General features: G+C 42.3%; 2 protein-coding genes across 2 annotated transcripts in view; one reads left to right on the plus strand and one right to left on the minus strand.

The window, feature by feature from the left end:
- The first annotated feature begins 238 nt into the window (after nt 1-238).
- SLC28A2 (solute carrier family 28 member 2) lies at nt 239-35,367 on the plus strand. The gene is made up of 17 exons (XM_040968447.1): nt 239-328; nt 460-548; nt 17,781-17,872; nt 24,819-25,002; nt 26,334-26,475; nt 27,104-27,217; nt 27,552-27,629; nt 28,021-28,101; nt 28,528-28,608; nt 29,830-29,955; nt 30,037-30,167; nt 30,559-30,727; nt 30,949-31,146; nt 31,773-31,854; nt 33,083-33,181; nt 33,386-33,497; nt 35,250-35,367. Exons 1-17 carry the CDS (start codon nt 239-241, stop codon nt 35,365-35,367), a joined length of 1,986 nt encoding a protein of 661 aa, XP_040824381.1.
- Nucleotides 35,368-56,193: 20,826 nt separating this feature from the next.
- Nucleotides 56,194-72,089, minus strand: part of GATM (glycine amidinotransferase) — a 15,917-nt gene continuing 21 nt past the window's right edge. The window contains exons 1-9 of the mRNA XM_040969684.1: nt 71,957-72,089; nt 70,242-70,460; nt 64,141-64,336; nt 63,189-63,379; nt 61,697-61,834; nt 61,387-61,551; nt 60,650-60,713; nt 60,090-60,206; nt 56,194-57,365 (exon numbers count right to left, since the gene is read on the minus strand). The exon at nt 71,957-72,089 is cut by the window's right edge and continues 21 nt beyond it. Of these exons, the coding sequence (XP_040825618.1) occupies nt 57,253-57,365; nt 60,090-60,206; nt 60,650-60,713; nt 61,387-61,551; nt 61,697-61,834; nt 63,189-63,379; nt 64,141-64,336; nt 70,242-70,460; nt 71,957-72,025 (1,272 nt within the window). The 5' untranslated portion in view covers nt 72,026-72,089 and the 3' untranslated portion in view covers nt 56,194-57,252. The remainder of the gene's footprint in view (nt 57,366-60,089; nt 60,207-60,649; nt 60,714-61,386; nt 61,552-61,696; nt 61,835-63,188; nt 63,380-64,140; nt 64,337-70,241; nt 70,461-71,956) is intronic.

Below are 72,089 nucleotides of genomic sequence, written 5' to 3' on the forward strand. Positions count from 1 at the left end.
CCCTTAGCTATTCACAATAGGAAACAGATTCTATATCTCATTATTTATCATGTTTAAATGATGCATCCAATCAACCTCAACTCTCAGTTCTTAAAGAAATCAACTAGCCTCCTACCATTTCTGTTTTTGTGATTCTGTAGGTAACTGGTCCTAAATATTCTTTTCTACCCTACAGGACAGAATGGTCAACTTTTCAGCCTTTATCCTGAATTTGTTTTTCAGTTGAGGAGAACAGAAGATGGTGGAGGAACAGAAAGCTAGTGGAGGAAAGTCCTGTGCTCTGTCCTCAGCAGAGAATGGAATAGAGAATCCAGGGCTGGAGCTCATGGTAATTCTCCAGTTCAGTTTCCACACAGTCACGGGCTGCCACGTGACCTCCTGCAGGGTCTTTGGCTGCTGTCAGTCTCCACAGCCTCTGGCAGGACTCTAGGAATGACCCCACTCGCAATGTGCTTCCAGGAAGAAGAAGTAAATCCTGAGAGAACCAGGAGGCTTGAAGTGCAAGGACAGAGTTTCGGGGATGATCGGAGGCCTGCCACTCACCAGAGGTACGGCTGTCCCGGAATCCAGTTCAGTGAGGAGTGAGGGGTAAGAGGAGGTTAAAACTACTCCACTGTCAGAGAGCTTGTGGTGCTGTCACGGAGATGACTCACCACCACCCCATGTTATTACATGCACACACACACACACACACACACACACACACACACACACACACACATTTTGAGTCTTTACTGCACAAGCATGAGCTATAAACAGGTGCATCAGTGTTGGTTGGATCAATAAAATATTAGTGACAATGATAATAATGGCTAACATTTATTATGTACCAAGTATTACAGGGAGAAATTTATGCAATTTTTTAAAGATTTTTTTTTTAATTGGAAAGTCAGATAGAGAGGAGGAAAGACAGAAAAAAAGATCTTCTGTCCGTTGATTCACGCCCTAAGCAGCCGCAACGGCCAAAGATATGCCAATCCGAAGCCAGGAGCCAGGAGCCTCTTCTGGGTCTCCTATGCAAGTGCAGGGTCCCAAGGCTTCGGGCCATGCTTGGCTATTTTCCCAGGGCACAAGCAGGGAGCTGGATGGGAAGCAGGGCCAGTGGGATTAGAACTGGCACCCATATGGGAACCCAGTGTGTGCAAGGCAAGAATTTTAGCTACTAGGCTACCATGCTGGGCCCAATTTATGTAATTTTCACAACAGATGGATTTTTTTCCTGCTTTAATTCTTTGGAATTTTTTAAAAAATATATTTTGACAATCTTTACATAGTTAATTAGGGTAAAAAGGGTCAAGGGCCACAGAGAAGTGGGTAAGACTATTATTTTTTCCAAACTGTTTCCTTCATGTTTAAAGCAGGGTATTAAGGGAGAAGGCCCACCCAATTTCCCACCCTCCCCAGGTCCCGGATGTAGGGTATGCTCTGAGGTTCTTGCTCAAGTGGTTTTGATATTTCAACAGTTATGAATCACTGCCAATCCTGCCACTCCAAGCATGATGAGGTCCTTGGGGATTCCACTGATTGACATAGTCTATCACAGAGTCTCTGTTTGCCCCGTATTTCGCTGCCAAGATATAGCTGGGATGGTTGGTTGACCTGTTCTGTCTTCTCTCTTTTCTTGGTTAGGGTTCTGAGTCCAGCATTTTGGCTGGGGAGATCTCCAATGAAACTTTGTCTGAGGTGTTTTCAGACCAGATTCTTGCATGTGCTAGCAAGTACAGGGCCCGGCACAGTCCATCGCCCTGATCAGCTGGTGGTTGCAATTGCTGGGTTGGTTCTGTTTCCAGCCCTGTCTTCCACTGGAGCCAATGGATGTTGCAGTCCAGCATGGTTCTGCCCAGCACATATTTGGCCCTCACATAAACCAGTGGGAGCTGCAGCCTAGTTGGAAGGACCCACAATAACCCCCACCAGGCCTGCCCCCTACCCTGGTTTGCCAGTATGTGTAGCAGACTAGTCCAGTCTGTCCCACACCCCATTCCACCCCAGCCCCTGTCCTGGTTTTTCATGCCCTCCACTGGAAGGTAGTAACCCAAGAGGGAAGAGCCCACTATTTCCCTGCCAGGCCTCTCCCACTCCTGGATTATGCACTCTCCAGGTAGTTCTGTGGTTTGACTTGACAGAACTAGGCCCAAGTGCCAGCTTCTGCCAGCTAATGCTGTGGCTAAGCCCAAACAACCCTCACCCACTCTAATTTTGTTTGCACCAGTAGGAATAATCAGCCCAGCCTGGCTTTTCCCTGATCTAGTCCACATGAGGCATACAGGTATTGTATCCCTGCTTAGTCTGGTCTGTCCCCATCCCAGCTCATGCTCTCCAGTGGGAGTAGCTGTCCAGCAAAGGAACCCTCCCTTATTCCCCTGCTGGCCCCGCCCCCTCCCTTCCTGATTCTCACACGTGCAGTTAGGCACTGCAGTCACATCTAGTACAGTTGACCTCATCATGGCATTCCGTATTGTGCACTAGTTTTCATTGCGACCGAACTCGGCTTGACCCACACTGTTCAGTTGCCTGGATTTGCCAGTGGATGACGTGGACAGATTCAGCCTGGCCTTCCCCTTACCCATGCCAAATGTATGCCAGTGGGTAACTTTCCATGGCCTGTTCTGGGCTGTTTCCTATCATGTTTCTTGTGCTTACCTTCAGGGTCTGTGTCTTGCCAGAGGAGTTGCCCAGCCTCCTCCATCAGAACCTCTCCCAATGCCAGATTTTGTGCATACCAGTGGGTCCATGAGCCGGCCCTACTCAGTCCACCTCCTGTCCTAGCAGGAACAGTGGCTTTTCCCGACTGGCCTTCAACCCAAGCTGGTTCTCACTGTTGGATGTTTCAGCCCAGGAATGGCTCATCCATACCCACATATGGCTCACACATGGCTCAATTATGGTTGAGACCTTGCCTAGTCCATCCCACATCTACCCTGGTCCTCCAGGACACCAGAGAGTGTTGGAGTCTTGCCTGCCTTGGAGCATCCAATCCCAGTTCACACTTGTGCCAAGGGAGACTATAACCGTTTCCCATTCAGAACGCAGCCCCCATTCCAGGCCACACACCCCTTGGTGGGAACCTCAACCCAGCTAGGGTTGTCCCCTTAGTTCCCCAACCGGGCCTGTTCCCAACCGTGTATCACACGCATGCCGGTGGTTGCTCTGACTCAGCTTGGCTCAGCCCCTCACCTGTCCCAACCTCTGCCTTAGACACTGTGGCTTACTTAGCGTTCCTGGCTCACACAGACCCCTAGGTGCAAGAGCCTAGCTCGGCATGACCTGTGCTCCCTCCTGGTCTCTAGTTTCGCTTGTGTGCTAAGGTCTGCTCAGTCCTGCCCAGTCCACCCTGTTCCATTACCAACTGACACATTACCCAGCTGTTGGAGCTACTTTGCCCAGCTTGTCTGACTCCCAGGTCTGGACCACAGGGTCACCAGCAGGAGCTATGACTTGCCAAGGGAGTTTCCCAAGTTTTAATCCACTCCCAGACCCAGTTCTCATACATGCCATTGGGTTTAGGCCAGGTTCTGGCAAAGTCTGGCCTTCCATTTGGCCTTGTATGAGCTGGTGAATGTTGCAGCCCAGCCACCCCACACCCTATTCAGGATGCACATTTGGGTGCTGCTGCCCTGACCAGTCCAGACTGTTGGGGGTTCCTTTACCTGTGATTCATGGCAGGCTCCTTGGTCACACCTAGCTTAGTCCATCACCACCCCAACTCTTGAGTTAACCAGCGGGGTTAGAATTTCCACAGGGTTTGGCCCACACATCCCTCACAGAATCTAGCCCCCGGTTATGGTTCTCAAGTGCTAGTTAATGTAATGGCCCTGCTTAATGTGACCCTTCTCCTGATCCATCATCATGTCAGGTAACAGGATATGATTCTGATGGACAAGCCCCGAGCCATATCTTTTGCATGGACTGGTATTTGGTGGTCAGCATTGTTCAGTGATTACAAGTTTTTAAAAGGAAGAGTTACTGTCATTGGGAATCTTAATGATTCCTTCACGTCTTAGAAGCACAGTGGGTTCAACTTGAAACTACTTAAGCAGCAATTCAAAGAACCAAAACCCCAGAGCTCCTCAAAGGGAGCAGCACCCGGAGCCCAGGCAGGCCCGGGACAGCTCACCACGTGCATATGGTGGCCAGCGTCTGGGATCCAGGCATGAGACACCCCATCCTCGGAAAATTTTTATGGTTCCTCTTTGATGCCAGCAAATGACAATTCCACTGCCTGGCATTCAAGTCTCTTTATACCCCTCATTCCTCAATCATAACTTGATCCAAATTTGACATTCTGGAATTAATTCTTAATTCCACACTCCTCCCTAGCCCCCGCCCAATTGCTAGCCTATGCTCTAGCAAACAAACATCCCTTATACATAATCCTTAATTTTCTGCCTCCATGTCAAGTTTTCTATCATGCTTTTGAATGAATCCTCTTGATTCTGCATCTCTCTGCCCAAACATATCTTTTAAGGCCTAGTTTCATACAAGTCATGTTCATGATATCATCCCAATGACTTCCTCTGTCTTACTGGCCTCAGTTAAACTTCCGTAACACTGTTTGGTCCTCTCCAATAACACTTAACATTTTTGGCACTGTGTTATGGACTTTTACGTACACTACATCCCCTATATTGGATTGTAAATACCTTTCTATTTCATTCTTTTATTACCTATAACTCCTGGGACAGTATTTATCAAAAGCACCTACTAAAATTTTTTCAATTCCTTGATGGTTAATGAATCTGAGCATTTTGTCAAATGTCCATTGGATATTTGAATTTCATCATTTGAGAAATGCATGCTCATGTCTTTTGCTCATTTCTTAACTGGACTGTTTCTTTTACTGTTGCTGAGTTCCTTGAGCTCTGAAAATAGATCATGGGTATAAATCATCTATCAGTTCCATAGTTTGTACATATTTTCTCCCATTCTGTTGGCTGCTTCTTCATTTTGTGGATGATTTCCTTTACATTGCATAAGCTGCCTAGCTTGATGGAATCCTATTTGTATATTTTTGTCTTGATTGCCTGTACTTCTGGGTTCTTTTCCAAGAAATCTTTTCCTATACCTGTTTTGCAGAGTGTCATTGATATTTGCCTCTAGTAATTTGATGGTGCCAGGTCTTAGATCTAAATCTTTGATCCATTTGGAGTGGTTTTTGTAAAAGGTGTAAGGTAGGAGTCTTACTTCATACATTTGTACATGTAGATCCAATTTTCCCAGCACCAGTTGTTGAAGAGACTGACCCTTCTCCTTGGATTGATCTGTTTGCTGGTCAAAAATTAGTTGGCTTTAGATGTGTGGGTGCCTTTCTGGGATTTCTGTTCTGTTCCACTGATCTTCAGATCTGTTTTTGTGTTAGTACCAGGCTGATCTTATCACAACTGTTCTGCAGTACACTTTGAAGTTTGGTATTGTGATGCCTCCAGATTAGTTTTTGTTGCTTTTGCTATTTGGGGTCTTTTGTGCTTCCACACGATTTTAGCATCATTTTCCCCCCTAGATCTGAGGAGAATGTCAATGATTATTTTGACTGGGACCCTACTGACTCTGTTAATTGCTTTCAGTAGTAAGGAAATTTGGAGAATATTAATTCTACTAATCCATGAGCATGGAAGTTTTTTTTTTTTTTTAATGTTTTGGCTTCTCCTTCTATTTCTTCCTTCAGTGTTTTGTAATTTTCATCATAGAGATTGCTCACACACTTAATTAAATTTATTCCAAGGTATCTAATTTTTTTTTTCCAGCCATTTGGAATAGGATTGAACTTACAAGTTGTTTCTCAGCCATGGGAGTATTTGCATTGTCCAAGTTTATTGACTTTTGTGTGTTAATTTTATACCATGCAACTTTACTAATCTCTCTAAAAAGTTCCAATAGTTTATTTTTAATAATAATAAAAAATTCGTATTATTTTTCATGATGTCTCCATACTTGAGAGGGAACAAGTAGGGTAGGAAGAATGGAGGAATAGGGGAAAGTGGATGAGACAACTGTCTCCAATCTCCTTTTTTTTCTTGTGGTATCTAGGGAAAGTAGAGAGAGAAGGAGAAAAGGGCTGCTCCCAGCAACCCAACTGCAACAGTATCCAGGAATGGGGGAAGACCACTCAATGTCATCCCTAGGTCCCCGATTTGGAGTATGTTCCGAGGATACTGCTGAAGTGGTTTTGATAGTTCTGAGATGTTGTTGGTTTCGCTGTTTCAAGGTTGAGGAAATCCTTCCAAGGTCCAGTGGCTGACACAGCCCACCTTAGAGTCTTGACTTGTCCAAATACTTGTCAGGGGAGCTGTTCAATTGATTATCTCCTCCATGGCACTAGATGTCGTCTGCAGGCCTCAATGAACTGCTTTTCATGTCCCCCATGAGCATCTGGGCAAGAGATTCACTGCATGGGCCTTAGCAACCGTGGAGACCGTGTTCTGACACATGCACTCCATGGTCAGACCTCAGATTTTGTCATTTTCACTGTGATTGGAATTCAGTGATCCAGCTGGTGGGGAGGTTGGTCCACAAAAAAACATCACCAGAGAGGACCCCAGACCTGACTCGTGGATGTGTCAGCCAGTGTAGTGTCTGGCTCAGTCCATCACCTACATCGGCCTACACACACACTAATGGTTGTAGTTGCCTGGTCAGTTCTGTCTCCAGCCCCACCTTATATGCAAACCAATGGATGCTGGAAAGTCTTTTGATTCTGCTATACAGAGAATCATGTCATCTTCAAACAGGGATTGCTTGACCTCTTTATTTCCAATTTGTGTCCCTTTGGTTTCTTTTTCTTGTTTAATAGTTCTGGTTAGAACTTTCAAAACTATATTTAATAGCAGCAGTGAGAGTGGGCAATCTTGTCTGATTCTGAACCTTAGTAGAAATGCCTTCATCAATGTTTCCCTATTCATTGTGATGCTGGCTACGGGTTTTTCATATATTGCCTTGATTATCTTGAGGAATGATTCTTCTATATCCAATTTAGTTGTCATGAAAGTAAATTTACTTTTATCATGAAAGGATGTTATATTTTATCAAATGCTTTTTCTGTATTTATTGAAATTATCATGATTTTTATTCTTTAACTTATAAATATGATGTATAACATCTATTCATTTGATTATGTTGAACCATTGCTGCATACCAGGGATAAATCCCACTTGGTTCAGGTGACTGATTTTTCTGATGCGTTTCTGGATTAGATCAGCTAGTATTTTGTTAACGGTTTTTGCATCTATGTTCATCAGGGATATTGGTCTATAGTTTTCCTTATTGCATCTTTTTCTGGTTTTGGAATTAAGGTGATGCTGACCTCATAGAAAAAGTTTGGGAGGATTCCCTCCCCGCCCCCCCACTTTAATTATTTTGAATAGCTTAAGAAGAATTAAAATTATATTTCTTGGCCCCGGCGTGGTGGCACAAGTGGTTAAGGTCCTCGCCTTGCACGCCCGGGATCCCATATGGGCGCCGGTTCTATCCCAGCAGCCCCGCTTCCCTTCCAGCTCCCTGCCTGTGGCCCGGGAAAGCAGTCGAGGACAGCCCAAAGCTTTGGGACCCTGCACCCGCGTGGGAGACCCGGAAGAGGCTCATGGCTTCTGATCGGCATAGCATTGGCCGTTGTGCTCACTTGGGGAGCGAATCATCGGAAGGAAGATCTTCCTCTCTGTCTCTCCTCTCTGTATATCTGCCTTTCAAATTAAAAAATAATAAAAATAAATCTTTTTAAAAAAAAATTACATTTCTTGAAAAGTTTGGTAGAATTTAGCAGTGAAGACATCTAATCCTTGGCCTTTTTTTTTTTTTTTTGTTGTTGGGGGGGGGGTTTGTTGTTTTTTTTTTAAGATTTATTTTTTTATTATTTTTTCATTGGAAAGGCGGATATACAGAGAGGAGAGACAGAGAGGAAGATCTTCCGTCTGATGATTCGCTCCCTAAGTGAGCACAACGGCCGATGCTATGCTGATCCGAAGCCAGGAGCCTCTTCCGGGTCTCCCACGCGGGTGCAGGGTCCCAAAGCCCTGGGCCGTCCTCGACTGCTTTCCTGGGCCACAGGCAGGGAGCTGGAAGGGAAGCGGGGCTGCCGGGATTAGAACCAGTGCCCAGATGGGATCCCGGGCGTGCAAGGCGAGGACCTTAAAGACTGCGCCACTGCGCCGGGCCCCGGTTTTGTTGTTTTTAAAGCCATTTGTTACTTTTCAGTCTCTGTCTCAGTTATTCATCTATTTAGGTTTATTACGTCACGATGAGTCAATGTAAATAGATAGTAGGCATCCAGAAATCTATCCATTTCTTCTGCATTTTCCATTTTGTTGCATACAGCTATTTATATAGTTCCTATTTTTTTTTTTTTATATCTGTAGTGTGCTTTGTAATATTTCTCTTTTCTTCTCTGATCTAATTGGTTTGGGTCTTCTTTTTTCTCTCTTTGGATAACTAGGCTAATGGTGTATCAATTTTATTGTTCTCAAAAAAACAGCTCTTCAATTCTCTTACATTCTGTATCTTTTTTTCTGTTTCAGCTTCTTTTATTTTTTAATAATATTTTTCAAAGATTTACTTATTTTTATTGGAAAGGCAGATACACAGAGAGGGGGAGAGACAGAGAGGAAGATCTTTTGTGTGATGATTCATTCCCCAAGTGACCTCAACAGCTGAAGCTGAGATGATCCGAAACCAGGAGCCAGTAGCTCTTCCGGGTCTCCCACATGGATGCAGGGTCCCAAGGCTTTGGGCTGTCCTCGACTGCTTTCCCAGGCCACAGGCAGGGAGTTGGATGGGGAAGTGGAGCCGCCAGACTAGAACCGGCATCCATATGGGATCCTGGCGCATTCAGGGAGAGGACTCCAGCTGCTATGCTATCGCGCCAGGCCCTCAGCTTCTTCTCTAATTTTAATTCTTTCTTTTAACTAACTTTGTGTTTGCTTTGTTGTTGTTCTAGGTCCTTGGGATATATTGACAAATCATGTATTTGATACCTTTCAGATTTATTGAGATAAAAGCACTGACTGCTATGAACTTTCCTCTTTCAACTGCCTTTTCTACATCCCGTAAGTTTTAACATGCTGTGCTGTCACCTTCATTCATTTCCAGGATTTTTAAATTTTTCCTTTTGATTTCTCCTCTGATCCACTGTTCATTCAGTAGTGAGTTGTTCTGTCTTGATGTGTTTGCATATTTTATAGAATTGTTTATTCCCAACTCTTCATTCCATGATGGTCAGAAAAGATACATGGTATGATTTAAATTTTTTTCAATTTGCTGGCCTTGCTTTATGACATAGCATGTAGTGAATTAAGAGTAGGCTCCATGAACTGATGAAAATAATGTGCATTCTGCATCTTTGGGATGAAATGTTCTGTAGAAATCAATTAGGGCCACTTGGCTCATAGTATAGATTAGCTCTGCTGTTTCTTTGTTGATTTTCTGTCTAGTTTACCTGTCCAGTGATGAAAGTGGAATATTGAATTTCCCATTATTATTGTACTAGAGTTTATGTATCCCTTTAAATCCAGTAATAATTGTTTTAAATAGCCAGGGACCTTGGTATTGGGTGCACAAATATTATAGCTATTTTTTCTTGTTGAGTTCACCCTATGATCATCATGTAATGCTCTTTTTTGTCTCTTAACATTTTTTGTGTTAAAGTCATTTTCTCCTTTCCTTTGGCATGGAATATTCTTTTTCCATCCTTTCACTTTCAGTTTATATGCATCTTTGTTGGTGAGACGTGTTTCACTATAATCAGCAAATAGATGGGGCTTGTTTTTTAAGCCATTCAGCCAGCTTTTATCTTTTGATTAATGAGTTTAGGCCATTTGCATTCAAGGTTATTATTGAAAGGTAACATTTTTCTGTAAAGATTCTCATTGTTTGCTTTGGGTTTCCATTGTACTTTCACTAGAAGCTTTTCTACCTTTATATTCTTCCACTGTGAAAATTATCCTTCTCTGTATCTGTGTATAGTACATCCTTAAGCATCATTTGCAGGGTTACATAAGTGGTGGCAAATTGCTTCAATTTCTGTTTGGGAAGATCTTTATTTTGCTTTCATATGTAAATGACAGCTTTGCCGGATATAATATTCAGGGTTGGCATTTCTTTCTTTTAGGACCTGAATCATGTCTCTATATTCTCTCCTAGATATAGGATTTCTGATGAGAAGTCAGCTTTTACTCTAACTGGGGATCCTGAAGGTTACCTGACATTTCCCCACATTGTAGAACCTTTTCTTTATGTTGAAGGTTTGACTATAATGTGTCATGGTGAAGATCGTTTCTGATCATGCCTATTCGGTTCTTTATGCTTCCTGTGCTTGGATGTTACTTTCTTTCTCCACATTAGTAAGGTTTTCTGACATTATTTCATGAACAGGCCTTTTAATCCATTCTCTCATTCCACACTTTCAGGAACTCCTAAGAGACGTATGTTTGGTCTCTTCATAGAACCCCACATATCTTTTTGTTTTAAAGATTTTATTTATTTTTATTGGAAAGGCAGATATTTACAGAGAGGAGGAGAGACAGAGTAGTGGAAGATCCTCCATCCGTTGATTCACTCCCCAAGCAGCCACAACAGCCGGAGATGTGTTGATCTGAAGCTAGGAGCCTCTTCCATTTCTCCCATGCAGGTTGCAGGGTCTCAAGGCTTTGGGCTGTCCTCCACTGCTTTCCCAGCTTTCCTAGGCCACAAGCAAAGAGCTGGTTGGGAAGTGGAACTGCTGGAATTAGAACTGGAACCTACATGAGATCCTGGCGCATACAAGGCAAAGACCTTATCCACTAGGCTACTGTGCTAGGCCCCCATATATCTTTAACACTGTTTTGAGTTTTTCTGTTTTTTTTTTTTTCTTTGTTGTTGTTGTTGTTCAGACTGTGATAATTCCAGGGTTTTGCCTTCTGTTTTAATATTCTTTAGTTTGCCTCCCTGAGCATGTTGTTGATGCTTGCCACTGTGTTTTCTGCTTGGCATACTGAATTCTTCATTTCTAATATTTCTGTTTGATTCTTCAGAATCGCAATCTCTTCACAGAATCTAACATCCATTTCATGTATGAATTTCTTTTTCCCAATAATTTGTTTCTTTGTGATTTTTTTTTTATTGTTGTTAACATTGTATTATGTGATACAGTTTTATAGGCACTGGGGATTCCTCCCACCCCTCCCATACCCCTCCCCCCATGGTGGATTCCTCCACCTTGTTGCATAACCACAGTTCAAGTTCAGTTGAGATTCGTTCCTTGCAAACACATATCTAGCATAAAGTCCAGCGTCTTATTGTCCAGATAAGTTCAGTGGCCTCTTGGGGAGACCTTCTCTAGTCTGAAGATAGGGCTAACAGAGTAAAGATCCGGTCAGTTAAAAGCCCCAACAAAACCTCAGTATCAATATACAACATTATGGAATTAATTGACATAGTATTGGGTAAACAATATGTTAAAAATAATGCAAGTTCCATTCTTCGAAACATCTGGGTTGAGACAGTGTCAATGACAGGTTCAAAAAATAACCAACAACCAAACAAAAATTACAAGTTAAACCAAGGCAAACATGTGGTATCTAACCTTTTGGGATTCGCTCATTTCCCTTAGCATTATAGTTTCCAGTTGGGCCCATTTAGCCACAAAGAACTGCATTTTGTGCTTTTTTTTTCCCATTCATTTCAGGGATTTTATAACCTCTCCATCTTCACATTCTAATACTGAACTATTTCTGTGTTCCTTCTGGGGAGGCATAATGTCTTCCTTATTGTTGCTTCTTTTATCTCTGTGCATATTTTTAGGCATCTGTAAAAACCCTCATTTTTTTCCTCTGATGTTTTTATCTTTAATTTATGCCTCTGTGTTTTGGAAGAGTGACCACTTCTTCAGTGGAAGTTCAGAAGTGTACTCAGGGTGAGGTCAAGGTACTCTGGCCATTGCACGTGAGGGGTGAGAGTCCAAGGTGGCACTCAGGTTGAGTGTGGCAGATGTTGTTTCTCGACGGGGCAGTGGGGGGAGGAAGCGATCACAACTGTTAGCGTAAACACCACCTCACTTCCTCTTTCATGATAACCAATGCCCATGATTGGCCCGCCATTACTACTACCCTCATCCACACGAGCACACAAATTTCACAGAGGATCTTTGCAGTGCTCATGTGAGCACAATCATGCTGTAATACACTTTGGGCAATCAGAGCTCTCTTAGTCATTGGCATCAGCCACATTGAATGTCCAGACATTCAGCTACACATCATGCCCTATTGTGCACTCACAGAATTCCCACATTCTTTGTGCTCAGGACTCTGTCATTAGCAACTGAGGGTCTACTGAGCACTTTGAGCCTGCACCACTCACAGAGAGCAGCAGTGTTCCTGACACCAGTTACCTATGAGTGCTCCGCACTGGAAATGTATTCCGCTGCCTTGTGCCAAGCTAGAAGCCCAAAGTCCAAGGAGAATGCAGATCTGTCCCTCTTAGAATTCTCTAGTCACACACATGTGCAGAAGCTGGCAAGGACTACAGCTGCCATCTACACTCACTGACTTGTAGGTGGCTTTATGAGCCAAATGGTTTGGTCATCCCAGTGGTTTGTGGCAAAGGGGGATGAAGGAGGCTCTTCTTCCACCATGATTTGTGACTCCTTATCTCTTGCCCTGGCTGAGTGGGCAATATGTCCATAAATTTCTCTGTCAAAATGTGAAAAACTGGGCCTGATGCGGTGGTGCAGTGGTTAGGGTCCTCGCCTTGCACGCCCAGGATCCCATCTGGGCGCCGGTTCTAATCCCAGCAGCCCCGCTTCCCATCCAGCTCCCTGCTTGTGGCCTGGGAAAGCAGTTGAGGACGGCCCAAAGCTTTGGGAACCTGCACCCGCGTGGGAGACCCAGAAGAGGCTCCTGGCTTCGGATCAGCATAGCATTGACCATTGCGCTCACTTGGGGGGTGAGTCATCGGACAGAAGATCTTCCTCTCTCTCTCTCCTCTCTGTATATCCGCCTTTCCAATAATAATAATAATAATAATAATAATAACAAAATGTGAAAAACTGCCGTGTCCTCCCCTGACTTCAAATGGCATAGATTCCTTCCTGGTCTGAGTGCCCAGGTTAGAGGATAGGGGAAACAGATGTGACCTGCCCCCTCCTCACTCTAGCAGCAATCCTAGGGGGAAGTTAGTGCTGGCTGCTAGATTCTATGTCAGAAAATATCACCAGTGGCCCTGGCTGAGATGGCCTGCACACCCCACCTTATTCAGCAAGTTGCAGTCTTCTCAAGCAACACAAGGAAGGAACCACAGGTGGTATTTCTGCTGGCCACTGCATAACTTCTGTGTTCATGTATCTCCATGGTGTGTCTCTACTATCCACAGTGTGTCCCCTGCAGCTTTCTCTCAAACTTTCCCCTTGAAATGTATTTCCTCCACTTCTCCTCCACCTGCTTCCGCTGGTCAAAATCTGCAAGTCCATTCCCTATTTAGCCATCTTGTCAACGTATGTGGCTTCTTTTGTTTGACATATTTGGAAGATCTTACTGCAGTTAGTACACACTTTACTGTTTAGTATTTCATGATATGAATCCGACACAGTTTACTTGTTCATATCGCTGTGACTTTGAGTAATTTCTACTTTTTGCTATTATGAGTAGTGATGGTATGAACATTTGGTCACATAGTTTTTAGTAAACATTAGTACTTAAGCAATATGCCTTTTAAAGACTTACTTTATTCAAAAATTGGAATTACAGAGAGAGAAAAGGAGAGTCAGAGAGGGAGAGATTTTCCATCTATTGGTTCATTTCCCTAATGGCCAAGGTCAGGGACCTAGAACTTCATCTGGATCTTCCATGTGGGTAGCATGGGTACAAACATTTGAGGCCATCTTTTGCTACTTTCCCAAGCCCATTTGATCAGACATGTGGATTGGAACTGGAGCATATAGGCCTCGAGCCCATACCCATTTGGGATGTGAGATTGTAGCTAGTAGCTTCACCTGCTGCATGACACTGCTGGTCCCAAGCCTGTATGTCTTAAAATGGAATTGTTACATCATAGAATTTGTTAAGAGTTTACATAGCTCTCACAGAAAACATAATTGTACAAAATTGTACTCCCCTGGCTGTGTCATAAGAATCTGACAATTTTCATTTTTTCTGTTGTATCTATCTATATAGTATTTTCATTTTGTAGTTTTGTTTTGTGTTTTAATAATGACTAAGGAACTTGATTGTTTTTTCCAATAATTTTACAGCCAGTGAATATTCTCTTGTGAAGTGCTATTTAAATCTTTAATTGGCAGCATTTTTCTGAGTGTATATGTATGGTAGTACATTTTAGCAATAATGAAATAAAGTAGATTTTAAATGTTTTTACAATCAAATGGTAACTATATGTGGTAATGCATATAGTGAGCTTAATTTAGCCATTCTACAAGGTATACTACATATTTCAAAACTTCAGGTTGTACACCATAAATACATATTTGCTAATTTAAAAAATGTAAGGTTGTGCCCTATATATTTTTAGTTCCACTGCTAATATTTTTCTTTTTACTTCCTAGGGCTCTATCACAAATTCATAGGCAATTAATTTTTGTGAATTTATTATATCTGCCCATTTGCCTATTCATTTATTCAGCAGACACTAATTGAACATCTGTGCATAATGATCAGGTATTTACCTACCTAAAAGAATAACACACAATATATGCCAGGTACTTACCTGGGCACCATGAATACTAAAATCAAAAGAGAAATAAAGTTTGCTTGATATGCCTACAATCAAAGACAGGTAAACAGGAAAATGATAACATGATGCCATGTGGTAAGAGATGGAACTGTGATATAAATGCCATAAGACCAGAGGAAATGAACAATTGACTTACTGTTCAGAAAGCCTTCACCTAGGTGGTGATAGTGAGTTAGCTCTTGCAGGATAAGTAAGAATTTATCAGCTAGAGAAAGGTAATAGAGCATATCAGATATGGAGCTGTAAAAGAATGTTACTTTGGGGGCCCAGCACGTAGCCTAGTAGTTAAAGTCCTCACCTTGCATGCACTGGATCCCATACTGGCGCTGGTTCATGTCCCATCTGTTCCACTTCCCATCTAGCTCTCTGCTTGTAGCCTGGGAAAACAGTTGAGGATGGCCCAAAGCCTTTGGACGCTGCACCCACATGGAAGACCCGGAGGAAGCTTCTGGCTTCTGGCTTCAGATCGGTTCAGCTCCATCCCTTGTGGCCACTTGGGGAGTGAACCAGCAGATGGAAGATCTTTCTCTCTTTCTCTCCTCTCTGAGAATCTAACTTTCCAATAGAAATAAATAAATCTTTAAAAAATTGTTATTTTGTTCTTTTTCTTCCCTTCCCTCTTTCCCATACTGAATATCCCCTTCTTCTTCCCTGTTCTCTGCTTTCTCCTGTCTCTTATTTAAATGAAAGAAAGAAAGAAAAAGAGAGGGAGACAGACAGATATGATCCACCTCCTAGTTCCCTCCCTGAAATACCAGTAACAGGGTGAGCCAAGTCAAAACCAGAAGCTCCATCAGGGTCTCTGTGGGTGGTAGGGACCTAAGTAATTGAGCCATCACTTGATGTTCTTTAACAGGTGCACCAAAATCCTGTTCATGGAAGGTTCTCCTGTGTCCTGGAAGGTCAAGACTGACTTTTTCTTTCTCTTACACTTTCTGAATGGACCCATTTCAAAAGCACATTAGGGAGGGGTCTTCCTGTGGTTAGAATTCGAACAAATCTGGTGGTGAGGGATGTTTATTTTAAAAGTACTGAGCCTGAGTACACCTGAGGAAGGGAAAGCCAGAGAAAGTGAAGAGGGAGGCAGACGGTGGGAGAAGAAAGCAGAAGGAGTGAGGTAATGAAACACTTGTCAGGATATAAGGCCCTGAAGAATGCATGGAGGCAGCCCTGAATTAGGAGCCAGAATATTGACCCTAGTTAAGTGCGAAGAGCAGTTTTTCCTAAGACAATAGGAGGGTGAGTAGTTCTTGGATCACAGATGTGCTGAAGCTGGTTCACATCCTCTCTAATTCTGCAGAACCCTGGTACTGCACATGACACTAGTATTTGAGTGTAATGTTAATCAGTTTCAGCTAGGATAACAGTTTGTGTCACACTGGGAATCACATGGCATATCTAAAATAGAATAATTAGAGGAGAGTTAATTTGCAATGTGACCATTATAAAAATGTGTGTGTGGCACAGTGTTACCACATGAAAGGATGGTATAAGAACTCAAGGCTTAAAACAGTGAACAGTCACTCTCCCTAATCTTGATGGGACAAGATATAAAGATACTTGACATAAGCAGGGTCCCCCTTGGAGAAGCCAACATGTTTGTCTTAGCTGGGTCCCACTGGCAGAACTCAACAAGTCAGGGAGCATTGGAGCCCACTCTGTATTCTGTATGGATTAGGCTCCCAAGACACAGGCAGCAGGCGGTAGAGTGGATCTGGAGGAACAAATCCAAGAGATCTTGCACACCCTGGAAGTCTAGCATTGAAGCCAAATTCATTTCTTGATATAATCTGTGAATGATGTTCCAATACCAATATCTCCAAGCAAAGCTTTTTACTCACTAGTTTGTCTATTAAGCATGAGAAAGTAGCAGATTTGTTGAAATTCCAAAATAGTCTTTTGAATCTGTCCAGTCAGATGATAACAGAGGTTTCTCTCTCCTTTTGCAGCTTACCTGTATCTGATAATAGACACTCTGCTCAGCTAATGCAGGGGCAGATTCCCTGTAGAAAGGGGCAATCAGGAGCGGAAGGAGGCAGAAGGGAAAGAAAACCTATCCATGAGAAATGGGGGTGTTTTAGATTGGAGAGGAAGCAATGGAAAAATAGCCAAGGTCCCAGGGGTTTATGCTGAGTGGCTGGCCCCAGCCCTAGCCAAGGTGTCTGGCCTTAGCCTGATGACCACACTAGGATCCTCTTGTGGGGTTCACCTTCTTTGGAGTTTCCCATAGCTTAGAAATTAGAGCACTTTGCTCATGTGGCTATAGTATATTGTGGATTCTTATGAGTGGCAAAGACTGGTTCATGTCCTGGGGTCTAGGTAACAGCCTGGGGTCTAGGAAAGTTGCAGCATGGGATGAAGGCTGAGAACTCAGATTCTGAAGTTAAACTTCTGGAATTTATATTCTGTCTCTGCTCCTTATGGTGTCTATGATCAGGGGAAAGTTACTTAATGCTTTGTTTTTCACCTTATCCACCTGGAAAATGGCTATGATAACAGTAACCATCTTGAGGGTTTTTAGCAAGAGCCAGTGAGTTAGTATTATATAGTTCCTACGAACAGCCTAGCACTTGGAAGGCTCCACTTACTGGGTATTTTCTCTCAAGTCTACCCACCCAATGATCCTTAAAATAGATGGTGTCTTCCTTCCTACCTGCTAATGTTCACCTGACTAATTAATCAAAGTTATGGATTTCATAATTTGGATTGTGATTTTAGAGAAGGATGGATAACTGTCCTTAGAAAGGACAGGCATTGTTCTGAATATGGAGGATGAGAAATTCCCTGTACTGTTAGTGTGAAAGGAGTCAATCCTTACTATGACCAATGTTCTCTTCTATAGTAAGTAATTACCAAGGTCACTTAAGTATAGGGTCATTCTGATTTACTGGCCTTTAGCAAAATTTGATTTGTCCTTTGGGGCATTGCCTGGATACTACTAAACTGCCTCTGGCTGATTAATTATTTTGTTGATTAAAAGAAAATTTTGGCTTCAGCCAGGTAATCTATGTTCCTAGAATTAATACAAATGTGATGGAGTAATTGTTGTGTCTTAACTTTTGTGTCCCTATCAGGAGTTATCTACAGCATTTCACCAAAGCAAGAACTTTCTGCCAAAGACATGCAACCTTGTTCAAGAAGATCCTGTTGGGCCTGTTGTGTCTGGGTAAGATATTGAGAAGTCATGGGGATAAGAAAGTAATCATTTTAGGATTGTTGCTTTGTTGCTGAGTGGGAGCAGGCTTAAGGATCCTGTGAGCACCTGATATAGGAGAGGGAGAAAGAGTAGGGCTCTGACCCCTTAATGGTGAGCGCTAGGCTTGGTGCTGCCCCGGAGTGGCACAATGATGCTGGGTCTCTGGCAGAGGGGACAGCATGATTGAGTGTGCAGACTCCAGGCAGGTATAGATACCCGAGAGGACCTGGCAGATTCACCTGGCGACTCCACCACCGAGCCTTTGGGCTGAGCAGTCCTGGGAGCCCAGCAGAAGGAGGCTCTCCTGATCTGTGTGCCTTAGCAGAAGCATCCCACAGCAGTCAGCTGGGTTGGACAGAAAGAGGAAAAGCCTCGACCTCTCCCCCTCTCCACAGGAGAAGGCACCAGGCTACCTAAGGCAGAGGACAAAGGCAGCCATGCAGCAGCCTGCACACCTGCCCTGTCTCGTCCAGCCACCTTCAGCACTCCACCTGCTATTGAGCCTCTGAGGCCGTGCTAGGGGATGTGGCCAGGCTTTGTAACTGCCTCCTGCAGAAGGCCTTGACCAAGTCAGGAAGACAGCCAGCAAGGCTGCCAGGGACTTTCTACCCATCTGTGCCATCACCCACTAGCCCTGGCTATCCCATTCTCCTGGGAACCTGGGAAGCTGCTCTCTGGGGGAGAAGACATGTGACCAATTCCCATGACCAATTTGATTTTGAAGGCCATAATGGGCGCTGTTGGAATCAGCACAATGTGACCTCAGCAGCTTCCTTCATCTCACACTGACTCTAGGGTTCTAGACAAGGTCAAGGCACTGCACCGGCCATCTGCTCTAAACTCGCAAGGGTGGAGAGAAGGAGAGGGAGAAAGAAGGAGAGAGAAAGAGAAATCTTTTGTATGCTGTTTCACTCTCTAAATAGCCGCTTCTATAGCCATAGCTGGGCTCGTCTGAAGCTAAGAGTTTTTCTGTCACATGGCTGCGGTGGCCCAGGTAGTTGAGCCATTCTCTGCTGCATTCCCAGGGCATAAGCAGAGAGCTGGGTGGAAGTGGAGCATCACATGGAATCTCTCTCAAATAATAGATACATAGATAGATAAATAGATAAACTTTAGAATTGAAAGCAAAATCTCACACAAACTTTACCCAGGGTAGGTCAATATTTTAAGAAAGCCTTGCTGCTTTAACATAGAAAGAAAATGATTATTTTTTCAAAATTTATGTTTATCTGAAAAAGAGAGAGTTCTTGTGTGCTGGTTCACTTTCCAGATGCCTGCAATGACCATGATTAGGCCAGTGTCAAAGCCAGGAGCCTGGAATTCTGTCCAGGTCTCCCATATGAGGGCAAGGACCCAGGTACTTGACCATCTTCTGCTGCCTTCCACAGTATACACCTTAGCAGGAAGCTGGATAAGAAATGGAGGAGGCAGGACTCATATCAGGCTTGTGGATATGGGATGCCAGAGTTCTATGTGGTAATTTAACTGCTGTGCCAAATGCCTACTTCTAGATTTTGCTTTATTAAAAGTTATTACTTGGGAGGCAGAAAGACAGGTGGGAAGAGGGAAGATCCCCCTGTTCCAGTGGTTCACTCCCATACAGAATGCTCCTGTCTGTTGGTTTACACCCAAATATACAGAATAGTTAGGGCTGGACCAGGCAGAAGCTGAGAACTGGGAACTCTGTCTTGGTCTCCCACATGGAGACAGGAGTTTGGTCACTTGAGTCATCACTGCTGCTCTCTGGTGTCTGCACTGGCAGGAATATGGAGTCAGTGGAGGGAGCAGGGATGTGGGGAGTCTTGGTTTCCTTGAACCAACTTTATGTTAAGAATTTATCCCATTGATAGGTCTCTGAGTTGGTTGCTATGTCTTGGGATGGTTACTGTGATACTGGTTGGTTCTGTAACCTGAGGTGGTTAGTGAGGTCTGGGTTGGTTACTGTGGTCCAGACTGGTTACTGTAACTTGGGTTGTTTACTATGGTCTGGGTTTCTTGCTGTGATCTGAGTTATTTGCTGTTCATTCCCCTAAATGATTGAAATTCTGGGGCTGGGCCAAGTCAAAACCATGAGCCTAAAACTCCATCCTGATCTCTCACACAGTTGGCAGGGACTCAAGTTCTTGGGTAGTCTTCTGCTGCTCTTCCTGATACATTCAGGGAAATTGGTAATGGAGCACTTGGGACTCAATCTGGCACTCATAATGACGCAGGTATTGAACGCCACTACTTCACATGCTGCACCTCAATGTGATTCCCAAGGGTTTGTTTCCCATAGACCTCTTTGTTCCTGAGATGTGGGCTAAAGCCCGAGATTCATTCCATCAGCCAGGGCCACTAAGCACACGCCCCTTCCCAATGAGGGGTTTTTTCACAGTGACCATCAGCATTTGCTGTGCCAAGTCTCTGATCAACCGCGGGCTAGATCAAGGAAGCAGCATGGGGCAGCTGGGTCAGGGCTCTGCAAACAGAGTGGGGAGGCCCTGGCTAAACAGACGTGGGTACCCCCAGGTTGGGCTTTGAGCTAGACTGGCCAAGTGTTTCCACCAGGCTGCCTGCTGCTCTGGGAACTGGGCTGAGTTGCAGGTTCTGGAGGGGAATTCCTCCATCTTTGTAAAAGCTGGATGGTTCTCAGCATGTCCTGAGACTTGACCCAAGGTCTCTTGCAAAGTGTTTCTGCATTAGTGGCAGCTGGGCTCAGGGGAGAGAGCACAACCCCCACCTCCCTTCCTCCACTCCTGCAAAGCCTCGGGGTGCCCTTGCCTAGCTGCTGGGAATTTTGTGTAAGGAGCCTCAAACACACAAAATTCGTTCCTGCTCTGGACAAGATGATGTAAAGTTGGCTAGCATTCTTCTGGTAATTGTCTTACATTCTTGGGGTTCAGGTGTCCTGCAGCTCTGTTGGGAATGCTATGTTAGGTCTCCTGGATAAACCTGCAGGTGCCTCATGCCTCTGGCCCTACTCTCCTTAGTCCTTTTGCCTGGTCTGTAGGCCCTCACTGTGGCTACTGCCTGCTCACCATCTGTGGCTCATGCACACTGTGGGCTGACGTCACTCCCACACAGTGTCTCCCTGCCTTGCTGCCCACCCTCACTGTAGCTAGGTGCTGCATGTTACAGTTCCCAAGAATGCTGGCAGCTCTTCTTTCTCTCTCCACCTCTCTCCTTCCCGGCTCTCCACTCCTCTTTTGTGCTAATGTCAGGCTATTTCTGACATGTTCAGTGGACTCCTTCATTTGCACTTTTGCTTTCTTCAATTGCAGCTTCTGTTCAGCCAACTATAGCCCCAAAATGTTGCTTGGAAAATTCTAGATGTAAAAAATTTTACATAAAAAAAAAAGGAATGTACCTTGTGTTAAGATGATGACCATGTGGAAAGCACTTTTACTAACACATTTATCTAAAGAATTATTTATGTATCAGTATGTGTTGGTGAATCATAATTAATTGAGTTGTGCCTGTTGGAACAAGCAAAATATGAGAGTAAACTATCAAAACTGTATTACTTGATATTTAAGATATTTCTGAGAATATAGGTTTATCTCTTTTTCTCTTTTTTAGTGTCTTGATGCTGGACATAATTTCTTATGTCTTTATGAAAGAAGCCTATATTACTGATTACCTTTTTGTTGGTTTATTAACAATATGAATGATATAAACCATTTTTAAAAGACAGCACATTTTTATTCAAAAATACATTCCCAAATATATATGGAGCTTTGGTGTCAATGTTAGAGACAGCCAGGATGATAAGAACAAAAATAAAGGGCCCGGTGGCGTGGCCTAGCAGCTAAAATCCTCATTTTGAACATGCCAGGATCCCATATGGGCACCGGTTCCAATCCTGGCAGCCCTGCTTCCCATCCAGCTCCCTGCTTGTGGCCTGGGAAAGCAGCCGAGGACTGCCCAAAGCTTTGGAACCCTGCACCTGTGTGGGAGACCCAGAGGAAGTTCCTGGTTCCCAGCTTCGGAGCGGCACAGCACCGGCCATTTGTGTTCACTTGGGGAGTGAATCATTGGAGGGAAGATCTTCCTCTCTGTCTCTCCTCCTCCTCTCTGTATACCTGCTTTTGTAATAAAGAGAAATAAATCTTAAAAAAAAAAGAATAAAAATAACATTATGAGGGGTGTCAGAGAGCAATGGGTTTGTACTTCTTAGTGGCAGGCTTGCTTCCATGGTCTTGCTAAAGAGAAAAGGTTAAAATGACTGGAAACAGAATCAAGATGGCAGAATAGGGTAAGGACACATTTAAACAGAATGGAGAAACATTAACCAGTATGAAGCAGAGAGGGCACATTCCAGGAAATAGGAGAGGACAGAACAACAATAGAGGAGTACCTGGAGACTGACAGAAACAGGAAAGCAGCGAAAACAATGGTGTGGTGATACAGTTACTGATACCACAGCAGCATTCAGAGAACAGCAATCTGAACTCCACCAGCAGGACACATCAAGAAAATGGGAGATACAGAATTGAAAACATTTGTTATAAAGCTTCTTATCAACAATGAGAAGCATGTAAAGCAGGTTTTCAAGGAATTTAAGGAATACGTCACATTGGAAGTGAATCAAATAAAAGCTAATACATTAGAAATGAAGAATACAGTGGAACATATTAAAAGTATGGTGGAGAGTCTCCAAAACAGAATGAAGGAAGCAGAAGAAAGAATCTCAGAATTGGAAGATATTTCCTGTCATCAGGGGGAAACAAACAAATAGCTGAAAGCAGAGCTGGATCACGCCAAAAGGTATTCAAGAACTGAAAGACACGATTAAGAGGCCTAATATAAGAGTTATGGGAGTCCCAGAAGGTGCAGAAAGACAAACTTGGATTAAAGGTGTATTCAATGAAATGATAAGGGAAAATTTCCCTAATCTGGAGAAAGAATTGGGAAACAACATCCAGGAGGATCACAGAACTCCAACCAGGGTTGATCAAAAGTGATCTTCACCAAGATACATGATCATCAAGCTCTCTTCAATTGAACTTAAGGAAAAGATTCTTATGTGCACGTGAAAAAAATCAATTGACATATAAAGGAATGCCAGTTAAACTCACAGGAGATCTCTCACAGGAAACTCTACATGCCAGAAGAGAATGGAGTGACATATTCCAGATTCTAAAAGAAAAAAAATGTCGGCCCAGGATAAGACATCCAGCAAAGCATTCTTTTGTCTTTGAAAATGAAATAAAATTCTTCCACAGTAAAGAAAAAAGAATTTGCCTCTTTCAAACCTGCCCTACAAAGGATACTCAAAGATGTTCTCTTGACAGAGAAGAGGAATAGTGTCCACCAAAACCAAAGGCAAATGTGAAGAACATCTCAATAAAATAACAACAGAAGACTAAACCAACAAACAACCCATTGCTAAAATGACAGGACCAAAGTACCACCCACACATATTAACCCTGAATGTAAAGAGCTTAAGCTCAATCAGATGTCACAGATTAGTAGACTGGATTAAAAAGCAAAACCCATCTGTTGCTTACAGGTGACACATTTCACCAACAAAAATCAGCAGGAACTATATCTCATGGATTTTGATTTTGTTGTTGTTAGTTTCATCTCTTCAAAACACTTCCTTCTGACTAAATTCCTCCATGACTCATAGATCATACAGTAACATCATTTTCTTCAAGAAGGTTCTTGATTTTCTTTTTTGTTTCTTCAGCAACACATTAGTCATTCAGTAGCATGTTATTTAACTTCATGGTATTGTTAATTTCTTTTTCTCCCTGATGTTGATTTTGTTTTGTGGCTTTTCATTTAAGGGGATGTATAGTAGCTATGTAATGCAGACTGTCATATCTAGTAACATGTTATTTAACTTCATGGCATTGTAAAGTTCTGTTTTTCTTCCTATTGTTGATTTTATATTGTGGCATTTTCATTTAAGGGGATGTATAATAACTGTGTAATGGAGACTAACATATCCAGATGTGAGGATACAATGCAGTATGCATCTCTATTTCCAGACTAAAGATAGACTCCCAATGAAAGTGTTTACTATATGACAATAGGATGATAGATTCTCTGTCATTATCCATGCCCACAATAATGGACATATGACTCTGTATGAAGAACTATATTTTAGTAAAGATATAGGGGAACGCGGGGGGTAGGGAGTTGGGGAGGGGATAAGGGAAATCCCAGGGGCCTATGGAACTATATCATAAAATGATAATAATAATAAATAAAAGTTTTTAAAAAAATTAAAAAGAAAGAGGAAAGGGAAAAAGGTGACTGGAAACAAGGTTTAAAGAGAGGGATGGGAGTTGTGGTGCAGTGGGGTAAGCTGCTGCTTGGAATGCCCATTTCCCATACTGGAGTGCCTGAGATGGAGTCTGGCTTCTATTTCTGACCAAGTTACTCCTTATGAGCGTGGGAAGCAGCAGATGACAACACAAGTACTTGGGTTCCTACTGCTCATGTTGGAGACCCAGATGGAATTCCTGGATCCCATGTTTGGCCTAGCCTGGCCTTAACTATTCTGGGCATTTGGGAGAATAAACAAATGGATGGAACCTATCTCTATCTATCTATCTATCTATCTATCTATCTATCTATCTATCTATCTATCTATCAATTATTCTTTCTAAAAATGAATAGTTAAAAAATATTTCAAGAAGAGATTAATGACTATTGAAGAGTCTGTGGTAGATGCTGATACCAAGGAGATTTATCAAACAAGCAAACACATGAGGCTTCAAACTAAATTGGCTTTTCCTTGGGAATTCTCAGGAAGAAAAGAGCTGGACATCCACCCTGGCCACAACAGCACAGCCTAGGGAGACAGCAAGGGTGTCTTGGGAGGGATTTTCTTGCTTTCAGCCCTGGGCAATCAGGACTGGAGGTTTTGTGGTTTTGTGGAAGCTCTGCCCTGCTGATCATTCCCCTGACTTTCTCTTTTTAGCGTACGCTGCCTACTTCCTGGCAGCTTGCATTTTGGATTTCCAGAGGGCACTGGCCTTGTTTGTCATCACCTGCTTGGTGATCCTGGTTCTGCTTCACCACTTTCTTAAAAAGTTCATGGGTAAAAAATTAACAAGAACTCCGAGGCTCTTTAAAAACTCCCGCCTGAGACGCTGGATAAAATGGTAAGACTCATGATATTCTTGGCCCCATGATGGGTCTCAAGCCCCAGTCTGCCCGGTTTTCCCTCTTTTGCTATTTCCTGAGTGATCTCTTAGACGCATATCTATACTTTCTAAAACCAAAGTGTAGATGACAAACAACACAGACTTTGAGTGCTGGACATCAGTCCAAATTCTTGTAACCTTAGTCTTCAACACTATGAAAGGGCAAAGAGTTCAGATTCAGAGTTAAAAGTGTGTGCCTGAAAGAAGGAAAATCCCAATCCTCTTCATCTGAGCACTCTGGACAAGGAGGCTACGGCTTCAGGAAGCTGGTTCTTTGTGTCTCCCTCAGTTCGTTGATCTTTTTTGGTTTTTTTTCCACTAATCCTCCAGACTTAATGTACACTTAGTGTACACTTAATGTGTCAGTTATAACTCCTTCAGGTTAAGGAGAAAATCCACCCTTTAGAATACACTAAAATGGCTTCTAAAATGGATTCTATATCAGCCACAGCACATCTGATCACACATCCATAGACCAGGACTGAGAAAGTAACTTTCAGATCCTGTAAAGTTCCTCATTTCTGCTCCTTTGCCAGTGATTACAAGGGAAAATGGGGGTTAAAGATGCTTACAACAGTGTTAATTTAGAGAAATCACTTAGATTGTCATCTAAATATGAACTGTTGACTTATGCGACACTTTTATGGAATAGAGCTGAAAGAAAACACCAAAAATTCAGGCTTAATTTGTGATGTTCTTTGCTGTTTTTATTCCTATGATGTCTCACAGGGCAACATGCACAACATGTTTAATTTTCATCTGTGATCTCACCTCTGATCATTTTCTGTTGAACCTGAAGATCTCTGACACTCAGACATAATGAACCAGTTGCAGACTGATGTGTCTGGTTCAGAAAAAGGTCACCTGTAATTGGTTTGTGGTTAAGGTTTTGCTCTAGCACTATGAGTGGTTAGAAAGTGGGTGTAAATGCATGGGAGACCAATGACTACTTTTCCTCCTTCCATTTTTAATATTTTGGCCATCCCATAGCATGATCTTTAAGACTAAATCTTCATATCAGATCTTACTGATAAGTAAATTCAAGGAAAGTGAAGTCACGTGATTTGTGTCTTCAAACTGGAATCTTTCATTCTGTCAGCAAAACAGCTGCAGGGGGACAGATAGAAGTCAGGCAGCTACCAGTTGAATGATTCTCAAGCTATGTCTGTGTCTAATCAACAGTAAACTATTGACTTACTGCACCTATCCTTGGGATGAAGTTATTATTTTTTTTGTTGTTGTTATTCATTCACTGAGTTGGTGACATGGCCTTGGCATTTTATCTTCAGGGTGTTCGCAGGAGCTGCCTTGATTGGTCTTATCCTGTGGCTGGCACTTGACACAGCCAAAAGGCCACAGCAACTGATCTCCTTTGCGGGAGTCTGCATGTTCATCCTCATCCTCTTTGCCTGCTCCAAACACCACAGTGCAGTGAGTGTGGGATCCTGGGGTGGGGCACAGCAACACATAGCCAAGGGCCAAGTAGTACTTACAAAGTCCATGTGTCCAACATGAATTACAAAGGCCTAGAACCAAGTTACTAACATTTCCTGGTATTTATCATGTTGATAAATTTGTTCCTAAGGGGAATTTAAAGTCTATGGTCCAGAGTCTCTAGGAAAGATATTTTTAATAAGTTGCAATCTGTTAGTGATTTCTGATACCAATTTTGTGAATCTAGGCCAGCATTAAAGAAAGAGCAAAAGAGAACAAAGAAGGAAAGAAAGAAACTAGAATTCAATAAAGCTATATTGTACATAGTGATATTAAAGATTATTTTTATGAAACTTCCATTTGCATATATGTATGTATATAACATATTTTAACTTTACTTTAATTTCTAGAGAGGCTTTTGGAAACCACATGAACATATGTAGCTCCTGCCTTGTCTGTCCATACTGTCACCCCTGCTCTCTATGCAATCCAACCCCAGATTTACTGTTAACATCCTAGGTTGGTTTCACCAAGAATGCATGTATCTTTGCTTAAAACTCCAACCAGGTGGTGGACAAGCAAGGTTTTGAATTCACAATGAAATACTTCTTTTCATTAATCCCAGGTGTCCTGGAGGACAGTGTTTTGGGGCCTGGGTCTTCAGTTTGTCTTTGGAATCTTGGTCATAAGAACGGATCCTGGATTTACTGCATTTCAGTGGCTGGGAGATCAGGTCCAGGTATGGGATACTGAATCTGAGGGCTGTGCTCTTTTAGAAAGCCAGAGAAAGTAGATTTGAGGGATGCATAAGAGGACAGGGGCTATATTATTAATGGTGGTGGTATCATTTGGTTGGGAAAGGAGAAGGTACACTGGGACACAGCCCAGAAGAGAATTGAACTGCTAAGTCCTACCATTCAGTTAAGGGACACAGCCTTCCAAAGACTGTCCATGGGAGACCAACATCAGGTGCCAGTCTGGCTCCTGATTATACATAGGGCATGTTCCATTTCCCTTTGTCCTTCTTGGATTTGCCATTGTTCTCTGTTTTATTTTTGTTTTTGTTCCTATAGATTTTCCTGGCCTACACTGTTGCGGGTTCCAGTTTTGTCTTTGGGGATGCTCTAGTCAATGATGTCTTCGCTTTTCAGGTCTGTTTACTTTATGGACAGCAGTGATGGTCAGTGGAGGGATGTGTGAGTGAAACAGGGATGGAATCTCATGTCCAAGAGATGAGCCAGCATATATGCCAATTCAACACTAGTAAGAGGGCTTCATTCTAACACTAAAGGAAGCAGTATCCATTTTAGTCCTTTAACTGCTATAACATAAAAACTAAGTAAAACACAGGTGAGACAGAAAGGCTCGGAAAACATCTTGTGGATTAATTCCAATGGGTTCATAGATTTGCAATACATTTTAAATTTACTCCTAAACCAGTCTGTGCAGACAATGAATGTGGAAAGCTTAACATAGTCCACTTATGCTATATATAGCACAAACAGTGCAGTGTCTCATCAGCTGCTCACATTTTCGTTACAGTCTTTGCCAATCATCATTTTCTTTGGATGTGTGATGTCCATTCTCTACTACCTGGGCCTCGTGCAGTGGGTAGTTCAGAAGGTGAGTTATTCTCCTGCACCATTCAGGAGATGGGCCCTTATGACTTTCCAATAGGATGAAGATAACCCTTGCCTTGGAAAAATACTTATATGTAGAATGTAGAGGGTTAGACCCAATAGGATATGCAAATTCTTCCATGGTTGCCTGAAATAAAATAATCAGTCGAGGACCCAGAAAGGCTACTCAGTAGAGTGGCCAGAGAAGATGGCTCAGACAATTTTTTTCAGTCTGACTTTTAATTCCCTTAGTCTAGAATTCAAGTCTAGAATTCAAGTTTTGTTCAGGGCTCTGGTCACTTGCTCTCTGGTCATGCCATGTTCTCTAGACCTCTGTTTCTTTTTCTGTAAGCTGGAGGAAGAGGGGTTTTGCTAACATTCTTCAAGATTCCTATAAACATTAACACTATAGGTCTCTGTACCATTTTAGATTGCTTGGTTTTTGCAAGTCACCATGCGCACCACTGCCACAGAAACCCTGGCTGTAGCAGGAAACATCTTTGTGGGTATGGTAAGCACCAAGAGGCCACCTGGTTCCTGTTGTTTTTCCCCTCCCCCTGGGGAACTGAGAATCTGTCAGAAAACTGTTCAGAAAAGTATGTTTTCCTTCTGAAAGTTAAATAAATGAAAGCTGTTGGTCAACCAACACCTGAGGAAGAGCTCAGATTCAATGGGGACTTGGTTCATTGCTTTCATACCTATTCTGTACACACTTAGCTATTGATTCAACTTATATGGAAAGGTCGGTAAATGTCTTGGTCTAAATCTTACAACTTTTCAGGGATTACGAAAGCATGTGCAATCTATATTTTGGTTCCTCACTGTGACTGTAAACCATGATTTCAAGGGCCTCCAAGGAGGCCATACCTTACCTTACTCCGGGCTAACAGGGAGGCTCTTCCCTATAATATTTGCTTGGAACATTTGTTTTTAATGAAGTAGGTGCTCATATATGCTGTTGATGGATTAGTTCAACTTCAAGGACAATGATTTGTCACATTGACAGGCAGTTAGCAGTGAGGCAATTCTCTCCCAAGGCTCTTTGCTGGTTATCTACTTCTAAAATGTTCTCAGAGAACTTCTTGACACTTTTACCATAGCCCACAACATTTTGCTGAAATTGTTCACTATAAGCTTCATTTTCCCTGTTCTACCATAAGCTCTTAAAATAGGAACTTTATGTTGACAGCCCTTATTTCTAGTACAGTTCTAGGCAAATAGCTGCCACTTGCTAAATAATAAATAACAATCTTACAGCAATTCTAGGTATTGTGTACATAGTCAGGCCTTCATAATTTTATAACATTTTTCACAAACACATTGTTGATTCTTTAATAAGCACTTAGTTTAGGTAACATGTTGTAATTCATTTAGTAAGTACTTTTGAAGCATCTAATCTGTACTAAGTGCACTGTTTTCCCTAAGCTAGTTTTAGACATTTCTCTTCTACAACATTTTGAAACATAAAAATGAGACAGAGATATATGAAAGCAAATGAGAGCAATGCCAGCTGGGATTCAATTAGGAGCCAAAGGGAAGGAGACAGGTAGCAATGGAAGAGCCTAAGAGCTGAGCTTAGGGCTCACCATGTGGGGCTTTGTCTCACTGAAAGGCTTACACATTGGAAGGACTCTGTCTTCTGGGTCCTACCCTTGGGGATAGTGGGTGGGGGATGGGCACTCTGGTGTGAGGTGTTGTACTTCTTGGAATCTGATTGTCTTCTTCTTTATAGACAGAAGCACCTCTGCTCATTCGGCCCTACCTTCCAGACATGACCCTCTCCGAAATCCATGCCGTGATGACTTCAGGGTTTGCTACCATTTCAGGAACTGTGTTGGGAGCCTTCATCTCCTTTGGGGTAGGCAGAGCCTGTTTTACCTCTCCTGGGTGAGCCCAAGTTGGGACCCATGAATGCTCATGCCTGAGTCTGGCCTTACAGATTGATGCGTCCTCCTTGATTTCTGCTTCCGTGATGAGTGCCCCTGGTGCACTTGCCTTGTCAAAGCTGGTCTACCCAGAAGTTGAAGAGTCCAAGTTCAAGAGTGAGAAGGGGGTCAAACTGCCACGTGGGTGAGTCTCAGGTAGATGCAGAGTCCAGTGTGGCCCTGTGGTGGCAGATACTTCAGATCTCCCTGAATGGAAAAGTTTGTGATTCTATATTTCCTCTTGCATCTCTCTGTCTCCAGCTGATTATGTTAATTTTGCTTTCTTTCATTTAATCTACCTACTTGCCAATAGCTTCTACTAGTGCCCCCTGTCCATAGTATCAATACAGGTTTATGGAAATTGTGTCTGAAAGTACTTCAAAGTAATTCTATTAACAGGATCACTAAGGGAACCCATCATCTCTCACATTGGCCTAGTATGCTCATACTTCACTTATAGGGACAGTGGGGTTTCTCTTCCAGGGCAAGCAACTCCTCTAGAGCCTATATAATTTGTCTATGCTCAATAACAACAGGAAGGAGAGCAATGTCCTGGAAGCTGCCAGCAATGGAGCCACAGATGCTATAGCCCTTGTTGCTAATGTTGCAGCCAACCTTATTGCCTTTTTGTCTGTATTGGCCTTCATCAATGCTACCCTCTCCTGGCTGGGGGAACTAGTGGATATACAAGGGCTCACTTTCCAGGTAAAAGATTATATTCTTTGAGCTGTCCCTCTGGGATGTAGTTAAACAATCCTTGAACTATTCTTTTCCTTCTCGCTTGTGCTAAGAGAGCACAGCTAAACTAAGAGCATGAATTTGACAAAGAGGGGGAAAGATGGGTCTAGGCCTCCAGAGAAAGTCTTTGAAACCTGATCTTGGTTATTTGTTCTTTTTTTTCCCTGGGATATCTCTCTGTCACTCAGGTCATTTGCTCCTATATTCTAAGGCCCATGGTTTACATGATGGGTGTAGAGTGGAAAGACAGTCCAATAGTGGCTGAGTTGGTGGGAATCAAGTTCTTCACAAATGAGTTTGTGGCCTATCAGCAACTGTCTGAGTACAAGGAAAGACGTCTCTCTGGAGTGGAAGAGTGGATTGATGGCCAGAAACAGTGGATTTCTGTAAGTGACAATCCAGAAAATTATAAACACCATGAGATCTCAGCCACGGCTATTCAAGGTTAGTCAGAAGGTGCTACACAGAAGTTTGTAGTCAGACCCACAGAAGCCTTCCCAGTGTTACAGCCCCAATTGCAAAGCAGCTTCATCTCCAGGATCTCAGCTACTCTGAGGTCTGTGTGGCTTTCTGCCTTACTCTCTGACCCAACTTCTCTCTACAATGTATTTGTGGGTCTTTACAGTTGGGGTAGTCCAGGGAAGATGATAGTTTTTAATGGTTTAAGATCCCCCACTTCATTTAGAAGTTGAAATGGTTAGAAATTGATCTTGTTCTCTCCCTTTTGTCTCTCAAACTCCTCCCTCTTAATCATCTTCATTTTTATGCCTTCTTCTTATTCATAAGTGTCCACAAGAACAGTATTGGATAAAGAAGCCCATGATATTTTCTGTATATTTGCTTCAACAGTAACTTCAGGGAGCAATTATTTTTGAGCATCCTTTGCATAATCTCGGGTTAATGTGGAAAAGATTGGGGGCTCTAAGCACTCAGTAATTTCTGTCATGATTATAAAATTGTGCACATGGATTATGTATGTATGTATGTATGTATTTATTTTTATGTCCCCTAGGTGAGAGCTGAAATCATTACCACATTTTCACTCTGTGGATTTGCCAACCTTAGTTCCATAGGAATTACCCTGGGAGGCTTGAGTAAGTTAATTCATTTTCGCAGGTCCCCAATAAGCTAGTCAGATCCAACTTCCGAATGAGCAGTCCTGGTACTTTAGTACAAGCTGAGACCAAATATAGAAGCTGCTCTGTGCTTGGTGCTCTCAGCCTGCAGTCAACATGGACCCAAGACAATCACACCATCTGGCTATGCTTATAACCTTTACAATCTCAACTTTAGCTGATTTTCCTCCTTTGGATTAGAGATTCCAGAAGGCCAATTTTGTTTTAATTTTCCCTAAGTGGGTGGAAATATTATAATGATATTATTTCTGTTTTGGCATTACAGGCATAGTTTATGTACAAGTAAAAACATCTTGTTTTAAATTCTGTAGAAGGCCCTTTCTGAAATTTCTCACTAGTTGTCTTCACAGAAGCATAATTTTCACAATGAATCAAAAGACAAATAAAATTTACAGATATATACGGCAGATAGATAGCAAGAGCAAGTAGTGTAAAGTGTTGGATTAAAAGCTGAAAGTGACCAAGTGTGGGAGAAGTGAGTCTTTGAAGCAAACACAGGTAATTGAGACCACACCAGTGACTACTGAGTGTGAGCAGTGGTTATAGGACAAATGTGGAGGTGGAACTGTCCTTGAGAATGGGGTCAGCAAATCACTAGCAAATCTCAACAGTTTGGAAGATACGAGTTAGAAATAGATCTTCAGTGAAATGGAGTTTTAAAATAAATACAGATCAGTGTGTCCATCCTGAATGTCAATCACACTGGAGTAGTCGTTAAATTCATCATTGTATTCAGTGTGTTGATTGAACAATTTAAATGAAAAGTGATTTCCTTTCAGTTTAATACATGTCTGTATGGTTTTAATTCTGATGCCTGATTATGACACATTGCATCTAGATTAGCAATGCTAATTAGCAATGCAGTCTGAACTGATGGTCATCAGGTATTTGCACCTTTCTGGAGTAACCTAGAGCCTTGCTTGATCCAGACACATCAAGCAAGTGCTGAAAGAACCACTGAAGTTAGGGTCAGGTGCAAACCCTCGACCTGGGGAAAACCTAACTTAGGAATCCTTCACGACTAATGAATGTATACACAGCCAGGGCAACACCGACCAGCCTTGGTAAGGATGCTGTTCATCTGGTATGTTTTCTTACTCTACACGCTTATAAAAAGAGGGGATCACTGGATACACCTGTTAGTAGATGGGAAAGTGATAAAATTCTTTGGTTTTGTTGTCTGCAGCATCAATAGTGCCCCAACGAAAGAGTGACATGTCTAAGATTGTGATCAGGGCCCTCTTCACAGGGAGCTGTGTATCCTTTATCAATGCCTGTATCGCAGGTAAGTGCCTCAATTTTGTCTCTTGGCAGAAATCACTTGATCCTTCTCGATCATAGGATCTCTCTCAGAACATTGATTTATTCACCTATCTCACAGATACACAGAAATCACCAAATCTGATCTTTTAAATCAACAACAAAGATTACAGAGCTCTGAGGAACATACACATATTCTTTCCCTTGTATCTTTGTCTCTTGTCTCCAGGAATTCTCTATGTACCCCGGGGAGCTGAAAATGACTGTGTCTCCTTCCTAAACACAAGTTTCACCAACAAAACTTATGAGACATACATGTGCTGCAACGAGCTTTTTCAGAAGTGAGTCAGCCCGAGGGCCTCTGCTCCCTGCTCTATCAGTGAAAGATGATATTTAGGGTAATTTTGCAGAGGCTAAAGAGAATATATGAGAAGAGAATTGGGTATCGGTGACAGCCTAGATCTGTGTTCTTTGCTTAGGTGCATCTCAGTATTAGCTCTATTATGCTCAAGTGACAGGTTCTATCTGGGGTACTGAGATGAGAGAAGTAACAGCAGAGAAGTAGACAAAAGTGGCTTCACTGACAAGAAGTTACACTATCATGATTAGAATACAGATACATAATAAGTGAAATCTTAGCAATGACCATATGTGGCTAAAATCATGAGCTCCTCTTCATCCTTAAGACATAAAAATGACTTTGAGCAGATAAGATTGATAGTATATAGTAGAAAAGTATGATGAGTTCATATGTTATGAATATAAACATGGTCATCAATTCTAGACTATGAAAATCAGAAAATATATTACTAAGCTGAAACAACTAGTTTGGAGACACACAAACGAAGGATCTGAAGAACGAATGTTTGGTCCAAGCAACAGGAGTGTGTATATTGGTATTGATACACAGGTGAGCAAGGAGAATTCTGAGAGATCATAAAATACCCTGTATGAAACATTGAGGAATTCAGGTTTGACCTGCAAAATTCTGGCCATCATTTTGCTCAGCTGTAGTTTTTTTCCCAAAGGATCATTCTGGTAGCCAGTTGGATATTAGGGAAACCAATGAACACACTATTATAACAGTTCTAGTGATACAAGATGATAAATGATACTAAGTGGTAGTAAAGACAGACACACACTTTACTAAGTAAAATCAATAACGCTGGTCATTGGATAGAGGAAAGGGAGAGTGAGGAAGAGAAAGGAATTTCAAATGACTGCCTCTTTTCTAGTTCTGGCAAATGAGTCTAAGGAGGGCCATTCATTCACTGAGAGGAAGAGGCATAGTTCCAGGAATGGGAATAAAGGGGAGAGATCATGACTTCCATCAACTTTACAACTGTTAATTTGGAGAAATCTGATATTACCACGTGAAGCTACTCATAAGCCAAATGGGGCTTGGGGTTCAGGAGAGCAATCCGAGATGCAAAAAGCTTTGGAAGTTATCGTTAGGTAAATGATCTATTCAGTACATAGGTTCAGGGTCACGTGTTAACTGCTTAACAGGTTACTAGTCCAAGTAAATGAATGTTACTCTCCCTGTGTTTGTAGGTTATCATAAAGGCAACCAACTCCTCCAAGAAAACAATCCTATTGTTGACTATTGAAGATGAATTATATGCTGGATAGATCATTGAACTTAATCAATCTGAAAGAAATAATGGATGTTGGATAGATCATTTCAATAGGAAAAAATGATTTTGTCCAGTTAATTTATACTAATTTAAGTCTGAAATGTTTTTCTTCCTCAAGATAAAAGTAGTCTTGGGATATAACCCTACATTTTAGAATATAATGAATATTAAATCAATACAGGAGATACATTTTGCCTCAGAGATTTCTGTAAAGAAAATTTCCAAGTGGGCGACAGTTAGGAATTGGGCATAGGCGCAGACACATCACATAGGGTTTCTTCCTAGTATTAACCTGGGTATGAAAGAGAAAATGAATCTAATTGGGTCTAATTTATTTGATCATGACTCATGGATCTATTTATACATTCTTGGTTTTGTTTCTGCTGCTGGATACAATTTATTGACATGTTTTGTTGTGTTGTTTTCATCTGCCCTACTATGTATCTCTCGTTTCAGTACTTATCTGAATGGAACCAATCCACCTTCTTTTTCTGGTTCCTGGGAAGACAAGACATTCAGTGCCATGGCGCTTGCCAACTGCTGTGGACTATACACCAATGCTGTTTGTGTCTAAAGTTGGTTGATCCATTTATACAGCAGCTTTAATCTCAATAACTTTTTGATGTGAAGGTGCTAATTTACTCAGGAGTCCAATCCTACAATCAACTCTCCAAGATTTCTACTACTAAATGTAAACGACAGGATCCCATATGAGCTCCAGTTCTTATCCAGGCTGCTCCACTTGCCACCCAGCTCCCTGCTTGTGGGTTGGGAAATCAGCAGATGATAACTCAAACGCTTGGGCTATGATGGGAGACCCAGAGAAGCTCCTGGCTTCAGACTGGCTGAGGTCCTGCTCTTGCAGCCATTTAGGGGGTGGACCAATGGATGGAAGAGCTTCCCCTCTTTCCTTCTTTGTGTAAGTCTGCCTTTCCAATACAATAAAAATAAAAATCAATAAAAGTGAGTTAAGGCAAAAAAAAAAAAAAACTAAAGGTAAAGGAGTTGTTTGGTTCACTATATTCCATTAATGGATATCAGAATTCATCTTTCATTAATTCATATTCTTCATGGGCATTACTTAAGTATTTACTTTATAAAAATAAATATTTAATACAAGGTAAATCTTGCTCCTAAATGCCTTCTTAAAAATTGTAAGATGCAGTATAGTATAAATGCAACTCCATGGTATATATCTGGCAAATGGCTACATTTCTTGGAATTACGAGGATGAGCTATATACATAATAATAAAGCTACTTTTAAAAGGTACATGAATATTCAGTGATCTGATTGTAACACATTTGTAAACTCCTTAACATCACATATAGTAAAATAAAACATTATTTCTTGTATACAGACGTCTAAGAAATGTTCACTTCTTAATGACTTGGTTTTGCTATAGTATCAATCTTATTTGTTACAAATTTATAGGAATCCATTCAAACAGTGGTATCGGGAAAGAATTGGAGGGCACTTCTGATTCCCAGGGCACATCTGGCGATTTCTCCAGACATGAATAGCTTTGGAACCTCAGAGGATTCTACTGACACCTACTGGGTGGAGGTCATGCTTGCTGCTCAAGTTTCAGAGCCTCACAACAAACTGTGTGGTCCTCCAACGCCATCTGTGCAGGAGGCTGAGAAATTCATCAAAATATTTAACTTGTCAATAATATTTCCTTTAGGCAGGTGTTTCAAAAGGACACAAGAGTTCCTGCAAAAAACTAAACATGGAATTATCTTGTGTTCTCACAATCCACACTTAAGCAGAAGAATTGAAAACAGGCACTCAAATACACATGCCTGCATGTTCACAGCAGCACCATTCAATGGAGTCACAAAGCAGAAATAGTGCACATGTCCATCAAGACATAAATGGACATGCAGATCAGAGGATGTACACGCAGGAGGATGTTCTTCAGCCACAAAGGTGATGAAGCACCTCAAAAACATTATGTGAAGTGAAAGAAGAGACAAAAGGCTTATTATTATATGATCCCAATTATAGAAAACATCCAGCATAGATAAGTCCATAGCAACACAACACAGATTGCTGGTTGCTAGGGAATAGGGAGAGGAACGCTTAGAGTGATTCCTTAGTGAGTAATGGGGCTTTACTTTGGGGTGCTGGAACTACATAAATGTGTTGCTGTGCAGCACAGTGAATGTACTAAATGTGACTGAACTGATCATTTGAAAATAGTTATTTTTCAGTTACTGCAACTTCCATTTAATAGAAAATGTTTTAAAAGATGGAGGTACTTGTAGCTCATCTAACATAGCTACTCTGTCTCCTCCTTCCTCCCAATTTTCTGAGCTCAGAATCTTTTGATCTTTGATCAGCTTCTATTCCTATCCATGTCCTGCATGTTCCAAACTTGATACTAAAAAGAAAAGGATGTCTCAATGAATTTCCTCCTCAGTTGCAGACCAACTGGAACACACTCCCTCCTCTCTGAGAGACAGCACAACATGATGTTGGTGGTGTTGGGCACTAGGCAGGCCTGAGTCTGATTCTGGCTCTGCTGCTTACAGAGGCTGATCATGGGCCAGCTCCTTACCCTTTCTGTGCCTTGGCATCCTCCTGTGTAAAACAGGGCTCTGAGACCTTGTAGACTGTGAGGGGACAAGGTCACTATGGACCTGAACCCAGTGTAAAGTTAGCTAGTGTTAAGAAGGAGCTGAGTGCACAGATACCAATTTGTTGAGCTGTGTGTGAAATTAAATTCACATATGGAAGCATGTGGGAAGGAGGGACCTTTGTATCTCCTCTTATTGATTAGGGATATCTTTCTGATTCAGTTTCTAATTCTGTTTCTTATTTAGAGCCAATCTAGTCAAAACCTTTGCCTTTAGAGTGCTTAACTATAAATTTGGGAAGCATAACAATCTTATTATGGCTTGTAGAACAATATCAGAAATTGTACCACACAAAAGTTTGGCCTGACTATACTATCAACAAATACAATTACTTTTTCTACAGGTAAGAGGTATAGCTAGGTTAGAGAAATGTTTAGTCTCTCAGAGTAAGGAGTCCATTACATTAGTCCAAACCGACTTAAGACAGAACCTTCCTGCAGCACTCTACCATACATTTTTCACATTTCTCTTCAGCAGCACCAGGTCCATCCCTTAGCACCTCCAGCTCCTCTCCTGAGGACCAGAGGTGGGTTTGGCAGGGTGGGGTTAGGGTCTGGGTAGGTCTGACTCGTAGTTGCTGAGGCAGGCCTAGGGGGTTAGACAGGATGGCTTCACGCTACAAGGTCAAAGAACAGATCTGATGCAGGCAAATCTGTTCTCAGCCAAGGACAGTAATGCCCATTCAGAAAAGGGAAACTAGTCATACAGTAGTTTCAACATAAAAGCAGACATGGGAAACATTTGTTATCAATAGGAGAAACCACCCTTGTTATAGTTTATATTTTTCATTAGACAAATAACCCTGAACAATTTCTACTGTTTTTGAAAAAAGATTTATTTGTTTTATTGCAAAGTCAGATATACAGAGAGGAGGAGAGAGAGAGGAAAATCTTCCAGCCAATGATTCACTCCCCAAGTGAGCGCAAACGGCCATTGCTGCACTAATCCAAAACCAGGAGCCAGGAACCTCCTCCAGGTCTCCCACAAGGGTGCAGGGTCCCAAAACTTGGGCCATCCTTGACTGCTTTCCCAGGCCACAGGCAGGGAGTTGGATGGGAAGTGGAGCTGCTGGGATTAGAACTGGCACCCATATGGGATTCTGGCATGTTCAAGGCAAGGACTTTAGCCTCTAGGCCACCGCGCCCAGCCCAATTTCTACTTTTAAAAGCTCAACTCTTGTTTCCAGTAAAGCAAAAATATATTATTTTTTGAAAGCCTAAAATTCACTTTATGACTGTCACAAGGTTCATGTCTGTCATATTCATCAGCAGATCCCCCTTGACTATAAAAATCCTTTTCATGTATTTGAAGCAGAAAGCCTAACACAATTTTGAAGTTGTTTAAACAAATACAGAACAGCAAGTTTTCTGCTGAAAATGTATTTCACATGCCAAGAGCTGCTGTCCCCTTGAGGCAAGTAAACATTATGTCTGTGTCACTGAATGCTTCATAAAGAGAGATCGCAGGAGACAGCCCTCTCTTCCATGGTGACAAGACTCAGATTTGAAATATTCATCAAGTGAAGGATATTTTCTTAGTTAATCAAACTCAGAGGATGATATAGCACATTTCCCAATGACTACTGTTGTTGAGATATTTGATATCTGAGGGCTCTGGTAAGCAACTCTACAACTGAATGTGCAAACTGTCCTTCAGCTACATGACTGTAACTTATAGAACAAGAAACCAGTATCAATCTATTCCCTTAGGGATCCTAGACACAGGTTAAATATTTAAAAGAGCATTTTAAGCTGGCTAGAAGACAGGAGACATTGTCACTCATCATATTTTTCTAAGAAGCATAAACAAACTCTCCTCCATTGTATCACCATATGCTGCTGAGACGCTGTTGCCACTATTGTGGATTCACTGTGATGCCCTTTGGCTGCCTGGCTGCCCCATGCTGTGGTGGAGCACAGCCCTTGGCATTGTCAGACCACTCAGATTGTCTGGCTGTGTATCAGAGTGCTGACTGTGTACGGTGGTGCTTAACAAAGGTAAAGATAGCATGGACATGCTTGTACCAATCATGTGTCACTCACCAAAAGTTTACTTCATCTCTACTCACAGTAACAGACACTGACTGTGCTTAATGAATGCCACACACCACATACGACATGATCAAATCCTCACAAACCCGATGATGTACCTTACAGCCCCTCCTCCAGCTTGTGCCCACAAGCCAAGGAACCTCCATGTGCAGCATGGAGTAGAAGGAAAGACTGAGGAATGACCCTCCTTGCAAAGCTACCTGTGGGACTACACACACAGGAGGGAGAGGGATTTCATGTTTAGGGAGGGGTCAACTAGAGACAGGAGATAGAAACCAGCTTTGCACACTCTGCCTCACTTGTGATGGACAGGTCCCAGAGGCAGTAGCTTCAAGTGCACTCTGGAGATTCCCTGGACATCAAGCAAAACAGCTCTTTGCTGAGAAAACGACGACCACTGCATAGCACATTCCTACCTGTCTGTTTCCACTTCTTTCCTACTTCACTTTCATTTCCCTCTTGCATGTTCTCATCTCAGTCTCACAGGTCTATAAAGCATTCATTGCAAATAAAAAATTAAATAAAATAAGTAAATACTTTTTATTTACCTCAAACTTTCTCAGGAGTCAAACTAAAAAGATTGGTACCACGAGTGGTTTTTAGACTAGACCTTGGAAAATTGGATCTTGCAGTTTAAGAACCCACGTGTCAAAAGGTAATAGGAACAGTTTTCCTGGCAGTGTAAATTGGGTAGTAAAAATCCTAAACATGCAGTGGCATGTATCAGAATTATTCCAGCTTTCACATACAGTTAATAGCTCTGAGGTGCAGGTGGTAGACTAGGCATCAGGGTACAAGTAATTGTCGCATTTAATTGATACAGAAGTGGTGACAGTGATTCACATTATAAAACAGACAGGCTGCTTTGGGAGCATCAGAAATCTTGCAAAGAAGAAAATGATAATTCAAAGCAACCAATTGAACATTTAGAAATCTTGTGAAAATCCAAGGACTCCCAGGATGGTCATGAATGAAACTCTAATCTCTTGCAGCAGCAGGCTAGAAGACACTGTTGGAGATCACTTCAGGATCCAGTGCGGCAGATGTGCAAAACTGAACACACTGCTTCAGCAGGTCTCCTAGACTAATGCTCAAGACAGGAAAACCAGGATACGTTACAACAAGAAATATCTGTGGGCATGAGTCTCAGAATTCTGAGTTTCTGATCATCCCTAAATCTTCCTGGTCACCACAAGTGGTTCGTTTTCTCTGCATGGAGGAAAACAGCAAGCCCCCTTGCCAGGAGACCACAGATGAACTCACCCAGGGCAGAGTTGCAGAAGAGTCCACTTCTCCTCAGGATAAGCCTCCACTGCCCTTTGTTTTTCTCCATCCAAGAACCTGCATTACTGCTTGGTGAAGCCTGAGCAGGAAATTACTGTTCTTACCATGGAAGACCTTGCAGGACCTGGAAAATATGAGAGGATCGGGATATAACAGCAGAGAAAAGATCTATAAGGTGTAACACTGGAGCAGGACAGTGTGTGAGTTAGCCTTCTTAAGAATGAATTCCTTGAGGTGATAGTATATAGTCATGAATTTTTATTCAATTTTCTGACATGCATACTTTAGGCAAATTTAATTAGTTTGTTGTGATGGTTCATATATGTCTCCATGACAACCTGCCTTCTGCTTCTCCTGCTGCTTCCCTGACTGCCTTCTCACTGTCTAATTTCTGTTCTGAGTAGGATGTCTTGAGTTTGGAAGGCTAGCATCTCCCTTCTAATAGCCCACTGATATATTCAATAGAGTCTATAGTGGAAAACAATTTATTTCTAATGAAATTCATGGTTAGCAGTAGCTAGAAAGTTGAAACCCACACAATTTCAGCTAGCAATTAAAATGTGATTAGATTGAAAAGAGTAGCATCATCAGATAGAAGGCTCAGTTTTTCATTCAATTCCTTGATTATGGTCTGGGAAAGTAGTGGAAGATTGTCCCAAGCCTTCAAACTCTGCACCCACGTGGCAGAACAGAAGATCTTCCTGTCTTTGGATCAGCTCAGCTCCAGCCACTGCGGTCACATGGGTAGTGAAACAGAGGATGGTGGATCTTTGTCTCTCCTTTTGGGAATCTGGCTTTCTAATACAAATAAATAAATGTTAAATTATTTAATGTTATTTTTTTTTTAAAGAAAAGAGTAGTATTCTCAGAAGGCAGCTTATCTACAAGGAACCTCCTTGGCCACCTCCACAACTTCTTTGTACCACAGAGAGCAAGGCAGTGCTGCTCTGGTCAAGAGGGTGAGGTGGGTCCTACACATTCTGAAACAACCAGAAGTAGCTTTTGGTCCTTCTTTCCTGATACTGGCTCTGCTGCTAGCCTCAATGACTGAGGGTTGCTACAGTCTGACATGAACACTTGCAGAGGAGATTGCTGTGTGTGTCCTAGGAGCAGTGCACAAAGCTCCCAACTGCGGCTTCTGCTTCCTTCCAGTGCAATCACAGCCCAGCCTGTGGGCTCACTCATCACCTCCAGCTGCACCCTGCCTCGTGGCCATGCCAGCTTTAGCCCACACCATCTGCTGCTTGCCCACACCCACCCATTCCTCCTCTCCTGACATCCTGGCCTTTCCAACTCCCATTTGGCCTTTGACCAACCAAGTCCTGCCAGGGATGTCATTCAGCCCAAATATATACTCTAAAAACGATATCTGCAGATACGGCCCTTTGGGCTGGTTTTAGTCCCTGTATCCTTTCTTGGGAAGCTATCTGTTTTCTGTCCCAGCTCAGGACAAACAGAAAGACAAATGAGTTGTATGGACAGATATTTCTAGAAATGAGAGAAAAGTCTGTGACTCTATTCCAATGCTCCCCCATCTTCCTCCCTCCCTGGCACAGAGGCTTCTACATGCAGAAGACTTGGCAGCATGCCCACTTTCACCAAGGACACAGAGAACTAAAATGAAGAGGAAGGCACTGTGTGCATGGCACCTGAGAACAAAGACATGGCACATACAGGTGCAGGATTGAGGAACAACCAACCGGAGACTGTTTATATTGAGCACATGAGAAATGCAATCTAACAAATAATAGTTAAATATAGTTCTGCTAAGACAGCCAGAGTTCTCACCAGCAGGAAACATGAAACATGGAAAGTGGCAACAGCTAACAGAGCTCAGTAATGCTGGGAGGGAATTAGAAATATTAGCAAAAAAAATGATGGATATGTTTACTGAAAACTATTGAACTCCAAAGGCCTGGATTGCAAAACGACCAAATTCAGGCACCAATGCCAGCAGCATAAAGCTGTGGCCCTAAGATGACTGCAACCCTTGCTAAAATGCCTACCTCAGAAGCTCAGTATTTCCAGGAAAACTCACTATGCATGTAACCCACTCAAGTTGTGGGACTGCTTCTTGACTGAGCAGAGGTCATTGTCATAAGGTTTTTTGTTGTTTGTTTGTTTGTTTTTTGCAGCTAGGAGAGTAGAGGGGACCTTTTCCACAGTAGTGGTTCCCTGAGCAAAGGCAAGTGAATTAAATGAATATTCAATGGATATAGAAATATGCTAACTTGGGGACTACATGTTATGGCAGTAAGGTAACCCTCCTCCTGGGACAGAGAAAATGGCATTAAAATCAGGGAAAGGTCAATGCTCTGACGTGTGCACACGCTCAGTTGTCCTGCCTGGAGTCATGACAGTCGAGCTAGATTCTTGGGTTGGCTGAAGCCACCTATTCTAGCCAACACTTGACAGCAGGTACCTGCCTTCCCTTCAAGGAGCTTACGCATGTGGATAAGGGTCTCTTACATCCCAGAAGCATCTCACCCAAGACCTCAGGGTCCTGGCTTTGAAACAGAATCATCAAGGAGAAGACTTGATTCCCCAGGCACTGTAGGGGCACAGATCCTTAACCTTGACAACTACCGGTTAACTCAGTGGCTACCTCCATTTACACCGACTGCTCTCTTTAACTCTACCTTTCAAACAAGCAAATATTTTTGAAAAGAATATGTCAGAAGGATAGAGACCATACCTGTTCTCTTCTCTCAATACTGCCTTCTCCTTTTTAAGCTCACCACCGTTCCCATTTCTTCAGCTTAAGCAGCCTCACCTTTTCCACAATTCAATGATCTATAATATGTATGAACAGCACATAAAAAGCTACTTTAAATTTATTACTTTTGTTTGATCCTACAGAGCACTTTAGTTTCAAGGAAATTTATACTTGAACTTTCCTGCATAATTAGGAGTTATGAAATGCTGACTTCACTGCTCTGACTGCAGCACTGGGGTGTGGGATAGACAATTAGGAGCAGAGAAACCTGGACAAAATGCTGGAGAGGACTGCGATAGCTACTGCATTCCTGTTTTAATCTACTGTATTCTCTTTTCCTGAAAGCTCCCACGTTTGGGTGTAACGTGGTAACATTTACAGTTTTGAATAATGGTTTATAATGTAGGTACTAACTTCAAAAGAGATTATTGTAAATTCAGAGTTGTCCATCTTCCTATGTGCTTAGTTTTGCACAGTGAACAGTGTAATATTTTTTGTCAAATTCCTGTTACATAAAGTTCATATTTTTTATACTGTATATCATCTTTTTGTAACTATTTGTTTAAAAAAAGGATTTATTTTATTTTTACTTGATTGTTGAGTCACACAGAGAAGGACAGAGAGAAGAGAGATATCTTGCATCCGTTGCTTCCCTCTCCAAATGGCCACAATGGCCGGAGCTGAGCCAACCCGAAGCCAGGAGTCAAGAGCTTCCTCTGGGTATCCCACGTGAGTAAACGGGCCCAACACTTGAGTAATGCTCCTCTGCTCCCCCACGCTTTCAGCAGGGAGCTGAATCGGAAGTGGAGCAGCTGACTCCCAAATTGCCTATATAGAATGCTGGTGCCAAAGGCAGAAGCTCAGCCTAGCACGCCACTTAGCCTACTATATGCCCCTAACATACTTTTTTTTTCTACTTGTAATTATATTGTTACCTTTCTGGGAGTAATCCTCAATCACAAAATAGACTTTGAACAGCTTAACTCTTAGAGTGCAATTTTAAAAATCTGCATAGGTGGCAATATTGGTCCATGTTGTTTTTAGTTTTTTCCCCAAAATATATTCTTAAATATATCATCCATGTCTCCATTTATATAATCCACAAATTAATGTCTATTGTAAAAATAACAAGAGAATATACATGATTAAATGATGATATCCTTTTATCTGTTCTCCTGAATCCCACTCCTTTCCTGAAATAACTGCCGTTAATATTTGGTATGTTCCAATCATGCAGACCTGTACGCAGGTGTCTGCAAGCATCAGTACCTATGTATACATGAGGGCCCTTCAAAAAATTTGTGTTGATTTGTATTAAAAGAGAAGTTCCTTTTGGTATATTTTTGAAATTCATGTAATTTCTAAAGTTAGTATGCTCTTCCCATGGGAGGATTCCAAAAATCCACCAAAATAAGCTTCTCTTTTCGTTTTCAGGCTTCCGGTGGTACCCTCTTACCTGTGTACTCCTCTTCCCAAGATTCATTTGTTTATTTGAAAGGCAGAGATCTTTCTGCCTCTCCTTCTCTCTGTACATCTGCCTTTCCAATAATGAATAAATAAATCTTTGACAAGAAAAAAAGAAAGAACAAGCAAGCGTTCTGGAGAGAGAGAGAGAGAGAGAGAGAGAGAGAGAGGAAAGTATTCCATCTGCTCGTTCACTTCCCAAATGGTCACACCAGCCAGGGCTGGGTCAGGCCCAAGCCAGAGGACACGAACTGGACGCGGGTCTCCCGCGTGGGCACACGGTCCACGCACTCGGCGGCCTTCCAGCCCCTTCCACAGGAAGCCGGCTGGGAAGAGGAGCAGCCTGGACTCGGGGTCCACGCGGGAAGCCTGCATCCCCGCGGTGGGCCTAACCCGCTGCGCCCCAACTCGGGCCTGTGCGCCTCCACACCGCAAGTCTGTGGAAACAGTGAGATTTCATCAGCCACGGTGCTGGCCGGGAGACAGAGGCCGTACATGATCTCCGAGGCCGACCACAGTTAGCCACGACCGGTAGCGGGTTACCGTGGGGTTCACGGGGTTCCAGGCCGGCAGAGGGCTGAGGAACACACGCGCGGGGGGTCCCTGGCACTGGGGCTGGCGGCGTGTGAAGACACCACAGAACCTGGGACCGGGCTCAGCCGGGCTGTGGGAGCGCCCTCGGGCCGCCGGGGATACTCACTGGGAAGACGCCCCGCGAGAGGCCGTGGCCACTGGAGCGCAGGCGAGCACCCCGGCACCCCTCAACCCACAGAAGGCCGCGCCGGAACCAGCAGGGACCGCTTCCTCCCCGGCGGCCCGGCGGCGCCATCTGCTGGACGTGTTCGCGTCGTCCCAGCGTCCGCAGGGACGTGCAGGGTGCTGGCGGACGGGCACAAGCTCAGTATCTTAGAGAATTCTCCAGGTTGATAAAATCGATAATAAGTGTATGATATTTCGTGAGTCCTACCAACATTTGGACCTTTCTCAATTTGTTACTGCTAAAGCGAGCATCTTAATAATATTACTTCATGTAAACAACAAACAAAAGAATTGTTAGAGCCGGCGCCTTGGCATAGCCCACTAAGCCCCAACCTCAGGGCCCTGCTTAGTGTCCCGCCTCCTCCATTTCTAATCCTGCTTCCTGCTTATAGCCTGGGAAAGCAGCACAGGGTGATTCAAGTCCTTGGGCCCCTGCACCTGCGTGTGAGACCCAGAAAATGCTCCTGGCTCCAGACTCACCGAGCTCCAGCTGTTGTGGACTTTTGGGGAACGACCCAGGGGACGGAAGAAGTCTCCTTTTCTGCTACTTTCTCAGCTGTGTTGACAGGGGATTGAATCAGAATAGAAGCCGTTGGAACTGGACTCTTACCGGATTCTGGTATCACGGGCTGTGGCTTATTCACTGCTACACAAGGCCCCCCTCAGCTATTCCCTTAAAACTAATTTCTAGTTCCACCCAACTTCCCACATACCTACACCCTCCCCACCCACTCAGTGGTCCTCATGGACCTGCATTCTTGTCAACCATGTAAACAACATCAAACATAAAAAAAAGAGAGAGAGATTAATTTCTGAAATGGAATTATTGGATTTTAAAAATGCATGTTTTAAGCCAGATTTTTAAAAATACACTTTACAACTTAAAACGCAAATTGATTTTTCCACCTGTTGTATGTTAGTTTTGTCAAATTTCACAAAAATGAGCATTATAATCCCTCTTTTTTGACGATTTGATGGGTGAAAATAGTACTTTTGTTTGATTTGTATTTTTCCTATGTTTGTGTGCATTTTTCTCATTCTGTAAACAATGTTTTTATTTTATTTGGCAATTCCGGGGGCCAGCATTGCAGTGCAGGAGGTTAAACCTGTTGCCTGCAGTGCTGGATTCCCATGTCAGAGTGGTGGTTTGAGTTTTGGTTGCTCTGTTTTCCATTCATCCTCCTGCTAATGCACCGAGGACGGCAGGGGAAGGCCCACGGCTTGGGGCCCGCTGCCCATGGGAGGCCTGGCTAAGCTCCTGGTTGCTGGCTTCAGCCCGGTCCCAACCAGCTGTTGAGGCCATCTGGGTAGTGGGCCAACAGTGAAAGATTGATCTCTCTCTCACCTTCTCCCTCCCTCTTTTCCTGACCTTCAAATAATTCAGTGAATAATTCTTTGCTAAAAAGTGGATTTTGTAATAATTTATTGTTCAAGTGTGTAAACCAAAATGATCATGTCTCAAGCATTGACTGGGCCAGGCACTATTTTGAAGGTGGTTTATGTTAACTTAAGCACACTCAAACATCACCGTTTCCAGTAACTACCATTAATAGTTAAGTGTGTGGTCCTCCTTTTCTTTTTTCACTAGCAAACACATGTACATTTGAAGGATACCGTGTCTTAGAACCTTTTGTTTTTGTTTTACCAAAATGCAAACCTTTCTAAATATATCATTCCAGAGCACACAGTTTTCTTAGGTGGTTATGTCTTAAACCTAAGACAATACATGAAAGAATCTACCTCACTCTTATCATATTACTTTACTGTGTGGCTGTGCCATACATTGAACATTACTGCTTTGTTCTGTTCCTCCTTGCTTTGTTTTTTGCTTTATTTATTTGATTACATTTTTTTCTATTTTTGCTCTCGGGGATTTTTTTTTAAGATTTACTTATTTTACTACAAAGTCAGATATACAGAGGAAGATCTTCCATTCGATGATTCACTCCCCAAGTGACCGCAACAGCCGGTGCTAAGCCAATCTAAAGCCGGGAACTAGGAACTTCCTCCAGGTTTCCCACGTGGGTGCAGGATCCCAAGGCTTTGGGCCGTCCTTGACTGCTTTCCCAGGTCACAAGCAGGGAGCTGGATGGGAAGTGGAGCTGCCGGGATTACAACCGGTGCCCATATGGGATTCCCAGTGCATGAAAGGTGAGGACTTAAACCACTAGGTCACTGTGCTGGGCCCCTTCCCTGCTCTGAGAGACTACCATGCTTCACTTACCTTTGTGCCTTTCCTTATCTCAGGAAGAATCAACTTGGTCACCCATGGGTTGTTTTTGGAGATGTTTTTTGGAAAGCCAAAATCGGCTCTTTTTGGAGAGTGTTACTCAAGAGGGGTAAACGAGAGGAACAAAGATAAAAATGTAGATCAGGAGATCTAGCTTGCTTGCTGTAGGAAAACCAACAATAGAAGACATGGAAAATGATGGGGAGAGAAATAGCAAAGAAATAATTGAAGGCCATCTCTCAGGACTGAAGGACACAGACTTCCAGTCGAGAGGGCGTGGTGGGCCAAAGCAGACGCCCATCAAGGTAAAATCGTGGTGAAGTTTTGAAAAAATTGAGACAGAGGTAGAGAGGCTGGGCGTCCTGTAGACTAAGATTACCGCCGCTAGATGGCAGGCGTGCCTCAAGGGCGCCCAGACCGGGGTTTTGTTTCTCCTGCTTTCCAAAGCAATAGCAAGAGCGTACGCAGGTTCTGCCCAGGCTCTGACTCCACTAAAAGGTCACCATGAAATCACACATTTTCTGGGAGGAATCCACTCCTGTGTTCTGAGGGAAGCTGGCTGTGGTGGATGGGTGGGTGGGTCATGCAAAGATTCTGCAAAGCATGCATTCATTTGTTCGATCAAGTTTTATCAATGTCTATGATATGCCACCTAATATGGGAAGCACCAGAAAGAGCCTCATTGGGTCCTCGCCTTGCTAGAGTTTGAATTACAAGGAGACAGTTTCCCAATGAACAAATGTGCTGTATAACTATATAAAAATCAATTATGACAAAGGGCATGAAGGGGAGAGGTAGGTCCTACCAGGAAAAGACCCCCGAGACTCCCTGAGGGATGTCATGGAGGTAAGCAGGCAACAGGATGTGGGTCTTGTTTTCCTGATGTGTGGAATATTGTTTAATAAACTCTTTAAGGAAATGATGTCCAAAGTCCTGTGAAAGGGCCTCTTGAACTTTTGGCTGAGAAATGCTGAGAAAGAAAGTGAAGGCTGGGCCTGGAATCTGTCCCCACATCATTACATAGTCTGTGTGTCTTTCCTCCCCCATTCTCTGCATTTCAAATACACACAGAAGGATATACGCACATGACTGAGTTGTTTAAAAAGGAAAGTGGCTCGGAAGTAATGCATACAAGCAGACTTGGAAACCACATGCCCTGCTACTGTTGTGAAACTTGCAATGTAAGTAAAACCAGTGGCTCACCATGCAGAGGTAGCCTCAGGACAGGGCCTGTACTTCCCCTTCCCTCCAGACGTCTCCCCTAAGAGATTCTCTCATGCAAAAGCTGAGCCCCTTATTGCAGGAGAGACCTGCACAGGCTGGGAGCAGAGCCAACGGCTGGCAGTGGTTGCAGTCTGCCTCTGATATCTGTCTACCTTCTTGTTGTGCCCTGGCCTCCTGTGGGTCATGCTGTTTTGGTGGGGGTGGTCTCTCTCTTGGATCTGTAGAGGTCTCTGTACTTATTATCTTGACACATGTGGGTCTTGTTTTCCTGATCTGTGGAATATTGTTTAATAAACTCTTTAAGGAAAAGATGTCCAAAGTCCCGTGAAAGGGCCTCTTGAACTTTTGGCTGAGAAATGCTGAGAAAGAAAGTGAAGGCTGGGCCTGGAATCTGGACTCTGTCATAAACCCTTTCAAAGAACTGCAGTGGTGGGGATTTTCAGCAAACTGCGGTTCTGGGAATCTGGCCAAGTCAACGGTTTCTTTTTGGAGATCTGTGGAAAGGTAGTTTGGAAACATCACACTGTATTTACACCGAAAAAATACTACAATCTAGACAGTAAAATGTGTAAAATCACTCCCTGTGCATTACTTTCTTTGATGTGTGAAATGTTACACTACTGCTAGAATTTTCTCACAATAGTAACCGCTCAATTATGCAATCAATCAAAAGAATAAAACAAAAGGGTTAAAGCAAAACTGTCATTATTTGCACTTGGTGTTATCTTATGCCTGGGAAAGCTAAAAGAATCAACCTAAAATTTACTTGAAAAAAAAAAAAAGGAGCATTCATTCAGGCAGACATTACAAATGGACACATAAAAATCATGTGTAGTTTGAGGTTGCAGCCCAAACCAGCTGACAAGCATCATAGGTATAAAGACAAATCAAAACAGTAATAGCAAACCCTCACAGGAAGTATTCAGGATCTAGATAAATAAGGATATGAAACTGGAAAGGGTGAAAATGCCATCATCCCAAAGTTACATTCTCTATCAATTTTTCCTACATTAATCTATGGGCTCCATGGAATACCAACAAAGCCATAGCTAGATTATTTTATTTTGTAATCTGACCTAACTTTAGTCAGATTGGAAGTGTAATTATGTGCCACTGGCCAGCAAAATGTAGGTAAGTTTTAAGAGAAGACTTGACTGTGGTAGCCAGGTTCTAAGAAGGTCCCTAAAGATCTCTGCCTTTGGGTTTTCACACCCTTGTGTGGTCCCCTCCCACACTGTACCAAGGTAAAGTTGCCAGATGAAACTTGAACACTCGGTTACATTTGAGCTTCAGAAACACAACACCAGGGGAAGTATCTGATGAAGCAGTTAAGATGTAGCTTGGGATGGATGCAGTACATATCGGAGTGCCTGAGTCTCAGTCCTGACTCTGCTTCCAATTCCAGCTTCCCACTAACGTGCACCATAGGAGGCAGCAGGCGATTGTTTAAGTCGCTGGTCCCTGAGATTCACGTAGGGAAACCTGGATTTTTACTTGGTGCTGGCTTCACCCTGGTCCAGTTCCAACTGCTTTAAGTATTTGGGGGAGTGAATCAACAGATAGAAGACCTGTCTTTGTATCTCTTTCTGTCCCTCTGCCTGTTAAATAAATAAAAATAAAATGATTTTTATAAACAAAACATAAAAATCTGCATTTCTCCTAAATGATATTTGTATAATCATTCCTCATCCCTACACAACACGATCAGTTGAATGAATTCATTAATTAAGAATCTGGAGACCCAGGGAAGAATATGGGAGGTGGTTGTCTGCGTCATTTTCAAATGCATTGCAGTTTGCCTGGCGGAACTCTTTGTAAAATTCTTTAGAAGTTATTCACCAGGATAAGTAGTTACTTCCAGCTGAATCTGTCCCCCCAAAGGTCTCTTGAGATGGCCAATCTCGAGGTTAAGCTGCCAAGAGTTCACTTCTTTTAAAAGATATTTATTACTTCAAAGGCAGAATTACACAGAGAGTGGAAGAGACACATATAAAGAGGGAGGAAAAATCTCCCACTTGCTAGTTCCTCCCTAAATGGCTGCAACGGATGGGACTGAAGCCAGGAGCCCAGAGTTTTCTTCTGGGTCTTATGCTGATCGGTCCAGGAGCCCGACCTTGGGCTATCTTCTACTGCTGCACAGTATCTTCTTCTCCCTGCACATTAGCAGGGAGTTGCATCGGAAGTGGAATAGCTAGGACTTGAACTGGCATCCATTTTGGATACCAGTATTCTAGTGGTAGTTTTATTCCATATGTCACAATGCTGGCCCATTTAACACATTGGTATGCTGCAGTGGAAAAATGCACAAGATGATATGAGAAGACCTGAACTCTTGTCCTCATTGCCTACTGGTTATGACCTTGAGCACCCCACTCAATCTCACTGAGATAAAGCTCTGTCATTAAATTTAGGATGATAGGGCTGGTGCTATGACACAGCAGGCTAAGCTGCCATTCAACTTCAGTTGGTGCTATGGCCTCAGTGAGTTAAGCCAATGGCTGCAGTGCCAGCATCCTATATGTGAGCCACTTTTAGTCCTGGCTGCTCCACTTCTGATCGAGCTCCTTGCTAATTAATGCACATCGAAAAGTGGTAGAGTATGGCCCGAGGACATGAGTCTGTGCCCATGATGGTCCGTGTGCCCATGTGAAAGACAGAAAGAAGTTTCTGTCTTTAGAGTCCAGTAGTTGCAGTCTTTTGGGAGTGAACAAGCAGGTAGAGGCTAACTCTATCTCTCCTTCTGTCACTCTTCCAAACGGATACAAATAAGCCTTTTAAAAAATTATCTAGCCTGATAATTCCTAAAAAAAAAAAAAAAAAAAAAATCTAGGTTGTCAGGACCAGAACAGTGGCTCAGTAGAATAATCCTTCACAAGCAGCACCAGCATCCCATTTGGGCGCCGGTTCGAGTCCCAGCTGCTCCACTTGTGATACAGCTCTCTGCTATGGGTTGGAAGGGCAGCAGAGGATGTCTGAAGTCCTTGGGCCCTGTGTCCCTGTGGGAGACCTGGGAGACGCACCTTAATACTGGACTATGATACTGTGAGAAATAAATTACCGTAAAAAGAAGATTCATTCATTTATTTGAAAGACAGAATACAGAGGTGAGAAAGAGATAGAAAGATTTTCCATCTTCTGGTTCACTTTCCATGTGGCGGGGTCAGGCCAAAGCCAGTGGGAAGAGATAACAGATGTTCAAAAGCAGTGTATTAAAGCGACAGGTTTGGACTTTCGCTATCTCATGATTTAGTTTAGATTAGCAAAGCCAGCATTTCAGAAGTTGCTTCTTTCCCCCTAGGTATTAATTAAGCTACTGCTTAATGCCACTCCCATGAACAATGGTTAACTAGGTAAATTATTAGCATGCTTGGGTTTTTATTCTTTAATAATATTCTGCAAAAGTAAGTAAACATAAATAATTCCTAGAATTAGTCCCAAGTTGAAAGAATTATGCACAATTAGGAGCAGTCTCACAAAATAAACACTTAAGTGTAATTAGATCCCATGCTTATTTTGAAGCAATAGCAATCACTGCAGATTTTAGTGCTAGAAGTGTAAGGACAACACTTCCAAGTTCATCCTAAATTCTTCCTGAATTTTGCCTTCTGAAGGTCCTGTCCACCAGGCACAATAGCAGGGGGTTGGATTTGAAGTAGAGCAGCCAGAATTTAAATGGGCCCTCTAACAAGATGCTGGGATCACACATTTGCTTAAACCACTGTACCACAATGCACATCATTCCCAGACAGAACTCTTAAACACGTTTTAAATCTTTGTGGATACATATCAGATAATATTTTCCCTTTTTCAGAATATGGTTAACACTTCACAATGCCATTTTGATATAAACTGTGTATATAACTCAACCCTCACGCTCTGAAGTAACTGGCTTTGGAGCAGTTATTCTTTTTTATTATTTCTAAAAAATGTTCATTCATTCATTTATTTGAAAGGCAGAGTTACAAAAAGAGGAGATACAAGGAGAGAGAAAAATTTCCATTTGCTGGTTTACTCCCCAAATGACCACAGCGGTCAAGGCTGGGCCACAGCATCCACGGGCAAGTGCCAAGACAGGGTGCAAATTGTGTCAGACTGGATCTGACGCAGTACTTTCTGGAAAGTGCAAGATCTGGAATGGGGTCTGAGCTAGTAGGGAAACAATGAGCACTCCTCTGCTGGGCTGCAGCTTCCATTTGAATGCATGAGAGTCAGGACTGGGGACAAGGTTGGACAAGGTAGTGGCACCTGTCGACATGTATGTGGACTGGGTCATGGGTGGATGGGCTGAGCTAAGGTGCAATACCCATACAAGAGCCTGATTGGGATGTAGCAAGGACCGGACTAGTCCGCTATAAATACTGGTACGTGCAGGAAATGGGTCTGGGGCAGGTCTGGTTGGGGTTACTGGAGGTCACCCCAACTAGGCTGTAGTTTCTGCTGGTATGCCGGGTCTGTGGCAGGCTAGGTTGGACTAAGCTGCAGCACCCATGGGTTTGCATAGGACATGGAGCTGGAGACAGAAGTGACCAGGCAACTACAATCACTGATGTGTGTGTTTAAACTGATGGACTAACTGGACCCTGTACTGGCTGGCACATGCAAGAATCAGGTCTGGGTTTCTTGGGGGACTTCCCAAAGGGACCACTGGACTCGAAACTCTGGCCACAGGAAAGACCATAAGATTTGTGGCCTGACCTTGGACCATGTGTTGGGACTGGGTCTCCTCGACTGCTAATGCCTGTGCAGTAGACAGCATGCCAGGTGTGTGGCATGAGGGACAGGATGACCAACTCATTTACACATGCAGAGGATGTCAAATGCCTTGTCAGAGGATGAAGAACATAACAATTTGGACAACTGTCCTCGCTGAGTTTTGGCAGCCAGTGTCCGGGTGAGTAGATGCACTGGGGGGATTCCGTCAGCCAATGGACCTTGGAAGGATTTTCTCAACCTTGGAGCAACAAAACCAGTGGGATCTCACAACAATTAAAGTCACTCAAACAATATCCTCAGAACATTCTTCTCCACATTGGAGTTTCTAAGATGACATCAAGTGGACATCCTCCATCCTTGGGTACTGATGTAGTTTGGCAGCTGGGAGCAGCCTCTACCCCTCCCTCCCTCTCCCCCTCTCAGATACAGGAGAAAAGGGAAGAAAAGGAAAATTGGAAGCATTTGTCCCACACACCTTCCCCCATGCCTCAACCCTCCCTACTCCAAAGCAGTGGTCCTCATGGGTGTGCATCTTTGTCAGCTATGTGAACAACATCAAAAATAAAATTATTTTAGAACTTTAATTGTAAAAATGGAACAAACATTATTTCATTTGATGCAAAAAAGCATGCACTTACCACAGGCATTTACTTAATTTGGGATTCATTATACACAAATACATGGAAGATAATGAGTGAAAACTTCTTTACAAAACTAAGTTTTCTCATATAATTTTGTAAACAGCCTTAATTTTTTATGAAAACAATGATCTCTGGGGTAAAAAGGGAAACTTGGATTTCTGTTTCTTCCCGTGTTGCACCTCAAGGCTTCTTGCGTGGGATCCGTGTGGATGGCCAGAAGATTCATCCTGAGGTCCACACTGAGACACTGAGGGCAGCAGGTGCCACAGGAAGGGATTTTTGACTTTCAAAGGGGATCTCACTCTTTCCACTCTGTTCCTACAGAAACTATTTTCTTAACTATAATCACTGGCATTCCATTGTGCATAGAATAGGAAGAAACCTGGGAATAGGTTAGAATTTTTAGTTCTGTGAAGTATTTTTTATTTTTTGAAAGGCAAGGCTACAGAGAGAGGGGGAGACATGGAGAGGACAGAGATTTTTATTTTTAAAGATTTATTTATTTTTTAATTGGGAAGGCAGATTTACAGAGAGAAGGAGATACAGAAAGACTTTCCATCCATTAGTTCACTTCCCAAGTGGCCACAATGGTTGGGACTGAGATGATTCAAAGCCAGGAGCCAGGAGCCTCTTTCGGGTCTCCCATATGGGTGCAGGGTCCCAAGGTTTTGGGCCATCCTTTACCTCCTTCCCAGACCACAAGCAGGGAGCTAGATGGGAAGCAGGGCAGCAGGGACATGAACCGGTACCCATATGAGATCCCAGCTAAGAAGATGCAGTTAAGGTCTGGAGTAAGTTTTGGAGAAAATGCAGAGGGGTATGTAATAAAATTGCTGTATACCTGGGAATATTCTAAGTGTGTATCAATCCATACAAACGCATATATTTCTCAAGCATGATTAAACAGTTAGAAATGTTGGGAAGAGAATGCTTGCAATTCGTGAATCACTTTAAAGTCTACAATCTTTGCATATTTTTCATGAATAAAAAGTAATAACATTTAGGGACACAGCAAAAGAGGCAGAGACTCTCCAACGGCTTACTCATCAGAGCTAGTTTTTCAGAGGATGCCCCAGGCAGGCTTGTCTTACAATACCGTACGCAGGGGACCAGACTACCATTATCAACCCTGCAAAGCTACAAGAAGCCAGCGGGAGCCAGAGTTCTGAACATACAACATACAAAGATGTGTATTCTTGGGTGGCAATTGCTCCACTTTTTCTACATCCCAGAGAGCCCCTAAACCATGCTATAAAAGCCTGGGCAAACTGCTTCCCAGGAGGCCAGTTTCTTTAGGAAAGTCTACCTCCCACACTGTCTCCTTGACTTTCACAGGAAAGAAAGCTTTGCTCTGAGCAATGCCTGCTGGAGTCTATTTAGTGACTCCCCAAGTGAGCCACACCCTAGTGTCTGCTAACAACTTCGTTCAGCAACTGGAGAACAGACTCTCCTTTCTGGGACACTGACTGGATTAATAATCCCTTATGCTCAGAAGATACTCAGATATTTTTCAATGAGTGGATTAACTGATAAACTGCAATCTGACATTGTTAAACATGTATAAACTCAAATGTGATGGTAGTCCAATCAGAATGTATCACTTAGTGATGTTGTAGCCAGCTTAATTCGCGTAAGGACATTCTATGCTATTCACATGGCAATAAAACCATCTCATTAGACAGTTTTCAGAATGTATTATTACAGATAAGCAATATGTGACTGCCCTGAGTTTAAATTTGTGATGAATTATGTTCAGAGAATTAGAATGTTGTCTCAAGAGCTACATTACTTGCACTAAAATAATTAGACTGACACCAAACTCTGCTAAAATCCAATCTGGAAAACAAACATTTATTAGCATAAAAATACATGTGCAGCATCCAACATTAAAATTATTTCACATCACATGTTGGTTTTACCCCCATTAGTTTTTTTTTTTAATGCTTTTAAACTCTATGCTTTAAAATAATTCGCACATCTGTAAACAAGATTACTAAAGATGCAATGTATCTATTAAAGAAATTTAGGGATGGAAACTCAAAGTTACATCTTATTGCACTAAACATTTCTGTAAAGATTTATAAAGAGAGAAAAAAGATTAAAATAGTTCACTTGAAATGAGGTAAGTAGTATGAAAATGCTTTTAGTTGCACTATTACAGTATTGAGATTAGAATATTAAAAACACTCATGGAAAATTCACTTCAGTGTTTGCTGTTCTAGGTTTATTTTTTAAAAACAAAAAATTAAAAATTCTTCATTAGAAAAAGAGACAGTTATCTAGTTCCATTTAGGATCTGTTTATGTTCAAAGTCTTTCTCTCTTCTAGAAAATAATATAAACATACATAAGTCTTCCAAAAAGAAAAAAAAATTAAGATTAGGACCAAAATTTCAAGCTGCCTTTTGGAAAGAAAATTAAAAACAGAGGTAGATGGTTAAATATTAGTGGCCAAGTTATTCAAGTGACTAATTTTTGTCTTGGTAAACATTCACCAAATTTTTACACGTGAAGCCAAATAGCAAACAACTTTAGGAGTGGAGAGTAATACCTAGAAGAAGTTATTTTCCTTATTTCAAAGAAAGGTAATAAAAGTAAACCAGGCTTAAGACCCCTGTTAAGAATATGATTGTTTAAAGCACTCTAGCTCATGCACTTTTTAAAGCAGTAGAACGAACCCTTTTCCTAAGCTTCCTGGCTGTATCTGAGGCCAAGCGACGAGCCCCTTCAGACCTGCTCAGTCAAAATAGGACTGGAGTGTGCCTCTGCGGCGGACATCACAGGTCCAGCAGTGGAAGCCTCCTCCCAGGGAATTGGCGTTACGAATGTTAACCTTAATGGTACTGATGCCTGCATTGAAAGAGACATGTGATCAGCAAGGTGGACTAACACCAAGATACCCATACAGAGAATAAGCCTACAGACCCGTCGGAACCCCGAGGCTCTAATCCTTAAAGCTACCCAACCCAGAATAGTCTTTTCTCTCTTTTTACCAACTGTATCTCATCTAGTCTGTTCGACTGTTAACATAAAATCTTCAAAAAAAGGAAACAGATATTTTGGCAGTTTTGTTCTACTGACTATTCATAAGTCAACAGACTGGATGAGCAGACAGGAATCTTTAAAAAGTTTATGGGAAATTCACCCTATGAAAAATTATGTATGAATCTGGGCATGGCATGGTAGCCTAGTGGTTAAAGTCCTCATCTTGCCTGTCCAGGATCCCATATGGGCACTGGTTCTAATCCCGGCATCCCCGCTTCCATCCAGCTCCATGCTGTGTCCTGGGAAAGCAGTCGAGGATGGCCCAAAGCCTTGGGACCCTGCACCCGTGTGGGAGATCCAGAGGAGGCTCTGGGCTCCTGGCTTTGGATCAGCTCAGGTCTGGCTGTTGCAGCTGTTTGGGGAGTAAACGGAAGGAAGATCTTCCTCTCTCTCTCTCCTCCTCTCTGTATAACTGACTTTCTAATAAATAAAAATCATGCATGAATCTAAAAAATTGCACTAAAACAAACTTACTTTTAATTTCAGTTAAACCATAAAGTTTCTAAATACCACTGCATATCTATAAATGTTCAAAAACATTAGTACTAAAATTACAATATTTAAAATATTTTTTCATACTGCTTATACCACATTAATCTGGCAGGAAAAACATAATTTAGCCTACCTGGAAAGCTGGCTTTACATGCTCATATAAGGAAAGTTTATTTGACTTGGGCTAACTTTACCAGGCCACCTTCAAGAAACAATGGAACAGATCTGGTAGTTCAATATCTGGGTTTTATGAATGTAGAAGTGTCAAAGCTCATCACTCAATTTATTTAATCTGAATGTAATGATGTAATGGCATGGTTGTGGCATGTATGGCAAACATGTGTTAGTATGATTTAAAGTCTATTTTCTCCCCTCCAGGAACTCATTATTTTGAGGGAGCAGGGAGTTGGAGAGTCACAAAGGGTCTGACTGGTATAATCAGGAAGACAGAAGTGGTGTGAACCACTCAGATAAACTTTCCTGAGCTTTAAAGAACACTAAGAAAAGAGTGTGGACAGAAGTAGGAAGTGCATTTGGGATAAGCGGTGGACTTTTAACCATGAGCATGTTCCCTGACAGAATTATGTTATATATCTATCTTATTCAGAAGGCTAGAGCCAACTTATCCCTGAATTGGACGGTATTCAGTTGCTTTGTTAAATTTGCCAGAACAGGTTCTCTGTGTCTAAAGGAACCTCAACTACTGAAATTAAAATTTTAAGGAAAATTATAAATCAAATAGCTGACATTTAATACTATTTTGTATTGAAAAACAACAAAATCTTAGCACACAATGAAACTGACCCCATGCAAAAAGTTTATCTATGAAAACTAGAACAAAGGTAACATAGCATGCGGTTAGAGTCATCCTGCTCAGTGGAAAAACCGAGAATCCAACTCTCTGAGAATTAATTAGGAAAGGATGTGTCAAGAGAGAAAAAAAAAATTCTTCTGGTTAGTACGCTTGAAATACAGGACATAGATTTTTCAAACAATTCTCAGTTTCAATCACTAAACTTGGCTTTGATACTCAGCATTACGTCAAGCATGTTAAATATGCACACATCCCTCCATGCTCTATGTAGCACCTCAAGTGAAAATCTTTTCTTCAATGCTTTTCTTAATGGTACCAGAATCACTGGTTTAAATTTTTTTTAAAGATTTACTTTATTTTTATTGGAAAGTCAGATATTCAGAGAGAAGAGACAGAGAGGAAGATCTTCCGTCCAATGATTCACTCCCCAAGTGACCACAATGACCAGAGCTGAGCCAATTCGAAGCCAGGAGCCAGAAGCCTCTTTCTGAGTCTCCCACACGGGTGCAGGGTCCCAAGGTTTTGGACCGTCCTTGACTGCTTTCCCAGACCACAAGCAGGGAGCTGAATGGGAAGTGGGGCTGCTGGGACTAGAACCGACGCCCATATGGATCCTGGGCAGGCAAGGTGAGGACTTTTGCCGCTAGGTCACTGTGCCAGGCCCTCTGGTTTAAATTTTTAATTTTGGGATAAGCAAGCCTCCACTCCAGTAAAACTCCATCCTACTCTTTAATCCAAAGGTGAATGATTCATTCTCATCTTCTACTGTATGTTACTACTTTGTTAACTGTGCTTATCACACATGCAAGTCACATCTGCTGCTTTTCCTTTCTAAGCCCTTTAAAATAACTGATGACAATTTAATTACTTCTCAAGGACCATCAACAATGTCTTATTTGGAGAAGGCGAGATCAATCTATTTGTTCATCGGACAATGCCTGGTTCTCCACACGCAGGGGCACCAAGGCGTTGGCTATATCATAGAAGACGGATAAACTCTTTGCTAAGGGGTTGCTCTACCAGCTTCGCGTGAATCTCTCATTTTTTTGTGGCCATGCTTGTTGAAAACAAACATATCGGCCACCTGTAAAACAACTTAGTGCCCCTAGAAGGTATAGAAATTGAATTAAATAAACCATAGATTAGGCCTAGGGTTTCATTTCTTCAGTTCTTATTATTTAATATTTTCTCTGATGACAACATGTTGCACGTATTGTACTTACCCAGCTTTTCAAACATCTTTTGGATAGGGACTTCATTGGCATCCACCATAACGCGCTTCTCATCCAGCATCAGGACGTTCATGGAAAGCCACTTGGAAGACATCCAGAGCGGGTGATCTAAAAATGCCGACAATGATTCAACCATGCTTACTCTCATTTTTATTTAAAGTAATGTACAAAGAAAAAATATATTTAAGTCATAGTTCAGTGATTTTTCCAGTTCACTTTCCACGTGGAAGCTTATTTTAATCTTAAAAAAATTGTATAAATGTCATTAAGCAATCCATATTCATACATATTTGGGTTTCTTCAGGTTTTCTTTAAAAGTCATATCTCACTTTCTATGATGTCATTTTATCCTTTCCTCCCACTCCCATCTTCTATGAGAGGAAGAGTTGCAAACCGAAGCTCCAGTGTAGCACTCTGCAGTCCCAAGCACTGCATTACTCCTTGCTGGGAAACATGTCCTGCAAATGGCTAATGTTTGGGTTACTCTCTATAGCGATCCTGGGTCACTGATAGAAGCATTTCAATCTCTAAGGACACATTAATAAACATACCATCTGGGATGACTGGTATGGGAGGGGTCACTATGGTCCATCCTGCTTTCTTGAAAAGATCAATCTGTAAGATACAAAAAGAAAAAAATCCAGATACACTTGCCATTCTTGGTTTCAGACAGTCCTTACTATGCAGAATTCTTCTTTGGAATTATCATCCCAAGGGTGTACTGTAGCACTGCAAACAACATAAAATCATTCACTGCCCAACTAGAAGGAGAGAGGGATGGGAAGAAACAGGAGGCAGTGGGTGGCAGGGAGAGGGCCGAGGCACTGCAGCTCCACTCCTCCCTGCAGGGTAAGGCTGCCTGACCCTGACCCCCTAGACAGGAAGACATGCACTGCCCGCTGGCATTGCCTTAGCTATGCAGCAGCCATTTTGTTTATAATTCGGCTACTGTGGAACCACCTCTGCAAGTTATGAGATAAAACCACTCTGATGAAAATATACACAATAAGCATAAACTTGAAGCTTCAACAACAGCGAGGAGCCAATGTCTGATTATATTACACTAATTATGCTAATAATGTACAGTTCTGATTGTTGGCGGTCTTATAATAAACACATCATAAACAAACACATCATAAACAATCCAATGTTCAGTAGTGATCATGTTGAACATTGTTGAATTTGCCCTTTAGAACTATTACGAACCGCAGAAGCATTTAAAATAAAAGTGGCAGCATCACTTAGTGGCTAGACTGCTGCTTTTGCACAGTCCCAAGCACCTTCTTACCTGGTGACACGGTCTGTCAGGGTTAGAAAGCACGAGACCAGGTCCAATGATGTTGAAGGTGGCATCGATGTGCATGGGATTGGGATCTTTAAAGGAGATGACATGGACTCTATAGTCTGGGGCCAGATGCCGACGCATCCACTCAATGCCCAGGAAGTTTGTAACCTGGAAATAAAAGGCAGACAATCTGTAAAGACCTGGCTCCACGTTTAGAAAAACCAAGAATACTTAGGATAAAAATTGTTTTAATTTAAAATAAGAAAAACAGTAATATAGTATGAAATTTCAGAGGTGGCTTTTTTTTTTCAACCTGGCTTCTCTGTACAAAAATATCTCTTCCAGCTCGAATGAAGTCAGCAGCATCAAAGCATGGCTCAAACTCAGTCGTCACAAACTTTCCCTGAGCAGCCAATTTGTGTCTGTCTTCCACAGAATGGATGGGATAATCCTAAATAGAACAAGAATGAACACACAGAATGTACTGAATGGTGCAAGAGAAAATTTGTTTTTATGAGACAATCATTTATAAGGCATATACTGCTAAGAAAATATTGTTACTGCTACTCAGCTCTACACTAAAATATGCATAGAATAGAAGCAGGTCTGGGCCAGTGTTGTGGTACACAGGCGTAAGCTGCCATCTGTGATGCTGGCAGCCCATACAGGCACCAGTTTGAGTCCCAGCTGCTCCACTTCCAATCCAGCTCCTTGCCAGTGCACATGAGAAAGCACCAAAGGATGCTAAAGTCCTTGGGCTCCTGTATCCACATGGGAAACAGAAGAAACTCTTGGCTCTTAGCTTGTGATGGTTGGGATGGGCCTATCTCTGGCTGTTGTGGCCATTTGGGGCACAAACCAGTAAATGGAAGATCTTCTCTCCCTATCTCTCCCCTCTCTTTCTGTAACTCTGCCTTTCAAAAATAAATGCATAAATGTTTTTTAAAAGTATTAAAGAAAAAAAAAAGAGAAAAGAGATGGGTCCATGATAAAGAAGCCACAAAAGAAAAATACACTGCAAGGGTATTACAAATTCAGGGAAATGGAATCAAAAGATTAGCTTATTTTTGGTGCAAACATAGAAAAAAACATATATAGGAGTATATAACAACTCCCTGATACGTAGAAACAAGTGGGACAGGGAAGTAGTTCATTTTGAAAATACCCTATGACCTATACATGCCCTATAAAGTACCTTCAGTATTCAAGGTCAATAGGATGAAATCATTCTCTCCGTTTAGAAAAGGCATTTGGTCTTGAGCCTAATTCATACCATAAAATGAGAGTCATGCTTCCTTTGCCAAACTTCAACAAGTGTGGTGAAATTAATTCATTATTTACTTCTGTCTAGATGGAAATTTTGATTTTTGAAGTTTTTCTCTAAACGAACAAATGGGAAGTGATTTAACAAGCGAACTATCTTTTATTTTTCTGTGAGTAGGTTATTTTTCTAAAAGGAGAGAACAGACTTCAGCCTAGTGAGTTCTGTCCCATTGGGAAGCTCTGTGCCCTTGGCTGTTTTCCCATGGAATGGAATGCTACCACACCCTTGCAAGCGAGCTTTGAAGAATAAACTTGACTGCAGTTGTATTGAAGAACAAATCCCAGCATCAGGCACAGGTAAACATTAAATCACTGTTGGCTATTATTTTTAACATCATTATCAGATGATCATTTACTCTTTTATTATAAGCTTAGGTAAAGCTCTGTTTTTGAACATGCAGAAACACACATGATATCAGAAAATCTCTTTGTGAATTATTTAGAAAAGTTAGTACTAAACCTGTACAATGAGAGGGACTTACCTGGTCATACAGCTCATCAGCCATTGTGGGCTTAGGAGCTGCAGTCCACTTGGCACCACGATGAAAATAGTCTTTGATAATTGATCGGTATGCTCGGTACTCAAAAAAGCGTGCACGCCACGCCATAGGAGCCTCAATAATCTCATTTCCCACAACTATCAGGATGTCCCGGGGCATGGCACCATACAAACCTATTAGACCAGAAAGTTCCAGGCAACTTCAATAATGAAATATAAAAATCTTCAAGATAGCCAAGTTGATGTAACATGATCTTAGATGGTTTTTTTTTTTTTTTTGGTAAATAATATTACTTGGATATGTGTGTATAATTATAATATAAAATGGGGGAAAGTATCATAGTAAATGGACATGATTTCTATACAGGAGTAAGGAAACCAAGCAAAAAAGGCAAAGAAACAAAAAATAAAGCAATATTATTAGTAATTCGCAAAGATCTTGATCTACCAAGCCTTCACCATCTGTAAGCTCATTTCTTGAGATACAGGAATAGATTTCTTTAGGCACCTATCAGTTATCACAAGACAAAAACTGAGTCAAGGACCATTCTAGAACTACAAATTAGAACACAACTCTCAGGCAAGGAATAGTCATGGAATAATGTCAGAAATAAAATAGAAATGTCTCTAGTCCCTCTTAATATCTGATCTTGAGGGAAATTAGGTGGAATCCACTACTGTCACAGAAGGAAAAAACACAAAGCTCAGGGGAAACTGCTTCTTTCAAAGAGAATCCATCAGATTTACAAGGAAGTTTAGAATGTGTGTCTTTTAACCGTACTAAAAGGAATTGTACAATCCCAAATGATCCTTAAAGTTTTGAAAGATTAGCAAAGCAAAGGATTCCCCAAGAAACCATCAGAGCTTTCTCTTCATACATTAAGAAAGAAACTGAAATCAAGATACCGGCAGTTGAGTTATCCCACATTACTCACCAGTAGATTCAAAATCAGGAGTTTTGTATTTCAATGACCAGTCAATGGGGTCAGGTCTTTTCACAGTCACTCCTTCCATTTTCAAAATATTGCACATTTCTTCAATTTCACTAACAGCCTTTTTCAAATGATCTTTGGGAAAATAATGACCTCCATTCTTCTGGTAAAATGTCCAGTACTTTTCATATGTGTTGGCCTAGAAGCAGAAAACGGAATGAAATATTTAAAGGAGAAAACCACAGTTCGTGGTTAGGTTCACAAGAGATAAACAACTCTGTATAATGAAGTTTAACATTTAGAAGGTCTCCTGGCTAAGAACAACTATAAAATGTGGGTTTTAAAAAAATCTAAGTCAAGGCTGGTATTGTGGGATAGCAAGTTAAGCATCCCTCTGTGACACCATGCTGGTATTCTCACATGAGTAGGTTTCCGTTCTGACTGCTGTACTTCTAACTCTCTTCTAACGTGCCTTGAAAAGCAGAAGATGGCCCAAGTGCTCGGGCCCTTGCACCCATGTGGGAGATCCCGAAGAAGCTCCTGGCCTAGCTCCAGCCATTGGGACCATTTGGAGAATGAACCAGCAGATATAAAATTCTGTGTGTGTGTGTCTCCTCCTCTAACTTTGCCTTTCAAATAAATTTTTTGTTAAAAAGTCCTCAAAAAAAAAAACCCACAAATCCTAAAAATCTAGAAAATGCCAGATTTGAATTATTTTACAAATGTCTAAGTCTCAGTCAATTTAAAGAAAGACATTGGGAAATGAGTGTGATGCAACTTATAATTTATCAAGATAATAAAGCAGAACTTTAATCAGAGAATATACTCTCTAAAAGTGTTTGACCTTCAACAAAACAATTTACAATTATATATTTATTTAAATATATATTTGTTTTTATTGCAAAGTCAGATATACTCAGAGGAGGAGAGAGATAGAGAGGAAGATCCTCATCCGTTGATTCACTCCCCAAGCAGCCACAACAGCCGGAGTGGAGCTGATCCGAAGCCAGGAGCCCAGATCTCTTCCAGGTCTCCCACATGGGTTGCAGGGTCCCAAGGCTTTGGGCTGTCCTCAACTGTTTTCCCAGGCCACAAGCAGGGAGCTGGATGAGAAGCGGGGCTGCTGGGATTAGAACTAGTTCCAAAGAGATTTCAGCGCGTACAAGGCGAGGACTTCAGCCGCTAAGCTTTGGCACTGGCGCCATTTTACAGTTATATTTTAAGTTAAAAAAGCATTTGAAACAAGTTGTTTTAAAGTTCTTTGCATCTTTGATTAGTTGACCAACTTGGGGTCCTTATCTTATCCAATATGAGGGCTTCTATTAGAAATCAGATCATTTCTGAGGGGGTAAAACTGGATCATGGGCTCAGTGTATGGGAACATGTGTACTTTAGCTGGGAGGTCTCTCATGTGGTGCTCTAGATAATGCTAACTAGGAGAGAAAGAGGATACGTACACATTTATTTCCTAGACAAGGAAAGAGGCTGCAGGAGTCACATGCTCACTTACCACCTTGATCAGAAGGACCAGAACGCAACTGTTGCTCTGACTCCTTCTCTGACAATGTGCCTAACACACAAAGGGATGAGGCTACATTCCATAGGTGTGAACATTTTTAACTAATGTGCAACATCTTGTGAAAATAGCATCACTGAACACAGTTCAGGTTGTTCCCAATGGTATTTTACTCTTTATTCCCAAAGGCTATCTTTTCTAGTTGCCATATCTCTGTTTCCATTGTCACCTCAGGTTGATAAAATGTGGAAGACATTAAGGATATTAAGGCAGATTTACCTCTTGTTAGATCATTATTTAGATTTACATAGATTGGGCTAGGACCCAAGCTGGAAGATAAGAAAAACTGAAAAACAGATCTTTAGAAAGCAATAAAGATGCTGGGGAAACTCTAAAAGGGAGTTGGTAAGCTAAGATCTGCAGTTGAAACAATCCGTGTGTGTGTGTGAATAATGTTTTATGTGATCACCAATATATGCATTTGCTTACACATGGTCTATGGCTGCTTTTGTCCTACAACAGGAAGGCTGAAAGTTAAATAGTCACAACAGAGACCCAGGGCCCGCAAGGTCTGAAATCAATTATTACTTAGCTCTATGTGGGAAAAATTTGCTGATGTCTATCGAGAATCATTAACTTGTCCTTGCTGTTAAATATCTATAGTCAAGCAGTGTCTGGCTTGTGAAAAATATCAGCCTGAAATCTCCAACTATGTTTTAAAACCAACGTATTCCTTCAAAAAACAATTAAAATCCAATTGTATTCACTCCTAGTGATTTCTGCAGCACCAACCAGAAAGAGAAAGTAATAATGACTCTTTATATTCTGTTCAGCACATCCTGGGTATTACCCATCCATTCACCACTTCGCGCTTTTCATGCCAGGCACATCTCTCCCACTCTGCGGAGGGACAAGAAGCCTTTGAGAATTTAACACTGGGTTATAACAGATGAGATTGTGTTGTCCTGCCAGACTCATTCCAAAGTGTCCTGCGTGACTATTTGTACAAAGCGAAGTTTGCGCTGATAAATAAAAATTCCCAAGGGAAAGAGTTATTTGAACAAGTGTTAGGTCTTTTTTTTTTTTTCCTGATACAGTTTATAGTCTGGCAAGGAAATGATCAGAGTAAATTGTATTTTCCAAGAGATAGTTGGAAATTGTTTACACTTTCGTAATAACCTAGCTCATGGGTTAGTAATGATTTATTGGGCATCTGTGAGGTAATAAGCACTAAATTATATGCTTAGCATATGATGTTTTTAATAATCCGTGGCAGAAATACAGCATTCCTAGAAACAACATAGTCTTTCAGAGCCTGAAATTCTTTATAGGATTTGCCAGGTGAATTTTTGCACACTGTCTTTGGAAAGCTAAGAAATGTCAACAGAAACTTACTTTATTTATCTAGTGGAGACACATGTTACATTAGCCTTGATTAATCTTATATTTTGCAAAAGGTCCTTTTTCAAGGGCTTTGTGAAAAGTAAAGTAAAAAAAAAAAAAGACGAGAACAAAATGAAAAGCACACATTGTAGAGCAAACATTCAACATGCTTCATAAGATAAACCTCCATGAGGGCTTTCGGGTGTTACAACATGAGGCTACCTCACCTGGGACACCCACATCCCATATCAGAGTGCCAGTCCTGGGCTCTGCTTTTGATTCAGCTCCCTATTAATGCGCCCATGAAGGTGGCAGATGATGGACCCTATACCTGGACCCCTGCTACCCATGAGAAACCCAGATGGTTCTGGATTCCACACTTCAGCCAAGCCCAGTCGTGATGTCTCTTCCTTGTTCTCCATCATGCCACCCTTTCTAATGAGTTAGTTAATCAAATTTTTAAAAAATTGTGCTTCCTGACAACGATGGTCCTCACCTCTCTAGCATCCATATCTTCCAATATATCATATGTCCTAATTGCCATTAACTAGCTTACTACATTATTTTCTAGCTATTCTGCAATCAATTAATATATCTGTGTCACTCTTCTATATTAGAAGGCAAAGTTCTGGCTTCCGGGTGCCATGCATGTTTTACATTTACTTTCTCCTCCCTTAATAGATAGTTTAACATAAAGCATAAAATAGAAAAAAAATATTAAATTAATGCCATTAATGAGACTAATACAATCATTACTAGAATTCTAGTGTATTTTGGTAATGTAACTGGCAAATTGGAGCCATGCAATGAGTTGTAGATTGTTCTTTAAAATATTTAACAGACAACATTTGCCCTTCATATTTAATTATTTTAGGTAGAGAGCAAAACTCTTAATTATTGTCATTTTACTGAGGCCCAGACATTTCTGCAATCTTGCACAATTTCTGAAATCTTATACAAGATCAAACAGCTGATCACCAGAGACTAGTTACCAAGCTTTTGTCAAATGTTTAATGCATCTGTCTCCAAACTTCAGCATGGTATACTTTTCACAAGTCCATGAACAACAAAGTCTGAAGTAATAAATCAAGTGACAAAGAACTCAGCACAATGTTTAAGATTCCTGATTCCATAAGATCACATGGTACAAAAGTCAATCATTTTAAAGACAAGTAAAAGGATAAATTTCTGCCTGAGTATGAACTTCAACTTCACCCACTTAAAATGGTTAGGGGGCAGGACAACTTCTTCTCAAAAGATATAGAAAAATCATGCCTTTAAAAAACATGTATGCGATATGTAAACTATTTTGCTCATCAAATCTCAAATATCGCACTTAGACGAAATCATTACTTGCTCTATTGCCTTGTCTGCCAGGTCTAACTATGAAGCCCTTGAACACTCAGCCCTTGAACCCCATAGCTCTCTTGGCACTTTAACTGCCCTGCCAGCTGGTGGTCATAAAATACTTGGCCTTCATTTCTCTGTGAATACCACATCTCTCTAAATAGAAAGGAGGTTCTTTCATGTTAACATCTCTGGAGTCCTGGTCTATGGTAGGCAATGTTTCAGATGACAACAAAAATGCATTGATAGAAATTATTTCCCCAATCCATACTGCAAATAAAAATGTAAATATTTTGGGGCCAGTGAGTTATACAACCACCTATAGCATTGGCATCCCTGGTTAGAGTGGGCTGCTCCACTTCCTGTCCAGCTCCTTGATAATGCACCTGGGAAAGCAGTGGAAGATGGCCCAACTGCTCGGACCCCTGCACCCAGATGAGAGACAGGAAGAAGCTCCTGGTCTGGCTTCAGTCTAGCGGTTGCAAGCAATTGGGGAGTGAACTAGCAGATTGAAAAGCAATTTCTCTCTCTCTAGTTAAAGAAAAAAAATTAAAATTCAGGAATAACTAAGCATACTGGAAATATATTTGGCACCCATTATAAATGGGAACTTCGACTTTGTTTGCAAATGTGCAGGAAGCTCCCTTAGATAAGGGATCCTGATACATCAGCCCATCATAGCCCGAGACGTAAGATTCCTATGGATAAAGAATTTGACCAGTTTCGTTTTGTTTTAAAGGAACATTTACTTTTTGTCAGAGAAATTCTGGCAGGCTCTGCGAAAACTGTCACTGGAGTCATATGGCTGCAGACAACAGGAATCAGAATTAAAGAGGCTGAGGTGGGGGCAAAGACATGGCACCTGTCAGGGAACAGTGAGGAGTTTGGTCACTTGCATAGTTGTCTTACAAACTCTTTTGAAAATCAGAGTGTACTACTAAAGGACAGAGGGAATGAACATCTGCTAACCTGTCACACTAACATATTGCTAAGAAGAGCCAATGACTTGCAATGCAGACTCCTGGAAACGCAGACAACGGCCGGACTGTGGAGGCTCTTGAATACCAGTACACTGGCCCAAGCCAAGGGTGGGTGGGAGTTGCAGGAGAAGTGATGGGACTGATGAGTAGCATGATCACTGAGAGCGGCCAGAAGGTGGCCGCAGTGAATGAGGGAGAGCAGTTAGTGAACTACAAGAGTTTAACGAACGAGATCCAAGGCAGTCCAAGGAAGCAGCAGAGGCGGGTGGAAGCAAGATTCATTCTGGTAAAACATCTATTGTATCTTGGAGAATGAATGTGGACGATGTGACTGAAGGATGAATCAAGGATGATTCTTCACTATTTGAGCTTGATTCAATGAAAATGCCAAAAATTAAAAGAATGAACAAAGCTCCAGGTGAGTGGGGTGGCTGGCAACTGAATTCTGAGATCCTTTAGCAAAATCCACCTGAGGCGTTTTACACATCATGCGGATGATGTTCAGGAAAGAAATCTAGACTGAGGAGGTGGAGGCTGAGGCTGTGAGCATGGGTAAGAGAAGGGGGCCAGAAGCAATGTTCTGTTCAACCCCAACCTTGTTGGACTGTGACGGAATATCCTAGGAACTGTGAGAGGACTGCTATTTTCAGACAGGGTCCCTGAGACTGTACGGCCAGCCTTAGTAAAGAAGAAATGATAATTTAAGCAAATAGTGTCGAGTACCACAGAGATGAAGATAACATTAACCTCTCTCGGGTGAGAAGGCGCAGGATAGTAAGCTAAAGAGAACATGGTTAGGGAGGAGAGGAGAACAGAGGCCGCACTACAGGAGGGCAGGAGGGAACCCACCTCCCCACCCAGGCATGTCCTTGCTTTACCTTCACCTCCACTGTAAACGGTGGAACGCAGGCATTCTCTGCTCTGCCCACTATCACTTCCTCCAGTGGGTCCCATTCATTGTAAGAGGAGACAGGGCAGTCCTTGGGCAGAGGATCCGCGGCCTTGTCGTCAGCTGCACAGGAATTCTGGGAGGAAGCTGTAGCTGCCTGGGTGCTCTGGAAGGTTCGCTGCACCCATCCTGTCAGGGTTCTTCCAAGCTTCCAAGAACAACAACAACAACAACACAACACATTATTGTGCAGCCCCATATAGCACTTGGGAGGAGAAAGTAGAGATGGTGTGAAAACCCAGCAGAACAGGGTCGGACATGTGGAGTCCCCAGCAAAGGGCAAGCCAATGGTGCAAAGGTCATGGATGAGTTTCCACTTTCTTCTTTAGGTGTCTATTGTCTTTTTCTGCTGTAACTCCCCAGAAGATTTCTGTCTCGGGTGACCCTATACCCTCATGCAGGCCATAGAAGAGGTTTTTGTAAGCAAGCTTTCCCCAAGTTTCTAGCAACTTTTCTAAGAAAAACCATGGAGAGGTGCTCCACAGCTCTCTGCCCGGTTCTGCTGAGGGGAGAGCCTCCTCCACCTTTTACGATCAAAGGTTACCAATATTAGGCCTCTTTTTAAAAAGCATTAGCTTTCACCAGTGGGAATGTGGAAGCAGTTGCACACTAGGGCCCAGTCCTTCAGAAAAAAAAAAAAAATCTGTTTCAAGCTAAGAAATCTTCTTCTCTTCCAGTCACTTCACATTCTTTGGCACTGAGAGTGACCGACTGTCATGTGGTGTGTTTCAACAGATGGGCCACAAGCCAAACTGAGGTTCAACCAGGCACAAATCTAAACTCAAAAAGGAGAACTGGGACTTGCAAAAAGCCTCTTAAAACCATGGGACCTGTAAAAGGTAGGGCATGGAGAGTCTTGCAACCCAGCGAACACACTTCAACAACCCAAATTTCTGCATGCTGTTCAATAGCCATAGATAGGGAAAAAGAGGGCCACAGCACTGGAGCCCAAAGCCAAAGGGAGAGTGACAGGTGTTCCGAAGCCAGTTGGTGGGGGAGCCAGAATCCTGGAGCTATTCCTGTCCTGGGAGTAAGGGAGGGTCTGCAGGCTCAAGAAGCTAACATCCCAGAGAGGCAGAGGGTGGGGCCGGCCATAGACTCTAGGCCAGGGCTGGATTCGCTCCAACTCCACTAAGGACTGCAGGGCTCCATGTGGCAGTCGGGTCAGCCTGCACCCTTAGCCTCTTCTCCATTCACCCCACTTGCGCTTTCCCCCAAAAGCTTACCCAGAGCACTGAACCCTAACAACATCACACTTTCAAGAGGAGTCTCCGGCACTGCATTCCCTTTCCCTGTGCTGGAAGCTGCCCCATGAAGAAGGGCGGAGCCCCCTTGAGCTGCCGAGGCACAAAATGCACTGGACAACCATGCTTTTCCACCCTCTGCACGGGGCAGGGCCGTAACGCACGCCAGCCTGCCCAGGGAGAGCGGGGGCTCGGGGTGGGGAGATGGTCAAATTCCCGGCAGCCGGCATAGGCTCTGGAAGTTCTGACTCTAACCGGGGGCCAGAAAAGGCCTTTAGGCCATTCTGGCTGGCGAAAGCGAGGGAACCAAGCGGGACTGAGTGGGAGCGGCGCTCCTCTCCGCGCGCAGAGCTGAGCAAGGGGAAAGAAGAGCCGCCGGACGAGGGGGTGGCGCACGCACCCGAGACGCGATGTAGTGCACCGCTTCGGCGCCGCGGCTCCCGCCGCGCAGACACCGCACCCGCAGCATCGCTCAGGTCCGGCTGGTCCACGAGCGGAATGTTCCCGGCGCACGGCCTCGTCAGCCCAAGCGT

Source organism: Ochotona curzoniae, unplaced genomic scaffold (genome assembly GCF_017591425.1).
Source record: "Ochotona curzoniae isolate NIBS_2020 unplaced genomic scaffold, NIBS_Ocur_1.0 scaffold_4701, whole genome shotgun sequence".
Taxonomy (NCBI): Eukaryota; Metazoa; Chordata; class Mammalia; order Lagomorpha; family Ochotonidae; genus Ochotona; species Ochotona curzoniae.

Excerpts from the sequence above, each read along its gene's own strand:
- SLC28A2 (XM_040968447.1), top strand. The coding sequence starts at position 239 with ATGGTGGAGGAACAGAAAGCTAGTGGAGGAAAGTCCTGTGCTCTGTCC. Across the intron at positions 329-459 it reads ATCCAGGGCTGGAGCTCATG|GAAGAAGAAGTAAATCCTGA; the intron begins GTAATTCTCCAG and ends ATGTGCTTCCAG. Across the intron at positions 33,498-35,249 it reads TGCAACGAGCTTTTTCAGAA|TACTTATCTGAATGGAACCA; the intron begins GTGAGTCAGCCC and ends CTCTCGTTTCAG.